Source organism: Vicugna pacos, unplaced genomic scaffold, assembly GCF_048564905.1.
Source record: "Vicugna pacos unplaced genomic scaffold, VicPac4 scaffold_144, whole genome shotgun sequence".
Lineage (NCBI taxonomy): Eukaryota > Metazoa > Chordata > Mammalia > Artiodactyla > Camelidae > Vicugna > Vicugna pacos.
In genome coordinates, this window is record NW_027328824.1 from 68,537 (window position 1) to 119,019 (window position 50,483).

The following is a 50,483-nucleotide window of genomic DNA, read 5'->3' on the forward strand; positions in this document are numbered from 1 at the left end:
GCACGAGTAGAACAAGCGTGGACTCGGAAACACAAACATACATTGAAAGTACGCATTTGGTATATTAAATGACCTGCTTCCACTCGTATTCCTGAGGTTTTCTTCTCTTGACCACTCCTACTATATTTATGAAAAACCTGTCATGTGGACACATTTCCTTCTCTAGCCACTACCCTTCCATGTAAAAACTGATGCCAAGAAGGCAATGGAAGTTGCTAGAAGGTATTACCTGGCCAAAAAAGAGCAGAAGTGGGTTCTGGCTGATGTTCAGGAGCAGGCCGGGGCACCTGACAAGATGTCATAAGTACGGATAGACAGCTGGGCACCAAAGGAGAAGCTTCTAAACTTCCATGAGGGAATTGTTGGATAGGAAGGAACAGTCCCAGACAATAGCTCTGATCCCACCACGAGCTTCCTGGGCAAGGCTGGGCAAGTCATTTAAATTCTCTAGACCCTTGCTGTCCAACACGGGAGCCACCAGCCACATGCAGGATTATGATGTTATTCTGTAGCCAGACAGAATTATAAATAAACACTTTATTGCAAAGGGTCAGCAGGTATAATATTTAAAAACATTATTGGTTATCTTGCCCTAACAAGTTATTTTTGTATGTCTAGCTTTCTGTGGGTTGTAATGCCTGCAACTAATGTTTCCCTTACAGTGAGGTATTTTGAAATTATAAGTTACTGGACACAGTACACTCATATCACAGTTGAAAAAAAACTGATCTAAATAAGCAAGGTGATCTGACTTAGTAGTTATGAGCAGGGGCTCTGGGGCCAGCCTGCATAAGTATTAATTCTCACTCTCCCTCCAGGGAGTTCTGTGTGAATCTTGGACAAATTATTGTTGCTGTTGTTGTTGTTGTTGTCATTGTCATTGTTATTATTTGTGCCTCTTTTTCCTTACCTTTTAAATAGCGAGGAAAATGTAGACTCTATCCCCTACAGTGTTGGCAGGATTAAATGAGTAAACGTCTGTGCTGCCCACTTCCCTGGGTTTCAGCATTCTCCAGGCAATCAGTGCCAAACGCAGTGGCATTCTCCACTGTCTTCGTCAGTCTGGGATTCTGTAACAAATTACCGTGTGTCGGGTGGCTTAAACAACCAGCATATTCCTTATGGTTTGGAGGCTGAGGCTTTCAAGGTCAATGTATCTGGGAGAGGATTGCCAGCTCGAAGATGGCTGTCTTCCCACTATCTTCATGGCCCAGAGAGGAGAGAGAAGCAAGCACTTTGGGGCCCTGTATAAGAACACTAATACCATTCATGAGGGCAATACTCTCATGACCTCATTTTATCCTACTAATCACCTCCCAAAGGCCCCGCATCCTTATATCATCAACCTGGGAGATGAGGTTTCGACATATGGATTTTGAGGGGATGCATTCAGTCCACACATCGGCTAACTCTCCCAAACATGCAGTCATCAAACCTGTAGCTAATTTCAAAATAATGTTTATATCTCTCTGCCCATTTCCATTCCTACATCTACTAACACTGAAGCCCTGCTACATTTTATTTCTTATTTTCCTTGTAGAGGTTTAATTGATTCCTCTAACTCCAAGGATTCGCTCACTCCAGTCTGCTTGACAGCCCTGCCAGGTAGGACTTCCTTAAAACACCTTCCCACTTCACGTGGTTGTTTTTTAGGTGTAAATGTCAGAATTCTCTCCACACCCCATCCTAGACCTTTAATCCCTTACACTACCGCTCACTATGTTATTTTCCTATTACCACTGTAACAAATTCCATTAAGCTTAATAGCTTAAACCAGCACAGACTTATCAGCTTATGGCTGTGGATGTCAGAGATCCAACACAGTTCTCATTGGGATAAATTCAAGATACCAGCAGGGTTCCTTCCTTCTAGAGGGTCTAGAAGAGAATGTTTCCTTTTTTTTTTCCAGTTTACAGAGGTCACCCACCTTCCTTAGCTTGTGCCCCTCAACTTCCTCCATTTTCATGGTCAGCAGCCTTTCTGAACATTGCTCCATCGCTACACCTCCCTCTGATTTTAAACTCAGCTGGGAAATATCCTCCAATTTAAGGACCCCTGTGATTACATTCAGCCCACCTGGACAATCCAGACTACTCACCCTATTGTCTCATCTCAGGATCCCCTTGTCCCATCCCACTCAGGCAGTATGTATGTGGCTGTGACATTCACCTTGTGTAACATTTCCTCATGAGCAATTTATGGTTCAAGGCACTTATAAGTGACTTTTTGTTTTTCTTCCTTATCCTTTCTACATTCAGTTTGTCTGTTGAGATTATATGAATCCTTTTTATTTGTGCCCCTGCACTAATCTATAATAATGTATCATGGGTTTAAAGGCTAACTAATAGACAATTTAGGAGACAGAAATCCTCTAAGATTTTTAATCCTAAAATATCTGTCATCCCTTTTGCCATGTACAGTAACATGTCACAGGTGGCTACCCTGTGGCCGGGGAGGGACATGATTCTGCCATCACACTCCCCTCATTCTTACCAATGTGCTGATCAACTAACCAAGGATCTATGCTCTCCAACTCACTCACTTCCTCCTCCTTTGCATTGACTATCCTGTTCCCACCGCTTCCTTCATTCACCACATCAGGATTTCATGACCACATTCTCCCCTAAATGAAATGGGTATCTTGCATCTAATGCCTGACAGCTGTTCTTATTGTACATGCACACACTGACCTACACATAATCCCGTCCATCTCTTTATTTTCCTAGAATCTTCCAGAAGAATCAGTTCCATGATGATAATGATGATACTGACAATGATGACAGGGGCCTCTCAAGGATTCTGATAAAGAGGGAATCGATAAAGGGAGGGAATCATTGCAAAATTGCCCCAGAAACAGGCTTAAAGGTAAATAACTCTTATAGTTTTTAATGAAATTGACTAATATTTAACTATTTTTAAGACTTTATATCACTGAATTTAAAATTTTAACGGGAATTTTCATTCACCACTAACCAAGATTCAACTCTGGGACCAAAATCTAAGGATTTCTGTCTTCTAAAAAATTGTCCACTAGCCTTTTAAACACGTGATCCTTTTAAAAAGTTTAGTGCTGGGCTGAAAATAAGCAGGATTCATATAATCTCACGAGACACAGTGAATGTGGAAAGACTAAGAAATAAAAATAAAAAGCCATTCATAACGTCTTGAACTTTACGTTGCTCACAGGGGAAAATGTTTGCCAATGTGTGTGTCACATCAACATGACGACTGAGTGGGATGGGGAAGCTGATCTTCCTCATCAGTCATTTATGCTGATTTGTTAGATGCCAAAACAGTTTCCTCATTGAAATTGCTTCTAACAAGTATGGAAGAATTTAGGTTCTACCAAAAGCAGGCTGAACATTTTCCCCTGCTTTCAGGTCTCTGGACTGAATGTCCCCACAAGAAGGACATGATTATGTTTCATAGGGAAGTCTTCCTGAGAAGCAACAGGCTTTTCTAGGGCAGAACTGCAGGGCCCCCCATGGAGGGCTGGAGGAGGTCTAGAGGGGACACTGGAAAAATAGCAGGAGTGAATTCAGATACTGCTGCTCAGGTCGCCAAAGACAGCATTGCTATCTCTAAGGATATGACATTCTCCCAAATTTTCCATGAGTGAAGGAGCCTGTGAACACTAAGCAGGTTGTTAAGACACAGCAGCACATAATTTGCGTGACAACACAATTAGAGTATGATTTGATATTTGCAAAATAACTAGCCCATTGTTCTTTGAAACTGCAGCAGTAGCAATAGAAATAAAAAAGACTGAGCCGTCTTGGAGACAACAATCAATAAACAATTCTAAATCTGCAGAATTCCTTGACAATATTCAAGCAATGAGCTAGATGTGTGCTGCAGATACCTCTTACTGCAGGGCTCACTCCTGCAAAGCATAGAACTAGTTTCTCAGCACACAGAGGGAACCAAGTCAAGATTCCTAATCTTTTGAGATTTACTAAATGGCTGGAAAGATCAGACAAGTACATACAGGCAAATATGATTAAATGGAATCAAATAATATCAAATGTGATTTGAGCACAGACGAAAGAGAAATTCCTTTCACCTGGGATCTAGAGAGACTTCTTCAGAAAATGTGGCTCTGGAGACGGCCAAAGACATGGGTGGAATTTTGGCAGAACAGGATGTAAGGAATTTAAAAACTTATTCTATAATTCATATAAAAATTCAAAGGATCCCAAAAATCCAAAACAACTTTGAACAAGAAAAACAATGTTGGAAGACTTGCACTATCTGATTTTCAAACTTTTTTTTTATAAAGCTACAGTAATCAGAAATTAGGGTGTTGGTGTAAAACAGGAAAATAGAATAATGGAACACAATAGAATGTTCAGAACTAAACCAAGACTTATACAGACAATTGATTCTCAAAAAGGATGCTGTGGAGAAACGATCTTTTCAGCATGTAGTGCTGGAACAATTAGATAGTGATACGCAAAAAAAAAAAAATGAACTTTGATTCACACCTCACAAAATATACAAAATTTACCTCAAAATGGATCATAGATCTTAATAGGAAATCTAAAACTATAAAACAGCTAGGAGAACAAGCATAGGCTTAAGCTTTATGGCCTTGGGTTTGGCAAATTTTTCTTTGCTATGACACCAAAAGTATCATCTATTTTAAAAAGAAACTGATAGAGTGAACTTTATGAACATGAAGACTCTTCAATGCTCTTCTAAACACTGCTAAGCAAATGAAAAGACAAGCCATAGACAGAAGCTATTTGCAGATCATATATCTGATAATGGTCTCTCTTTGTATCTGATCCAGAATAAAGAGGTCTCAAAATTCAATAATAATTCAAACACCTGAATGAATGAGGCCAGAAAACACACTTCAGTAAAGATATCCAGATGGATAATAAGCATATGAAAAGATGCTGATTAAAGGTGTCATTAATGATTAGAGAAATACTTTTAAAAACCACAGTGAGATACTAGTTCACATACATACTAGAATGAATACAGTTAGAAAGACTGACCTTACAAGGTGCTGGCAAGGAAGTAGAGCAACCAGAACTGATACACACCACGAGGAATTTACAATAGTACAACCATTTTGGAAAAGTCTTTAACAGATTCTTTTAAAAAGGTAAACACCTATGTACCATATAATCCAGACATTCCTCATCTGGTGCTTTAGAAAGGAAAAGCATATGTCCATACAAAGACTTATAACCAAATATTCACTGCTATTTTATTTATAATAGCACAAGTTGTAAATAACCCATGCATCCATCAAGAAGTAAATGCAGAAAGAAATGATGGTCTATACAAACACTGCTCACAATAAACTCTTCAGTAAAAACTCAGCACTAAACAATACTCTACTATAAGACAAATAAGCTATTAATACAGCAACACAGATGATTCTCAAAATAATTACACTGAATGAAAGAAGTCAGACAACATAGAGTAGATACTGCATGAATCCATTCATATAAGGATCTTGAAAATGCAAACCAATATGTTGTGATAGAAAGCAGATCAATGGTTCCCAGGGGAAGAGACAGGGAGGGAGGGAGGGACAAAAAAAGTCAGGAGAGAAGCTTTGTGGGTGATGGGTATGTTCACTGTCTTGAGTGTGGTCATGGTTCCTTGGGGATATTCTTACGTCAAAACATATTAAGCTGTACACTTTAAACGTGTGAAAATTATTTTGCCAAGTATACCTCAAAGCTGTTTTAAGAAAAAAGGCACTTTAGTCCTGATCCACCTCAGCGCCTGATTGGAGTGACATGATCAGTCCCTCACACTGTCTGCCTAACGGGAAGGTAGAAAAGCTCTCACAGAAGATAACATGGATTTTTCATTTGCAATGTCTGCCATGTAATAAAGAATTTCTAGACATGCAACATGTCCAGACTATATGACAGATAACATGAGAATAAGGAGCATTAGACAAAGGATGCAAACCCCAGGTGATGTAGGCATCAGAGTTACCAATAAAGGCTATAAAATACTTTTAATATATTCAAGAAAATAAGGAAATGATGGGAGAATAGATAACAGGGTAGAGACTTTCACCAGAGAAATATACTGGAATGTATTTTTAGGAAAAATCAAACTGATACTCTAGAACTGAAGCTTTCAGCTCTGGAAACAGGTAAACAGAGCTAATTAGGATCCCTTTTAAGTAAAACTTTCAGTAATTCTGGGTAAAATATAACAACAAAGTAACACAGAGCTAACTATGGAAAGAGAAGTTCCCTGATGACAATACAAAGAGGACACTTAAAGCCCAGAGTGGTCATCTTGTGAGCTGATGCCACCGCACCCTGGAGGGAAGGGGTTTTCATCTGCACATAAATAAGGATACAATGTCCATGTAGGAAAAAGGGTCCATACCAGATGTAGAAGACTCTTCCTCTATATCTATATAGTCAGAGACAGAGATGTAAAGTGGCAGCAGAGGTCACAGTGACACAGGGCCCTGGGCCAAGGAGTGTGAGCACCTCTGCAAGCTGGGAAAGGTAGGATGATGAATCCCTCCCAAGAGCCTAGGTGTGGAACTTAGCCTTGGCCACTCCTTGGTTTTAGCCCACTGACATTGACTTTGCACTACTGCACCCTAGAACAGTGAGAAGATGAATGTGTATTGCTTTAAGCCACTGAGTCTGTGGTCCTTTGTTACAACAGCAATAGGAAAGGAACTCAGGAACCAATATGAACTTGAACCACAGGCTGCCTTCTGTGCTGGCAGGGAGTCCTTTGTCTCTGATCCTGGGGGAGTGTCCTGTCCTCTGGCAGCATCCACAAACTACCTCATGCTAACTTGGCAGTTTGCAGAGGGTTAAATCTTATCCCTGCACAGTTCTTGATATTTAGTTAATAAAAATGATGGTGTCATCATGGGTATTTTTCCATCTTTTAAATACCCTTCAGTCTTCTAATAAAGCTACTTCTAATTAAGAGACCGTGTAAATAGTTTTCAATCTTCATAATAAATAACTGTGGTTTTATCTGGTTACTTAAATTATGAATAATAATGTTCACATTTGTAAAAGTTATTAAAATCAACATTGTTTAATGAAAATATCATTTCTTTTCGCATGAACATGTATTAACTACAAGAAATGTTCCATGCTTTCTTCTACGATTTACTGTTAGAGCCTTAAAGAATAATATTTTCCTCAAAAGATATTACGGCAAAGGGATTTCTTTTGGTGGAACTGTTCCGGCATCAAATCTGGTGCATGTCTCAGGCCACTGGCAACATAGAGATGATAGAAATTAGGAGGCATTATAAACACAGAATCATTTTTAAAGGAATTAAAAAAACTGGATGTGTGTAAACAAAGAATCAGAGAATATTCTGGTGAAATAAATGTATTTTTCAGCTTAAGCAAGACATGGGGTGAATAAATCTGAAATGAAAAAACCACCCAGAGATTAGCAGCGAGTCATGCATGCAGTGTGAATGATCAAAACCAAGTTGTTTCCAAACCAGTGTGCAGGCTTGATGCCTTCATGAATCAAATCTGTGTGGCACCAGGCCACCTCGAATACATGTTGATGAGGTATTTATAAGCCCTTCACCATCCCAAATCAAAGCCCACGCACGAGCCACAAGACCATCACCTACACATTTGGAAAACACACAACATGGTGAATAGCACTTTTCTTGTTCAGTAGCCGGTGGCAGCGAACTGTCAGCAGACAGAGATACAGGGACACAGAGGCACCTCCCCTCACTCAGCTGATAAACTTCCGTGCATCCCTGGGGACAGGATTGTCATAAAATGCACCATGGATTGATCCTCCTCCTAGGAAAGGAACCGTAGTGCTGTCATTAGGTTTGAGCAGGGGTGGGTGGAGGATCTCAGAAGAGTTGTTTCAGCACACCAATAGAATTCTTGGCCACCGTGACCACGAAAGACAAGTCCCCTGCCATCCCGGTAGGCACTTGGGCTCCTGACAAAAGCTGGGCTCAGTAAAGGGTTGAGTAGAAGGCACAGACCTGAGGGATGCCCCAGCAATAGGCAGGAGGTAGGGCCTGGTTTATACTGCTCTGGGTGTATCCCAGACTCATCCGAATACGAAATCAGAAATTTGCAAAACAGCAGAGCTGGGGTGGATCATCTACTCCAGACTCCTCACCTTACAGTTAAAAGGGTGGCAACCCTGACAGGCAAAGCAACGTGCTAAAGGCAGAGCGTGGAAGTGGCAGTGCCAGATGAAACGCAGCGTGCAACCCCCGTTCAAGGCCGCTGACTCTGACGACGGGGCCAAGGTTTCCAATGAGGAGAATAAGACAGTGTAAATACTTTGTTCCCCCTAAAACCCCAAATGTTTTTTAAAGGCACAAAAACTCACCTTAACTAGATCTCTTCTGAGGGGGCTCTCTTCTGCTTCTTCGTCTTTCTGTCTCCATTTCCCTCTCTCAGACACAAACACATTCAGTTTTGTGAAAGGGGACTTCCTTCCATACAAAGACAGACTTCACATCTTCAGAAAGATACCTGAGAAAGCACGTTTCTCAATTCAAGTCTTTGTGTGAGTTCTGGGCAACTGGCTTATTTTCTAGAACAATCGGTAGTTACAAAATCAGGAAATCATCTTCCACAAAGGCAGAGTTCTGGTCCGTGTTGATAAAGTTGGGGATGTCACATTTCATGAGTCTGTTCGGCTCCTCCTCTGGCCACCTGCTGCATCTGATGGCTTCCTGGAGCCGAATAACACTGTAAAGGGCTATGGTAGGGATACCAGCTTTGGCCTTGTCCAAGTGGTCCACTTCATTGATGTAGCAGTGAAAGAGGGACCTAGATTCATCATTGCACTGCCAGAGAACACCTTGGGCAGCAGCGGTCTTCCAAAGTCTGACACAAAGCTGTTGAGTCTAAATCTCTTCTCGGGAGACTCTGCATTGCTACAAAGAAAACCAAAATAAAATATCGTTCACAGTGTAGCTCGGTGACCTGAAGAATCATAGTTTTTGCCATCTACTGAGAGTAAATCCCTGCACAGAGCATGCTGACATGCACTGGAATTGAAAGACATCACTTCTGAACACATAAAATTAAACTCAAGGCAAAAGTCTAAAGTGAGGGCCCATGGACCATCCTAAAAAGACATCGTTCCCTGAGAATCCTCAATATTGGTGCCTCGCACACCAGTGTTTCTCCGTGGGACACTCAGATCTCTTCATCAGGATTCGTTAAAGTGCTTCTTAAAATGCAGAATCCTGGGGTGCACACCCTCAGAGTCTCCAGAGGTAGCGACTGGTAGTCTGTATTTTCATAGCCACCAGGATAACTAAACATGCTCAGGTTTAGCACCGCAGTCTACATCGGGTCACCTGAGCATCGACAATTCTGTCTCACGGGATGGGGGGTGCCATGTGTGTCAGGGTGCTGTCCTACCCATGTGTCTCCCCTGATTCTCAGAACTGACAGTGCTGCCCCATTGGGCATGAAATACCACCGTTTCACAATGCATACGCAGGGCGCCCGACTGAAAAACAATCAGTGATAGGAGAGGGGACAAAACTCAGCTTCCTGTTACCTTGTTTCACTTACTGTGGGACGAGTGATCAATTCAAGGGTAATAAATCAGTGAATGAGTGAATAACATGACTCGCGTTAGTCCCACGAGTGCCTGGAAGAGCAAGCCTGGGCACATTGAGAACCATAACAGCCCATCTACTTAAATGTCATCCTCCACAGATCTATGTAAAGGTTACTTCCACCCAGGCAGTGACTCCAGAAGGGCAAGAATCATGTATGAACACACTCTCAAATCCAGAACAGAACCTGACAACAATTAGGCTCTGGAGTCTGTGTTTAGCGAGTGTGGAATCTCAGTGATTCCAGCTCTTACACCTTGCCTTCCCATCCCACCACACACGATATGGCCCTTATGTCCAGTTCTCCCGGGGCTGGGGCCACGGAACCCATTTATAGGACTGGAAGAATCTGATCATTTAAACCATCCCCCAGATTATCATCAAGAGTCACCTGCATTTCAGGGATCAGTAATCCCAGAAGCTTTGCAGTTCAGGCAGCTGAGGGATTTTTATATCAGCTCTGTCTTCTACTGTGACTGCCTGGGTGACATCAGACAAGGAATTCTGAAAAGCCTGAACTTTTCCTTTCAGGAATAATCTAATTAACAAATCTCGTTGACCACTCAACAAATGTGATGTGAAGATCAATGATTTTACACAGGAGTACAACATTCACTAGGTCGTGGATTTAGAATCAGAGGAAAATCATTTTAGAAAGATTGACAGAATGTAGCTTTAATGCGAATTTAAGTATTCTTACCTTTCAGTAAATCATCTTCCCCTACTTATCACTTCACCCAAGTTTAAAAGATGTCTGAGAACAGGGATGAGTGTGCCAGCAATCTGAGACCCAATAACCTAAAATGTCACCTAGGAAAAAGAGGGGAGTAACACATTTTTAAAAAGCATGGCGAGGATGGCGGGGCCATCCCCAACCCCAGACTAAGAAGCTCTGAGTAATAGCTTTCCTGCCTGCCTGGGGCATCAGCTGATGTGAAAATCCACCCAGAAACCTCACTGTCCAGCAGCTCTTCCATAACACAGGCTACACTTTCTCAGAATTAAGAATTGCGTCCAGTAACCACTTCGCTGAAGAATAAAGACAAAGGAGAACAAGAGAGTTCTGCCCCTCCCAAGGGAGAGCCCAGACCTCGGGCTGCATGCACTGCGCCCACCTCCCTGGAGAAGAATAAACTGGAGAAGGGCGTTCTGCGAAACTGGGGCAGCAAAGGTTGAGATGGGAACAAATTGACCAGCTGGCCAGGGACAGCCCCCTCCGTCGCTGCCTTGGCGGCTGCCTCAGCCCTCTCAGCCCATCCTGCCCACCTCTGGTGGCTAAGCTGTCAGGGAAATTGCTTTGCGATCTGGAGCAACAGAGGCTGCCCACAGGCCAATCTGCGGAAAAGATGGGCGCAAAACCCCCAGCTCCCGAGTGACAGGCTAAATACCCCCGCCAACACCCCGACGCCCCCGCACCCTACCGCAACCCCGGGGAAATATGACCCGAAGAAGTGTGACCTGGGAACGAGGGGCAGCAGAGGCCGCCCCCACGTCAGGCCTGCAGAGAGATTGGAGCTTATCCTCCAGCTCTCCAGGGGCAGCCCCTGTCCTCTCCACCTCCTGATCTCACCGCGCCTACCTTCCAGGAGCAATCAGACCAGGTGTGGGGTGTCAGGCGAATCTTGCGCCAGAGAGGACATCCCCAGGCCAGGTCAGGGGAGAGGAGAAGAAGTGGCCCCATTAGGCGGGGCAGCCGGCCGTCGCAACTGCCTATGCCCCTTGACCGCATCGGGCCCGTCTCCCAGGAGCAAGCTGACCTGGAGACGGGCATCCGGCTTCTTGGGCAGCAGAGGACGCCCCCAGGATTGTTCGCGGGGAAAAGGAGAGCAAATTGACAGGCTCCGCGCTGCAGGTCTTCTACCCCCGCCATCGCCACCCCCGCACCTTAAAGGCACCGCCCAGGGCGCCCCTCCCCCAGCAGGCTGAGTAGGACACGTGAGTCTGGTGACCTGGGGCAGGAGAGGCCACTCCCACACCAGGCCATCGGGGAGACGGGAGCCAATCCACCAGCTCCCCAAGGCAGCCCCTACCCCCGCAGCAGCCACCACTCTTGCCCATGACCTCACAGTGGCCTTCTCTAGGGAGCAGGCTGACCTGGAGATGGACGTCCGACGAACTTGGGACAACAGGGACCGCCCCCAGGGCAAACCATGGGGGGAAGTGGGAGCAAATGGACAAGTTCCATGGGAAAACCTGCCGCTGCTGCCACCACCCCCAAAGTACCAAGTCCAACTCCCGGGGTCAGGCCGACTAGGATACACGCGTCTCGTAACACAGGGCAACAGCGACCGCCCCCAGAACAAGACGCGGGGAAGATGGGAGCAAATGGTCCGCTCCCCCGCTGCAGGCCCCCGACCACCGCCACCCCTGCACCCTGACTACCCTGCCTCCCGCCCCCAGCAGGCAAAGTGGGACAGGGGTGTCCCGGGACCTGGAGCAGCAGAGGCCGCCTTCAGGCCACGCGGTGCAGACATGGAGCTAATCAACAATCTCCTCCGGGGCAGCCTCCCTATGCCTGCAGCCACCACCTTACCAGCCCCCTGACCGCACCGCACCCATCTCCCAGGAGCAAGCTCACCTGGAGTCGGACCTCAGGCAAATCTCCGGCGGCAGACGTCGCCCCCAAGCCAGGCCGTGGGGGAGAGAAGAAATGGAGCAACTCCCTGGAACACATCCCCTGCCCCTGCCGCCTCCGCCGCCGCCTCCCAGGAGCAAGCTCATCTGGAGACCCGCGTCCCACCTGTAGGGCAGCAGAAGCCGCCCCTGGCTCCGCCTCTGGGGAGAGCGGAGCGAATTGATCGGCTCCCCCGCGGCAGCCTCCCTCCCCCCGTGGGTCCCGCACCTTAACGTCCCCGCCCCCACTCCGCACTCAGCAAGCTGAGTGGGACAGGAGTGTCCGGCGACCTGGGGAAGAAGAGGCCGCTCCCAGGCCCAGCAGCCGGGACAAGGCAGCTATTCCACCCGTTCACCAGGGGTAGACCCGCTCCGCCCCTCTGCCGCTGCCACTGCCTTCTGACCTAACCGCCCCACCTACCAGGAGCAAGCTTACCTGGAGTGCAACATCTGGCGAATCTCCGGCGGCTAAGCCCCACCCCAGGCCAGGCTGCAGGGAAGAGAAGAAATCGATCGGCTTGCCCGGGCAGCCTCCCAACCGCCACCGCCGCCGCCGCAGCCCAAAAGCATTGCAATAGCCTACCGGGGTCAGGCTGACTGCAAGGATGTGCACTTGCCTTCTTATCCTGGCCAGGTCCCTGAGCACCTCCCTGCATCCCTACACTCCCTGCACCTCTGCACCCCTGCTACTCTCTGCAATTCTGCATCCCTCCACCCCCACATCCCCTGAAATGCCTGCGCCCTCCACAGCCCCTGCACCCCTGTCACCAGTTACACTTTTGCACTGCTTACACTCCTGCACCCCTGCATGTCCCACACACCACCTCTTGGGCCTTTGGCAGAGTCTCTGCTGTTAGACCAATGCACAGTGACTCACTCTTTGCCAGTATATGATGCATCAGTGGACGTCAGGGTTTGCCTGCAGGAAGGTACATGTTCCCGGTCACTAGCCTGGGCCACTAGGGTGATCTCTGTGAGGTCACCCAGGACGGGTTCAGAGATGCTGTTCTCTGGGAAGAGAGGAGTTGAAACCGGTCTTGAGGGCAGAGCTGTGCTCACCAGGCCGTCCACGCTTCATGTTTTACACAGGGCTTCGGAGAAGTGAAATGGATCCGGCCAAGTAATACCGGCCTGCTGTGAGCCCACCTCAGTCCTGGGCTCTGAGTCAGACCGACTGGCTCCCTCAATCAGGGCCCAGTTTGGGCACCTGAATGGTCCCTTTGAGGCATCCCAACAGTTCTCAGGATGAAGTCTGGCTGCTTCCACCCCATGGCCCTCCCTCCTACTGTGCTGGCCTCAGGAAGGTTCCTTATATGGGGAAGAAGGCAGCCCACACCCTACCCCACCCCTCACCTTTCTCTAACCCAGGCTGGTGCTCTCTCTGCCCCTCAGAGTCTGGGAAGCCATCCCTCTTCAGTTATGTCCCTTCTGAGATGGACTTGCTTCCACTCAATTCTAGGCGAGGATGCACCATGGAATGCACTGGGTAAGAGAACCAAAATAATTTCTTCTGTGAGGTTGTCTGTTTATCTACTGGGGCTGGGCTGTGTGTAGTTTGCTACAGCTATTGGTGTGAGAGGCTAAAACAGCCTGTGTGTCCTTGTTTTCATCTCCCCGCTGTCTTTGGGTTTTCCCTAGACACTCCTGAGACATTTACTTCTGTTAGTATTATTCCTGTTATTACACACGGGCCCTACTGACATGGAGGTAAGGTGTTGGGGGAGCGGGACAGAGCAGGGCATCTGCAGTCCTGTGATTAGTTCTCATTGAGCCTGTGCCCTGAGCTGTGACCTCCACAAGTGTGTCTCTTTCCCCCCACCCCAATTTGGGTGACACAGAAGGGATTTCCCTTCTCCCAGGTTGGTTAGGCTCTGGTAAAATAATTTCTCATTAAAAAAACAAACAAAAAACAACTTCCCCCAATGAAACAGAATGTTCTGGGTGTATTTCAATACAGTTATTTTCTCCTCTCCAGGCAGGAAGCATGAGGAGTTATCCTCTGACCTTCATTCTGAGAACAGGACATGGTCCTGGATGTAAAATACATGAAAAAGAGCATGGGGCCCCTCTGACTGGCCCCCTGGACTTGTCACACTCTGATTTCCCCACACTGAGCCTCCTGCTGGCCTCAGGGACCTGTTAAATCTGCCTGCCCCCAGGGTTCTTACAAAAGCAGGTTCTGCCTTGGGAGCTGTGACTCTCCAAGCCTGCCCGCTGTTCCCTTTGCAACCTCTCTGAGTTGGGAGCAGCTTTCCCTCTCAGTCTTCTGGGATCTAAGAAGAGCAGTGGGTTTGCAGCTCCCTCAGATCTGGTGTTATTTTCAGGACAGGAGGAAGAACTTCTGAGCTCCACACGAGCTGGACCAGAGGCTGGAATCCTCCCTTCCTCTGCCACCGTGCAATCAGTGGCTGTGGTTCTAGCCGAGTTTCTGAAGATGTGGACTTAAACACACATATCCCAGCCCCCACAGGAGCACACAGTCCCATAAATCCCCCTAGTTTCCACTGGTAACTATGGAGCGGATGGGGACACGGGTTTCGGGACCACAGAGGCCTGACTGCACGACTTGCTCCATGGCCTATTTACGTGGTTGCTCTGGGCCTTGTCTGAAGTGGCTTGCTTACCACACCTGGTACGTGGGAAACACAAAATAAGTACTAGAACCTTCACTTTTTCTCCCTCCAGGGCCTTCAAACGTAGAAAGTAATAAGTGAACTCAGACAGCCTAGTCACCACAATGAGGTCCTTCCAGCCTGGCTCTCCTGAGTGATGGGCACTGACTTGCACCTTAACTCGGAACAGTAGGGGAACTGCCTTCCTCTAACTGGGCCTCTCCCCACACCAGGCACGCCCGCAGCTCAGACGGGGCCAGCTCCCCAACTGAGGTGTGTGCTGGTGGCTTCAGTGTGACCTGGCCCTGCCGGGACATGAACCTGCAGTGAGTGAGGTGGAGGGTCGGGTGGAGGGGGGTCCCTTCTGGGGTGGCAGGGGGCCCGGTAGCACCCCTCCCAGCCTGGTGCCTGGGGCTCCCTAACACCTCCTACAGCTCCTGGGTTGGCTCCGGTCCTGGCCACTCCACACACCCTCCCAGGATCTTTTCATTATGTCCCTTTTCTGCTTTTATCAGCGAGAAGTGGCTTCTGTTGCTTGTTCAGTGAAACAGTACATCGGGAAACCAGACTACTTCTAACATCAGTAAAATACCAACCTCGGTCAGCTCGCCGGGCAGACCGTGCAGCACAAAGGCCTGAACAGGGCTGTGCGAACGGCTTACGTGAAGGGTCCTCAGCATCTGTCTTCAGAGATACAGAAGCTGATGGTTCAGGTAAAACCTCAGGGTGGGATTGAGGAATCCAAAGCTGGTTGGTTTCAAAGGCTAACTGGTCAGAACAGACCCCTGAGCTGTGGTCAGAAGCCTGGCTCAACGTCACGCAGACTCAGCGCCCTAAGTGCCGGGTGGGGCTGGTGCTGTTCCCTTTGCAGGCTCTCGTTGGGGATTCACTGTAGCCCCTTAAATACAGCAGAAATTCCAGCCCCATTAGCCCCCACCCTGAGTGTTCCATGACACAAATCCCGGGAGTGTTTAATTTTCATCTTTGTTTAGGAGGATGAAGGTGGTTCAAGAGAAGACATAAATTCACACTTAGTGACACAAGGTCACAGCCAGTACTTCCTCCACGGAGAGCTATGTGCTCCCACAGTGGTGGCTGGGGGCTGGGCAGAGACCCTCTGCTGGTCCCAGAGGGACTCGCTCATCTGGCCACAACTCATGGGTTGGACAGAAGATCCAGAGGGTGACAGAGCATCTTTCCTGGGAATTTGGAACTGACACATAGAAATCAAGTTCACTCATCTGGAGTTTGGCGGAGGGGAGGGGCAGTGGTTGGAAATCAAATGAAACCAGAGCATGAGAGAAACTTAGAAGTGAAAGAGCGAGAGACAGAGAGACTGAGCTTGTGAGAGCAAATAGTCAGAAAGAAGGCAAACAATCAGGGGACAGAAGAATTCCAGCTCCTGACTGTGTAGTCTGTCCCAGCCCATCAATGACCCCGCGAGATGTTTAATAACATTCCAGTTTTGCAGATTAGGAAACAGGCTGAAAGAGGTGGGGGCTGGGTTTGGGTGCACAGTTAATTCAATTGCCACTGGACCCCACACTTCCCATTGCCTGAAGGCACCCTAATCCTCACTGGGACCCCTGTGGTCCCCTGACAGCCCAGCACCCTGATCAAAGGGACCCTGCGGGAGTGGGAACCCCTCTTGAGTGTGGAGAGTTCCCTGCCCCGAGATGCCATGCATCAGCAAGCTCCCGCTCACCCCAGGTTAACATCAGCCCAGCTGTACAGTCTCCCAACCCGCTTCCCTCCCTGCCAGGCACCCCCATCCTTACCACCGAGTGTACTGCAGGAATTCAGGCACAGGGATGCCCAAATCAACACGAGCCCATCGGCTATAGAAAAAGCAGACTCCCAGGCCCACCTGGGTTGCGAGGGGACAGAAGGTGTCCTCAACTTTCATGTGTCTAAGACAATCTTCTTCAGCTGGAGGTTCTAGAGAAAAATAAAAGGTCCAAAACATAGTTCGGTGAGGAATTCCTCCAAGGACCTGACTCCAGTGTCTACAACCATGTGTACCTACCCCCGGAATTGGGGTGAAGGTGGATTATTGATCAGCACAACCCCTGGTGGCCCAGCTCCTTGGCTTGGCTGCCCAGAGGGGGCTGGGGGAATGGGTAAGGCCAGGGCACTCAGGAAAAGCACAGAGGACCTGAGCTCTCCCTTCTGCACTCGTAAACCCTTCCCCAAATCTCAAGGCATTGGACAGAGATCCGCCACAATAATGAGATGCTCCCATCTCTTCACTCACTCCTGTCGGTTCACTTACATGCTGAGCATCCACTGGGTCCCAGGACAAGACACATAGGATGGCTGATGGGACAGGCTTGGTCCTTCCCCCTGGAACCTGTTCAATCTGATCAAAGAATGATCACTTATAAAGAGTTTCTCAAAATTATACAGAGACCAAAGACCAACTGCAGAGTGAACCAAATTTAAAAATATATATGAAGATCCCCCAGTCTCCCCGCCTAAGGTTAACAGCATAAAGCAAAAAGTTCTTGCCTTTAATCAGCAGGGAAGTTGTCACCCCCTCTCAGGTGGAAAGGAGAGTTATTCTTTGAGCACGTCACAGAAGTGCTCCATTGGATTGGACAAGGGCATCTACATTCATTCAGCAAATGTGTATAAGCTCCTACTACATACGGGAATCTCCTAACTAGACCGTTCCCAAGGCTCTCGGGCTTTATCAGTCAACAAAATAGACATGACTCCCCATCACTGGGGGCTCAGAATTTTAGCAGAGGAAACAGGCAGCATGTTGGGGTAGCAAGAGTTTGGATAAATTTTTAAAAAAGAGTGATATGAGCAAACTCGGGTGATGGCGGTGGGGTGGGAGGCAGGCAGGAGAGAATAAGGCAATCCTGGCAGATCTCACGGAGTAATGAACTTGAAGCAGAATAGATCCGGAGGAAGAAGGAAGAGCCGGAGCCAGAGGCCCCCAGAGTGAGGGGGAGAGTGTGGGCAGAGAGGCAGAGCACGCCGGGTCCTGAGGCCTTTGTGACGACTTTGGCTCCTAATGACATGGTGACCCGTTTAGTGAGTTTTGAGGGGAGGGGTGATGTAGTCCAACTTATGCTTTTGTGTTTGTGTTTCTTGGGGGGAAGTAATTTATTTATTTTAATGAATGTGCTGGTGATTGAACCCAGGATCTCAAGCATGCTAAGCATGCGCCCTACCACTGAGCATCACCCACCACCCCCAATGTATGTTTTTACAGGCTCCCTCTGACTCTGTGTGGATGAGAGATTGTAGGAAAGCAAAGATGGAAACAGAAGGCTATTGGTATCCAGGAAAGGCTGAAGGTGGCTCTTAGGAGGGCGGGGATCAGAGAGCAGGTATTTAATTAAGACAGAATATCCAGAATTTTCTAACAAGCTGGATTTGCTGTCTGTGAGTGTAAAAGAAAGAGAGAGAAAGGACATGGTTCCAACATCTGGGCCTGGACAATGGGAGGGATGTCCTCTCCGGATGGGAAAGGGGATGGGAAAAGGTGGGGCTGAGCAGGTGGAAAGGGGCTGGTATCAGCTCAGTTCTTCAATGTCATGGTTAAGGGGTGTGTTACATATTGCCACAGAAGTGCCTAATAGGTAGAGGAATCTGTTTTCTTTTTCTTTTTAACATTTAAAAAATATAATTAAACATATTAATTGTATTATGTGAATGATTTGGGAATTTTGTTTCATGCCAAGTTATATGTTATATATAGCCAAATGGAGCATATATCAAAAAGGGGAGAAATGAGGGCTTTCACATAAACTGACTGTCCGTAACGTAGGTAAAATTTCAATAAAACCAGTCTTCAGGGCAAAAACCTCATCTCGGTGTTACATAAAAATAAATGAAAAACGACTATGTTGATGTACCATTATTTCATGTTACATAATAGCCCCAAACTAACAGTGTTTAACTATGAGGCTTGTAGAAATACTATTCGCTTTATTCACATAAATACAGAAGTGCAGAAATGTTCTAAGGTAGAATTAGCATCTTAGTGGAAATAATACATATTTGAGCATTTTACATGATATATATGTACTGATTCAAAATTTGGAAAAGTAATTTCATAGTAGAACATATGTATGAATGTGAAAGCAAGATGAATGAAAGGAAAAGAATGTGATGTGAGTCTCAGGGATAAAGGCTCAGATGGAAAGGGGAAATCAGGGAATTTTGGAGAAATCGAGAAATTGATGGCATGCCAATTTCCAAGGCTGGGTTGCTTCCACCAAAGGAATAGCAGAGAGAGAGAGGAGAGGCCCAGGAACCCACCCTGGGGAACACCCACAGTATATGTTTGGAAAAAACAGGAGACATTGGCAAAGGACCAGCCAGCAGGCCAAAAGCAGAAACAGACAGAGAGATGGGCTGGGGGTTGAGTGAAGCAGGAACACGGGGTAGGAGGGATGGAAGAGCTGGGTCAAATGCTGCCGAGGGGCCAAGCATGATGAGGAGTCAAAATTGACCACTATATTTAGCAACATGGGGTCACTGATGGCCTTGACAGGGCAGTTTCCATAGAGCGAGGGATCAGGCGAAAAGCCAGAATGGGTGTAAAAGGGGATGGCTCAAGAGAAGATGCAGACAGTGAGTTTAAACAACTCCTTAAAGATTTGCTGCAAAGACACAGGGTGGCAATTGGTGGGGGTGAATTAGGGTCAAGGAGTGCTGTTGGTTTAAGAGGATGGACGTTTATATACTGATGGTGCCAACTAGCAGGAGAACAAAATAGATGAGGCAGTGAAAGAGAGGATGGTTTTGGGAGTGACAACCCAGAGAAGATGGGAGGGATGGGGCCTCGGGGACTTCTGGAGGAACTGGCTTTCGATGCCACTTTTAATAAGCGGTGGGGCACCGAGAGTGAGGTCACAGACATCAGAAGGCGAGCGGATGTGCTGGGAGTTGCTTGTGAAATTTCTCTTCTGTTGGCTTGTTTGCTTGTTCAAAGTAGAAAACTAACCTTACCAGCTGAGGAACAAGGAGGAAGAAAGAGTTACTGGAGCCATGAGCAGAAGATAAGAAAGAGCCTTCCAGGGAGAATGGGACAGTAAAAAGGGCAGGGGGAGGCGGGGGAGTGCGCTCCCAGAAAGTTACATTTTCTCTTTGACGTCCCCAAATGTGTGACGTGTTATTACCCTTCCTGCTGTCTACAAAATAAAAATTAATTATGGTTCAGAGGAAATGCTATTTCATTCTAAGAGGCTGCCTGTTTCTCAGGAATGGTCATCTTAAACTGCAAATATTACAAACAATGTTGAAAAGATGAACCTGTGTACCTAAAATCCCCTATTTTCTATTAATCTGTTTACTACTTAGTTCCCCTATCAATAACACATAACAAATACTGCCATGATGGAGGTACACCGATGCTTAAAAGGAAATGAGATCTGTATCCTTTTGCTAAATTCCATGGCTTCCTTAATATGCAGTTCCACTTGGAATTTAGGAATGTCTGGTATAAGAAGTGAGAAACAGTTTGAGAAAATCCCGGCTCAGAATTATACATCACAACCACATCTCACAAGTATATACAGCCGTAAAAAAGTTTAAAAGCAAAACTCCGTAACTACTCTTAAAGACCTTTGCAAACCTGGGCCTGCCAAGATGTTTCCAAACTGGAAAGGAACTCCAATCTCTTGCCTGGTACCGGACCAGAGGCTGGCCAGCCTTTTCTGTAAAAGCAAGAGAGTAAATATTTTCAGTTTTGCAGATCATTTTGTTGTAACCATGCAGGTAGGCAATAAGAAAGCTAAGAGCACTGGGAGATAGGAAACAAACGGGCATGCCCACACTCTCCCTTCCACTCAGGGCAGCTTCTCTGTGGTGGGGAGCTTTGCCACAATCACTTGCTTCTTTTTTCCATTGGTTTCTTTGTTTCCACCTTAATGCTCGAGCTCAGAACTTCAGGTGGGCCTGGTCCTTCAGCATCCATGCAGAGAAGGCTGAGCGGGGTTGGGAACCCCACCTGATGGAGAAGAGAGATTACTGGGAGGGACATTGTGGAGGCCACCATGACACGAGACAATCACACCTTCCGGGGTGAAAGGGAACGAAGACAAGGGAAGGACACAGTAGTGGGACCCCTAGGTCGCCTGCCAGGCTTGTTCTCCCTCCACGGCAACCATGGGGGCCTGGGGGGTGTTGGGCTTCAGCTACGGTGATTAGGATGAAGGGACTCAATATAAAGGACCCTCCAACTCCTCACTAGGTTCCAAACGCAGCCCCTCTAAGTCCACCCTCTGAGTTTCTGGAACTCTGCTGGAAGAATACATGAGCAGGCCAGAACCAGAGCCCAAGCCAAACATGACAGGGGTCTCGTGGGGCTGTAACCCCATGCTCAGTGGTCGGGGACTCCTTGCAAATCTGCAGAAATCCCTGTTCCACCTCATTCCTGGGAGAAACCCCAGATCTCCTCCTGCTCTGTCTGTTCTTCTCTTGAGGCTATTGTCCTGGAGGGATGCTGAGTCATTGAACCTGGTCCTCCAAACGTACATAAGCAGCCTGTTCAATAAAACAAATTATGCACTTTTTCACATTTGCCAGTTTTTTGATTCCAGAAAGGCTGTGGGACTCATTCTCACAGTCTCCTGTGCCCCCACCACATGGTGGCCCTCTGCTCATGTAAACACGATTTCCCACAACTGCACCCTGCCTCCCAGCTTGTCAGAGGGGAGTGTCCCACAAAGACACAGGTGTTTGTGAGGATCCTGTCCCCCAGCAGAAAACCTGCTCCTGGAGCCACGGTCAGGGATCTGGCCTCCTAAGCCGCTCAGCTCTAATTCAAAGCCTAAAGTGGGGGCCCCGAACATTGCTGAATGACTTTCTGAATCACCTGGACTGGAGGGGACTGATTTTCTTTCCAGGAATGGAGGTAGCGCAGCCTCCATTTTCAGGGCTGACCTTGACGATGGATCTAGTTCCCCCGACTGCAACACAGGAAGGAGTGGCCCTTCCATCCCACAGGTTGGAGACCCAACCCAAGGGAGTACTGAAGCAGTGCATTGCTGCCAGGTCCAGCATCCCTGCAGAGTGGCCTCTGCCCTTGAATGACCCCCTTCCCAGGGCCTTTCTTGCCCGGACACCACCACACCCCAGGCTGTGCCAGAGCTCTGGGGCTCTGCGTGTCCAGGGCACACAGGTGGCACCTGAGCCAGGTGTCCCCTGGGCCTCAAGGGAGAGAGGTCTGCTTCTGCATCAGGGGAAGGTGACCCCACAAGGCTGGCAGGACACTCTCAATATGGACCTCCAGGAGCCCTGGGAGCAGTTTCCCTGCAGGTGTTAAGAGCCATCATCAGGAGGGCAGGCCCCTCTTTGTGCAGACCATCCAGCAGTGCTGGGCCCACGTGCTGACCTCAGAAATCTACATGCCCCCACGATTCCCCAGGCAACCTCACAACTTCGTCACTTGGTGACCTGGGTACCACGAGCTCCTTGGCCATCCCATGAGGGTGGTCCTTGCAGGCATGGTCTCCAGGTTCTCCTGTTGAGAAGTCCCCCTGGGTTTCTGTGGTCACAGAGCAGACACCAGAAGATTCTAGTCCTGCAGTGACCCCCACAGCAGTCAGCTCCCCTGTGCATGTCCAGGGACAAATGACAGCAATTTATTGCCAGGTACCGTGATGAACAAGGGGGTGGGATTCCATACTAATTTCAGGATCCTGGTAACTCACTCTGCACCCCAAAAAGCTTCCATGAGAAATGTGTGTATTGGGATGTCTGTGCCCCTAGAAGAGCTGTTCCTGAGGGTTCCTGGGACCCTCCAGCCCCTCTCAAGGTTCTCAGATCCTGGGTCTAAATTTCTATCTGCCTCTTTTGGTGTACGGCCACCTGTGTCTCGTGGTCACGGGTCACTTTATTGCATGACTTGGCATGTTCTTAGTGCTCGTCCTCCACCCCTGCACTAGACTCCCAAGATGTTCCCACTGACCCTTGGCTCCCTGGGTGGCTCAGGGGGCCCTAAGTCTGCACCCTTCACTCTCCTCCTCTACCCCCACCTCTGGGGCCACCCCTAGGTGGACTTGGAGGTGTTTGTAAATGAGTCTTACACAAGGACATATCTGGACAAAGCAGGACCCCACCCCCGGAAAACTCACCTGCTCCCTTCTCAGAAGAGGACCCCACAGCCCCACATTGCCTCCCAGGGGTCTGCTCAGGACACAGTCCCCCAGTTCTGGGCAAGGTGTCTCCCTGGAATCCTTGCTTCCAGGAAGAGTCTCTCTGTCCTTCTTCAGAGTTTAGAGGTGTTCCCATGTCCCTGACCACCAAGATGCCCAGCACAGTCCCTTCAGTGACCTGGAGAGACAAGGAACTTATGTGGCCACAGGTCTCACAGGACACACCTGCTGGGACCCCAGGCTAAAGGGCTGTCCTTCTGCCTTCTCAGGTGTGGCTCCCGTGGTATCTTTTTGCAGGGGGCCCAAACGGGGAGTGTGGCCCAAAGCAGTTCATGGGGCTCTCTGGGCAGGGAAGACTTGGGCCAGGTGGCCTTGCCTGGTTTCCCTGCTGGGCCACTCTGAAAACCCCCGCTCCTCTGGCTGTGGCTGGAGGCCCCTCAAACCTCAGGGCGGGGCTCTTTCTCTCAGCCTCCACTGACTCCAAAGCCACGCTGGTGCTGGCGAGGGGAAAGAGCTTTCTTGCCTTCTTTTGGCCAAGTTGCCACAGGTGGATGCTGCGGGGAGCTGGAGAGAGAGGTAGCACTTGCTCAGATGTGAGTGGTTAAGCAATTTGACACCCTGTCAACTAGCCTTAAACATTGGAATGAGGTCTTTCCCGGTAAAGCTGGAAGTTACTTTCAGTAACTTGTCTAAAGATTTCTTTTTTTTTTCCACTTAAAGACTCATAAAACCTCTCCCAGGTCATTCCTGGTATGGACCATTATCCAGGGATCAATCAGGAAATGCAGGAGGAGAGGGGTGGGGGTGGGGGAGAGGGGAGGTTAGATCAGAGCCCACGGAGAGGAGATGCCCCTCCCAGGAGCCTCACACTGGGCAGTGGCTTCTGGCATCCAGCTCTCCTGTTCTCAGGCCCATTCCATCTGCGGGGTTTTCCAAAAACATAATGGTGGAAGGGCCATGGAGGACACCTAGAACTTCCAGAATAGACAGGGGGAGCAGAGTTACCATGCTGGCCCTGGGTTTGGAGACAGACCTGCAGTGGAGACCACAGGCTTCTGAGAAGCCAGTTTCGAAATAAAGGCAGTATGCACTGGAATACCCGGCTCGAGAGAGTGCTTCATCATAGACATGTAATTTACATAGTTCTCACCACTAAATTCTGTGTTCCCAACACGCTACATGAATGACGGCTTCAACACACATTCATTTCTGAGATGTGAAAAAGTGTAGAGCCGCTCTTTCATCCTGCATAATGGGCATGGCTACACTTAAGAACACTTACCAAGATTTCTCAGCAAGAGCCAATTTCGAAATAAAGGCAGTTTGTGCAGGAAAACCCTGTTGGAGTGAGGGCTTCCCCATACACATGTAAGTTATAGAGTTCCCCTCACCATGAAACGCTGTTCCCAACATGCTACATGCATGAAGGCTTCGACACACATTCAGTTCTAAGCTGCTAGCATGTGGAGAGCCGCTCTTTCATTCAGCACAAAAGGCATGGTTACACCCAGGAAGATTTACCCAGATTTCTCAGCTGCTTCCTTCAGCCAGATTCAAAATAAAGGCAGTTTGTGCTGGGAAAGCCTGTTGGAGCGTGTTCAGAGCTGTTTCGGGCTCTGTCCCAGCTGGAGGGTGCAAAGCCCAACCTCCAGAAAGAGGGACCAGGACCCCACCCGCCAGGTGGTGTTGCCTTTGTAGGGGAACAGTGATCTTTGGGTAAGATATATTGCGGCTCTCTCTAAAAACTGCTTTGACTTAAGTTTGCATCCTAGTCACCAGTTCCAGGACAACAGAAAAGGCATACCCTACATCCCTTTGCACTCAACTCTTCCCAAAAGAGCAAATATTTGTCCATGAAAATACCAGCTGCTCTTCTAAGGCCCACTAAATACCCAGCAGTGTGGGCGGTGCACTCTTGATCAGGGACAGGAGGAGAGGGAACAGCGGTCCTCCTGCAGGCTTGGCCTGGTGTGGCAGCTGCGCTGTGGGTGCGTGGTGGGGAGGGAATGCAGGGAATCCTGTTTGAGGGACCTCTGTGCACGCCTGCATTATAGTCTGAGGCTTCATACAAAGGCTCCAGGCATCCTAACTGGTTAGATACAGCCCCCACCCTTGGGCTGGAACCACCAGGATATAAGTACCTGTAACAGGGACGGTGCCTGGTGTGGGGAGAGGTCATGGGACACTCCGGGGGCAGGGGCGGTGGTGCTGGGGAAGGCAGGGGATGCAGTGAAGGGTGGAGGGAGCAGGGTCCTTTGCTTGGGGGTGCGAGTTCTTTGGGAGACCACAGGGAATGGCACACATCATCCCCACCCTATACCCCAAATTCCTAGCCCCGCCAACACAGGGGCTGCTCTGCACCCTCTCAACGTGGCTCTCCTGTAAGACCGCACCCAACCAGGCATCTGGCACCCTGCCCTACCTCCCCTCTTGGGACAGATCCCGTCTTCTTGGAAACTGCCTAGCAGCGCGTATTCAAGGCCGGCAGCCGGCCTGGCGGATCTGCACTTCAGGTGCCCTACCTGGCCAGACGTGCCTGCCTGGGCTCAGTCCTCTATCTTGCCCACAGGTAGCCTGGGTCCACTTCCGGTGCAAGCGGAGGCCGCGGAGCCCAGGCTGAGCCCCGCACACAGACAGGTGAGGGTGCCCCCGCCCCGCTGCCCCGCCGCCGCGCCCACTGTTGGCAGCATTGCCCCAGCCTCCGGCCGGTGCCACCTGCAGCTGAGGACCTCCGCGCAGCCCCGCCCGCCCCGGCCCCGCCCAGCTGCCCCATAAGCCTCCCCCCACCCCCGTCCTGGCCGCGCCCTTGCTCCCATTGGCTCCGAAAGTTCTGCCCTTGCACGTCTAGCCTCGGGAGGACGCAGACGCAAGCGCTAGGGGAGGGCCCCGCGGCGTTGCCATGGATACAGACGCCGCGCTCCTCGCGGGCTGGCGTGCGCTTCTGGGGCAGGCAGCGGGCTCCGGAAGTGTGCAGCTGCCCGGGGCCATGGCGGTGTTTGCTGCTGGGGATGGCGGCTTGCTTGGCCGGGCCACTAGTTCTGGCCGCGTCAGTCGGCGGCCGACATCCTTTCTGGGGCGGCGTCTCACAGACGGTAAACGTACGGCAGCGCCGTTGGCGGGGCCAGTGGACATGGACCGGGGTGGGATCCGGGTTGGTGTGGCGGCCGGGGAGGGCTGAGGTCATGATGGCAGCCCTTCTTAGTGAAACAATAAAATGAATAGCCATTTTCACAAGACCTCTGAGTAAATCTACTAGGGAACTTCATCCTGGACTGAGGAAGAGGACTGGGGAGGAGGGGGCATTCAGGGGCACAGAGAACCATGGGCCACCTGTCCCACGATGGACTTTAGACTCACCCTCACCCTTCAGGAACTACTAAATACACACAGACAGAGTGCTATGGACAAGATTTTTTTTTTTAAACAAATCCCTGAATCCCTAGCAGGTCTTGTTTCTACCCATACACAAATGGCTTATTTGCATAATGTTTCACAAAAGCCTTAAAATATTATCACCCCAACTTGACACATCAAGAAACTGAGGTAGAGAAGTTTATCACATTCTACAAGATTAGAGAGAGGCCACGTCAGACACCGTATTTAAATCCAAGCCCCTGCTCCAGTGCTCACACTAGAAAGTGTGACATACTGCCCCTTTCCTGCCCTCTCCCTGCAATCAATCTCTGAAGAGTCTTTTCTGTGTCACCTGGAATCACAATCACATTCATTTCCCACAAAGAGCTATGTCACTCCTTGGAGGACTTTTCAAAATCTAAAGGGTTGGTTTGAGAGGAGAGATTTGCATTTTCTGTTTCTCAAAGGAAACATGGCTTTAAAAGAAACTGAAAAGTAGTTATCTAGTCTAAGCCCTCATTGTGCAGAGAAAAAACCGGAGGCTCAGAAGAGATGAGGAAAGGGCCTTATTAACAAATATTGCCTCAGTGCAGCACCAAGCCAGACCTGGCACTTCTAGGGGAGGATCTGGAAGGCCCAGGAGAATGAGTGTTAGAAAACAGAAAGAGAAGAAGCATACAAGGCCCCGTCTCTTCACCACCATAACATGAATTTCCACCAAATTACCCAGAATGGGTGCAGCCAATATTAAGTTTGTCAAAAGAGGTTATAGAATTCTCAACCATAGTGGAAATTCCAACATTTACTGTGCTTTTTTCCCAGTTCAAGCATCAATTCAGTGGGCACTCTGTACCAGGGACTACACGAGGCCTGGGGTTCTCCCAAATACAGATCTCTATTACCACGTGTGCAAACCACATTAAGGCAACCAGAAGAAAAGCGCCCACAGATAAGATGGAATTACTGAAACTGAAAGCAGCAAAAGAGCATATATTACTAGGAAAAACGGTGCTCCTAGTAATGGACACATGGACATAGAATGCAAACTGTGTTTAGCAGGCAGGAAAGGGGGGATTAACAGATACAAATTAGTAAATATAAAATAAATGACAAGGACCTGCTATATAACACAGGGAACTATATTCAATTTCTTGTAGTGATTTATACTAAAAACAATCTAAAACATATATATATACATATGCATATGTTTATAACTGAATCTCTGCTGCACACTTGAAAATAACATTGTAAATTGACTACACTTAAATAAAAAATAATTTTAAAAAATAAGTAAAAATAAATGCAATGCCATTAAGAAAAAATAAAAGAACTCTCTAATCCCCTTAACTGTAGGTGGTCGAGAAATCTAGCTGCAAACACCAAGTCCACTGGATCACTCCAGCACTGGCTGTCATTCTTTCTGACCATCAGAGAGTCACTTGCTTCACTGAGGTTACTTTTCTCTTCTGTGAAAGGCTACAGTTGCAACTAACGATGTATAGAATCTCATCATTCACAAGCCCAAAAAGTAGTGAGAACTTCACATGGGCCAGGCTCTGGTCAGATGAAAAGATAGGGTCCCAGATATATTCATGGGTAGAAGAAGTTTATGCCATAAAGTTATAAATTCTTCCTGTTTTGATAGACAGATTCATTTCAATTCTGGTTAGAATTCCTACCAGATTTTTCTTGGAATATAACAAGTTAATTTATGGTCAGGAATAGCCAAGAAATTTCTTTAGAACCACCACTTGGGAGGGGTGGATAGGTCATTCATTTCCACTGCTCTTTCTGAAGTGATGAAAACGTTCTGGAATAATAATGGATGCACCACTGTGAATATGCAAAAAGCTGCTGAATTGTACCATTTAAATGGATGGAATTCATGGTTTGTGAACTATATCACAATAAAACTGTCCTATGAAAATTATTTCTTGACAATTATTTTTCAGTTTATACACTAGTCTGTCCCACAATTTAAGAAAAACAAAAAACCTAAACAAGCCAAACTATGCCAGGAGCACTTTAGGACTGCAATATGCCTGGGTCTCCAAGGCCTCTGGTGGTGCTGTTCCTGTTAACACACAATAGCTGGGCTGGGCTAGTTAGGGACTGTAACTATCTTTTGAAAATCGAGGATCACTCCTTTCACCCTGGGAGAGGGAAGGAAGGAGGATGTCACAGCCTCATGCCTTCAGCACGTTTTTAACAGAACCAAGCCCTGCTTTCACCACTGCAATCCCTCTCACTATAAAAACACGTGACATCAACAAGCACCGCCATCATAACACCTGAAAGTTTTCAAGGTACTTACCTGAGGCAGAAACATGGAGGGGGGAGACAGAACCTCGCTTAGCAGTGACGCTCCCTTTTCCCGACTCCACCAGGAGAAGCTGGGCGTTAGAGCCGGAGGCTTTCAGCCCAGGTAGCAGCGCCCACGCCACAGAGCTGGTCCTCAGGGAGCGGGAAAGGGAGAGCAGGGCAGCCCCGGGGTCGCGGGGCAGGGAAAGCGGGGAGGGGGACGCGGGCTGCAGCCTCGCTCGGAGGACAGCCCCAGCCACAGTCCCAGGCGCCCGCCCCCGTCCGGGTCCGCAGACCCCGCCCGCCCGGGACACAGCCCGCCCAGGGGCGGGGACGGGCCGCCGGACGAGAAGAGGGAGCCCGGGAGGAGAGGACTAGCGGGAGGGAGAGGGGAAGGGGACGCCAGCCGCGGACTGAGGGGATCCCGGCTGGGTGAGAGATGGCAGGTGCACACCAGGCCCTGGACACTGTGGCCGGGACGCCGGGGCAGGTGGCGCTGGCAGAGGGGTCTGGCCTGAGCAATTCATCTGAACACGGGCTGACTAGCGCCCTTGGGGTCTGTGACAGGCGGACCGCCCTCCCGCAGCCGCCTGACCCCTTTCCCAGGAGCCCCCCACCTTGCACTTCCACAGTCAGAGGCCCCGACCCCAGGCAGGAACCAAAGGCCTACCGGGCGACGTAGTTGAGAAGCCTTTGGGCCCGATCCCCGGCTCGGATATGGAGCTCCCAACCAGCGGACCACTTGGCACTGACTGCGCATGCGCAGGAGGGCCAGCGATCCTCTCTGGGTTCTGTGAGAGAAGGTGGGACAGCGAGGGAGGGAGAAGATGGGAGCGGGTGGAGAGGACGGGAAAATTGGAGGGATACAGATGGACAGGATGAGCAGAGAGAAGGAAGGGATCTGGAGAAGGGAGGGTCTTAGAGGAGTTGGAGAAAAAAAGCTTTACCTCTGGGGCACCCCTAGGCGGCAGACCTGCCTCTGTACCCTTCTGTTACCCTTCAAGCCCCGCAGCTCAATTTTACCACCGTGATCCAACCCTCCGTCCGATGCTTCTGCAGAAACCCTAGGGAGATCACACCCGTTGCCCCCACGCGGAGCTGGGTTTTCTGTTGCTCTGAGAACCAAGCACCCGCAGGTGTTGTCGCTCAGAACTACCTTGGGAAGAGCACATATTCCCCTTTTACACGCTGGGAAACAGGCAGGCAGGATCTCTGCCTTAGCTCCACTGTCCCAGGTGTTGGGCTGGCGGGGAGCGGGATGGTACAAGATCAGAGCCCCAGACAGAGCAGACTGCCTGAGTGTTGGTGCATAGTCCCCATCCCTCCTGGGTAAACCATACCCCACCCTAGTGGAAACATCAAGGGCTCACAGTAGTTCCCTGGGTGTGGGAGAGCTGTCCTCATGTGAAGGAAAAGTCCAGCTGGGCTAACAAGCTAAGTCACAAATCTAAGTGTGATAAGTGTCAGTTTACTGATCTAAATTATGCTGGGCTATCTCGTAAATCTGAAGTTTAGTGTCAGTTTATTGGCCTAACAACCTAACTCGTAATTCCAAGCTCAACAAGTGTCAGTAATGTGATCTGTTACAAATTGATAAGCTCCAGTGTACTTATTCCTTGCTTTTTGTTCTTTGAGCCTTATTGGCTAAGCCCCCCTTACTTGTAACTAAGCCTTTAAAACCTCATGTGCACGTCTTGGAGGTACTCAAAACTTCGGAGCCGAAGCCCCTCTGAGCCCACCGGCATAAAAATTCTGAGTACTCCAACACTCCGATTGGTGCTTTTGTCTTGGCTGGCCTGTTTCCATAACACTCAGCTCCAGTGCCCAGCTTTCTAGGTAGATAGGAGTGTTACCAAGTCGAAATTAATTCTCCTCAGTGCAGGACAGGCCAATAAGTTGGGAGACCAGATGTTGGGGCATGGAATAGCAAGTTTCTGTAGACCTAGATGGCAAACTAATGTCCTGGAAAACCATCTCCCCAAGTCACAATTCAGGCTCCTTTCCTATGTGCTTGGTTAGTGCAAACTTCTTAGTGTAGGAATTCCTTCTTGTTAGAATCCTTTCTTCTTGCAGCTATCTGCGTGGGTCAGATCCCTGTAAACCTCCAACAAAAGAAACGTTATTTTCTATTCTGCAATTTGCTATCTTTTAATGAATGAAAAAGTGTTAAATATCCTTAAAGGTCAGAGCCTTCAGAATAGGGTCTCCTGTTTATTTCAGGCTCTAGGCAACATTGTTTTACAAGCAAGATGAAGCCTAGGTGACAGAGCATAGGGTTAAATTCAAAGGAACAAATCTAATATGGAGTCAGATTTGTTCTGTTATATTACCCGGCCAGATGCCACTTGAGGATTTAAACCCCTTTAAGTTAAAAATAACTAAAATTTTAAAGGAATTTACATACATAGGTGGGAATGTGCAAAGCATATCTGGAAAAGCACCCAAAGGATAGTAAACAGAGGCATCTCCAGAGAGGGCTGAAAGAACAGAGGATGAGGGAAAACATCTTTCACTTGTGTATTTTTGTTCTCTGAGTTTTTTTTAAACCATTTCCTTGTATTTCTTTTTCAGATAAAAGAAATGTGTAATGGAGCAAAGGAGTAATTAGCTTAGCAAATACAGCAGCCATGGAATCACTAGTCATCACTTTTGATTTAAGCCAGAAAGCATTTTTTGACTCTCTCCAATGTGCTCTGTCCTGTTTTAAGACTTCTATTATTATTATTATTATTATTATTATTATTATTATTATTATTATTATTATTACTATTACTACAACTACTACTAATATTACTATTACTATTATTACTATTATTTTATGAAATAATAACACGGTTTACCTCACCCCTGCCCATGGCTGGTGGAAAACCAACCGAGTTTTTCTTGAGTTGTTTTCCAAGGAGTAGAGATGAGTTTATAAACAGAACACATCTTCAGGGTAATACAGGCAGAGTGCTTTTCCAGCAGGCCAGAGAGCTATGAAGTGTTTTCAACAGAGGCGCCCAGAAGCTGAGAGAGAAAGCCTCCAGGACACTACAAAAAGCTGCCCAAACTGCCGTCTCCATGGTACTACTGAAATAGGAAAGAACAAATCTGACTTCATATTTGATCTGTTTCTTTGAATTTAACAAAGCCAAGTTAATATCCTCCGGTCTTTTCATGGGTTATGATGTCACAGAGGAAACGGACAGGTCAACAAGGAATCACTCTGCCGTGATCCCGGAGCCGGGGAAAGGGATGGGCTGCAAGATGTATGAAGCAGCCGCAACTGTGCCCGTGCTTCTAGGCAGGTATCCAAAATCGCCTCGACAAGGTGTCAAACATTTGTGCCCATGCCCTCATCAACAGACATGTATTAAAGACAAATGGAAACATATAAAAGGCCAATACCCTTGCTGGGTACACCGTCCAAAGAACAAAGTCTCAGTTTGACAACTGGCCATCTCGGTTCCATGGGATTCATTCTTGGAGAACCTTAAAAACCACTCTTCTGTCCTCAAGAATTGCTGCATATTTGTCCTATCTTTGGCTCAGGGATGGAGCACGTTCAAGTGAATTTTAATGTCTGCACAGATTTGACTGTCTTTTTCCAGGTTCACTTGTCCATTCCAAAGAGGCTTGAGCTATGTCCATCTTCCGTAAGATCTATTCCCTCCAGTGACAGCTCATTGAGCCTGCAATTAAAAGCCAAGTGAACAAGACTGTCCTCAGCTAAAAAGTTCACCCACCCTTCACTGTTTTCTTAATCTCCTCTCCTGGCTAATTGCAACAGACTAACACCTCCCTCCACCAAGATACCCAACTATGTCATTTTTCTCCCCATAGGGAAAATAAGGTCCATAAAAGAGGAGACAACTCCATAGTCACCTCTGAATTCTTAGCATATAGTAATGTCAATAAATACAACTCAGATTATTGTTAGTTTCCTTTAAAACCTTTCTGGTTATTTGAATGAGACCTTGGAAGAGAGGTGTTTGCTGTCCAGTATCTTGATCCACAAGACTCTGGAGGCCTTTTTCGGAATAGCTGTTCACTGATTCATTCAAAACACAACTTATCAATCAAGGAGTAGCTGTGGTTTTCTGCCAGGAGTTTGTGGTCACTCTCATGCCAGAACAGCTTTAAACTATATCCTTAATTTGGATTTGTTATTTTTCCCCTCTTCCACCAAAATTGACTTTTCTTACTTTCTTGTCTTGAGGAATTTTTTTTTCCTATTTCACCCTTTAGTAAAGCAAGATTCTCAGGATGGGCTTGGCCCATTTTATGATCACCCATCCAACTCCTATTGTGAGAGGTCTGGGGCTCACCTGCTTCCCTCCTGTCAAGGCAACTGAAAATCAGTTCAGGAGCCAACCAGCACACCACGGCTTCTAACGCTCACGTATCTCTCAGAAACCCTGCTTTCTCGTTTGTCTTGGCTTCTGAGAATTTTCCCTCACTTTCTTGACAATGAGTTGTGCAGCTTGAAAGATGAGGAAGGAAGGTTTTATTTCTCAATCAGCGTTTTAAGGAACTTGTGTAATGAAGGTTTTCAGGAGTTTCTAGAACCCTCCATTGCCGAGACAGAAAACACACTAGACATTTTCTAAATTTAGTTCTCATGTGCATTTTTTCTTTGCTTTTTTTTTTTAACTGCTAACAGACATTTTTTAATTAAAAAAAAAATAAGGCCCCAAAAAGAATAGAACACTGAAGGGGCAAACAAATTAACGGGCAAAGACAGAAAAATGATAACTACTCTACAAAGTTAATATAATACATACACTATGTATCAGATCAGCAATTCTCAGTAACAGCTAATTGAAACATGACCATGAGGTAAAATTTCTCTCCTGTCAGGACATGGCCAACAGAAAATACAATTAAACCAACAAACTAATATCCTAAGTCTGGCGAGGTACAGAAGGCTACAAGCTAAATGTGTCTTATTCTAGAAAAGAGGGAGTCTCACCAGCTCTTTTCTGTGGAGCCTGAGCCCACGGGAGGACGGTGAAGTGAGCTCTGTAAGTACACAATTAGCAAAGTGAGTGATGAATAAATAGACGTGAGCTTTGATGACAGGGATAATACTACTATTCGTTTGTCCTTTAAAGTATGACTTCACGTTCAGTGATCAATACTTCGGCGTCCTTAGGAGTTGAGATTTTAGGAAAATGCACAACCTGGGCCCAGATCTCCTCTTTAAGCTCGTGACACTGCAGTTAGTTGTCTCAAAGGCAGCTCCAACTCCACATGCAAAGAGCTGACTTCACGGTGTTCCTCCCATAGCCGTCCTTACCAGGGCCCCTGGTCGGGGGGTAAGGTCTCCCTGCGTCTCCCAACTCAGGCCCATCACTCACAGATGTGAATGGACCCCTCCTTCAGGGACCAGATATCCTCAGACTCCGAGTCCCACTACCCTCAACTGACCTACCAGATACTCACTGGCACTCACTCAGCACTGACTCTCTGCTGGAGACCACACTGCACACTGCACAGTGTATCTCACTGGATCTCCACAATAGTCCTGGGAATTGGGTACATCACTGCTTCAATTGATTAGATAAATTGTTTCACTTCCTTGCGTGCGTCCTTCAAACTGACACGGCTACTAAGCCACAAGCCTGGGCCTGAAAACCACTTGAAAATTGGACACTGCTACACCTCGCAGCCACCCTACTCTGACTCATCACATCATCTCCTGCCAAGCCTTCTAAATGTTTCCAAACATTCTAGAAGACAAATATGAACTATGAGAGCACCCCACTCTCCTACTTAAAATCTGTCAATGATGGTTCACTCCCCTTAGGAGAAAGCCCAACCAGGCCTGAGCACAGCCTAAGGCCCCAGCATCCGCTTTCCCTGCACGGCCGCGCCGCCTCACCCACCACGCAGCTCTACACGTGCCGTGTCTAGGACAGGGATGCTGACTCCGCACAACCCAGGGCTTGTCTCACTCGAACAATGATCACCTTCTTCAGTGTTCATCTTCTTCATTGCTGACTCTCACAAAAATGTTTTCTCATGATGAATCAATATCTTTTTCCTTACAACTGCTCATCATTAATAATGAGCTCCTCCCAAAAGAGAGAAGACCTAATTCTCAGTCTCCTTATCTGTAAAGTGAGAATAACAAGGAAATATGTGAGGTTTCAAGAGAAATAATATTCATGTGAGGCTGAGGGACAATTCCATCATACAGTAAGCATTCAATATGTGCTTACTTAATATTAATAAGAATATATTGCATTCTAGCAACCTTCAATGTTTTATGACTTTGTCCAACAGACTACTGACAAACTGTTGGACGAACCACTTTGAGCAGATCAGCACAAGCATACTGGGAGAGGTAAGTGCTGACTCCAGTTACAGCTGCAGCCACCCAGCACTACGGGGCGGGGGCAGTTTGCTCAAACTCTTACATGTTGCTTGAGCATTTAGTTCTCATTATAGAATAAAGACAGTTGTTCTTTAGTCAAAGCTCCTGAAACATAAATCTTCAAAGATTGATGCAAATTAGGTTTCAAGTACAACACTCTCACTAGAATTTATTTGAAAATTATAGTCTTAGCTACTCCGCACATCAAAAGGGCATAATCTTAATGTATCTGACTAAATACACTGAAAGGGTTGTTTAAAAGTAATTAAGAAGAAGCCATTCAGAATAAGCTCTCAGTATCATCTGCACAAAGACCCACCCAAGGGTCTCATTTCTCACTTCCACATAGGTGTTTTCAAGTAGCTTACCTTGGGTCTTGGTTTCTTATAACACGGGGCGGGGAATAGTTGTGGATAGATTTATGTAGCAAATATATACCAAGGGTATTTGTTGTGAAGGAATTCTACAAATAAGAAGATTGATACATAGTCCCACCCATAAGAAATTCAGCCTTTCCATTTACAACAGCATTAAAAATAAAGTGAGAGATACATTTAACAAAAATTTACAAGATTTGTACATTGAACTTTTTGAAGTATCACCAGAATAAATTTTAAAAGATCTACATATATGGAAGACATCCCATTTTCATGGAATGATTGACAATATAATTAAAAATGTTAAGAATCCTCAAAGTGAACTATATATTCAGTGGAATCCCTATCAAAATTCCAGCTGACTTCTATGCAAAATTGAAAAACTGATCCCAAAATTCACATGGACCTGCAAGGGGCCCAGGACAGCAAAAACAACCTTGAAAAAGAAGAGTAAAGTTGGAGGACTCACTTTAAAGTGTACTAAAATGCTATAGTACTAAGTCAGTATGATACTGGCATAAGTTTGGATAAATAAGTCTAAGAGACACAATAAAAACCCACGGGGAAAAACTTACATTTACAGACACTTTTCCACTAGGGGGCCAAAAACACTCCATTGAAAGAATAGTCTATTCAACTAATGGTTCAGGGACAGCTGGGTATCTGCAGGCAAAAGAATCAATCTGGAATCTGAACACCCATATTTTATATAACAAATAAAATTAATTGAAAATAGATCACAGACAGAAATGTAAAAATTAAACCTATAAACTTTCTAAAAGAAGACACAGTATAAATCTTTGTGGGCCTAGGATAGGCTTTGGTTTCCTAGATACAAAACCAAGAGCACAAGTGATAGAAGGAAAAAGCAGATAAACTGGACTTCATCAAAACTAAAACCTTTTTCTTACAAAGGACATCATCAAGAAAGTGAAATGACAGGGGAAAAGGGTATCTCAAGTCAGAGAGTGCGTGCTTTGCAAAAAAATAAAATAAATCTTTACATCAAACTACCTCCCTTGTAAAGAAATTGTTTTAATGTTTAAAAAAATATAGTTAAAGGACAATGTGCAGAATAGAAGAAAAATTTTGCAAAGCATGTATCTAATAAGAGAGTAGTATCCAGGATATATAACGAATGCTTACAACTGAACAATACAAAAAAATACACCCAATTTTTAAATTTACCACGAATTTAAATAGATATACAAATGGCCAATAATCATATGAAAAGATGCTCAGCATCACTAGGGAAGTCAAAAACAAAATGAGATCTCATTTTACACCCACTAGGATGGTTATAACCAAAACATGGACAATAACAAATGTCGTTCAGGAGGCAGAGAAACCTCATATGCGGCCAGGGGAAAGGAACAATGTTGCAGCTTCTTTGGAGAAGTCTGGTATTTCCTCAAAAGCTTAGAGTTATATGTCTCAGCAATTCCACTCCTACATATAGAGTCATCTCTCAATATCCTTGGGGGGTTGGTTTCAGGAACCCCACACCCTGGATACCATAATCCAAGGATGTTCGAGTCCCTTTACAATCAACCATCTGGATTCATGTAGTGGAAACTACAGATATGGCGGGGCAAATGTACAGCCAACAGAATGAAAACATATTCTCATAAAAAATTTCACATCAATATTCATAGCAGTATCATTCAGAGTAGCCAAAAGTTACTAACAATATCCATCCATCAATGAACGGATAAACAAAATTACCAAGAATAGGCCCACAAACTTTTGGTCATTGAAACTTTGACAAAGGAGGTGAGAACATACAATGGAGTAAAGACAGCCTCTTCAGCAAATGGTGTAGGGAAAACTTAACAGCTGCATGTAAATCATTGAAGTTAGACTACTCCCTCACAGAATATACAAAAATGAATACAAAATGTGTTAAAGACTTAAACATGTAGACAAGACACTATAAACCTCTTAGAAGCAACCATAGGCAAAACATCTGACATACATCTCAGCAATGTTTTCCTAGAGCAGTCTACTCAAGCAATAGAAAAACAACCAAAAATATACAAGAGGGATCTAATTAAACTTACAAGCTTTTGCACAGCTATGGAAACAGTAAGCAAAACAAAAAGACAACCAACTTATGGAATGGGAGAAAATATTTACAATAAATGAAACTGCTAGGGGCTTAATTCCCAGAATATGTAAACAGCTTTTACACTTAATAAGAAAGAAAAACAAACAATTCAATTCAAAAATTGGCAGAAGTCCTAAAGAAACATTTCTCCAATGAAGACGTACAAATGGCCAGTAGCCACATCAAAAAATATTCAATATCATTATCAGAGAAATGCAAATCAAAACTGCAATCAAGTATCACCTCTCACCAGTCAGAATAGCCATCATTCAGAAGTTCACTGACAATAAATACTGGAGAGGCTGCGGAGAATTGGGAACACACCTACACTGTGGTGGGGATACAGTTTGGTGGAGCCATTGTGGAAAAGTGTATAGATGTTCCTCTAAAGACATAAAATTGACCTCCCAGATGACCCAGCAATCCCACTCCTGGGCATATATCCAGAAGGAACCCTAATTGAAAAAGACACCTACACCCCAATGTACACAGCAGCACTATTTACAATATCAAGACATGGAAGGAACCGAAATGTCCACTGAGAGATGACTGGATAAAGAGGTTGTAGCATATTTGTCCAATAGACTACTATTCAGCCATAAAATAATAATAAAATAATGACATTGGCAGCAACATCAATGGACCTGGAGAATGTCATTCTAAGTGAAGTAAGCCAGAAAGAGAAAGGAAAATACCACATGAGATTGCTCACATGTGGACTCTAAAAAAAAAAAAATAGAAAGAAACAAAAAAATAAACTTATCTACAGAACAGAAACAGACACAGAGACATAGAAACCAAACTATGGTTACCAGTGGGGAGAGGGTGTGGGAAGGAATAAACTGGGAGTTCAAGATTTGCAGATACTGAGTATGTAAAGAATAAACAGCAAGTTTATACTGTATAGCACAGGAGAATATATTTAATATCTTATAGTAACTTATGTTTAAAAAGAGGATGAAAATGAATACAGGTAGGTTCCTATTTAGCTGAAGTGTTGTGCTGTACACAAGAAACTAACACAAAATTATAAACTAACAAGACTTCAATGAAAATATTTTTAAATAGACCAAAAACGAAAACAAAGGAAAAGGATATTATCAAGCAAAAAGAATAAAGTACTGATTCAGGCTACAATTATGGATGAACCTTGAAACTTTATGCTAAAATAAGCCAGACACAGAAAGCCAAATAGTGCCCTTTAAAGTGAACTGTATCTAAGCGTTTATTGTACTACTCCTGTAAATTTTCCAGAGGTTTGAAATCTATCAATATCAAAATAAAATGTATTATGCATTAAAAACTTAAAACGCTTCCTCACAGGAGGGCTTTAATTATTAAATGCAGAAACGCATATAAAGCTCTTGGAAAAACAATTTGCACGTCCACACACAGTCACTGCTGTCACTGCCACTCAGAGGGTGGTGACAGCGCTGATGAGAGCTGCCTCCACTCGCTCCCCTGCAGAAAGGAATAAAGGCCTGAGCTCTGACAGGCAGGGTGAGCGTGAACCTGAGTCATACACAGCCACGTTCCAGACTCTGCGTTACCCAACTTTCTTATACAAACTGCAACATGTAATGTAAACACGCTAGAGGGATGTATCTTACAACACAGGGAATACAGACAATGTTTTACAGTAACTATAAATGGAGCATCTATTGTACACCTGAAACTAATATCATATTTTAAATCAGCTATATTTTTATGAAAAATTAAAAAATATTTTTAAAATGCTATCACTTTAATATTCAATTCGGTTTTTAAGTTACTACTAAACAGCTCAGAATGTATAAAAGCATTTAATTGTGCTGTTTGCTTACATATTTATTTACATTCAGCCTCTTGCTAAAAGAGAATTTAAACAATTCTGTTAAACACAGCTTAACAACCATAACAACAAAAATGCAAAACGGAGAGTGAAGAGAAAATGGAGATTCAATACTTAAATGAAACCAGGGGGAAGTAAACTCATAAAAATGGATTCCATGAAGTCAGGGCAAGTGTTAAGGCTGACTAGAAATTCAGCTGTAGGATTCTTGGCAGCGAAACCAAAAAGAAAAGATGATGGGGCGGGTGGTAGAGCGTGTGCTTAGCGTGCACGGGGTCCTGGGTTGAAGCCCCAGGGCTTCCACTAACAGGTAAATACATCTAATTAACTGCCCCCCTAAAAGATCACCAAAGAAAAGAAAAAGAGAAATTTCTTTCCCAAAGAACCCTGATATTAAATTTGGATTAAATATTAAAAAAAAGAAAAAAAGAAAAATTCAAAAGATAAGTGACACTGAAGGAAAACCACAGCTGGCCTAACAAGCTAAGTCACAAATCAAAGTGTGATAAGTGTCGGTTTCCTGATCTAAGTTTTGCTGGGCTACCTGGTAAATCTGAAGTTTAGTGTCAGTTTACTGGGCTAATAAGCTAACCCGAAAATCCAAGGTCAACAGTTGTCAGTAACGTGATCTGTTCCAAATTGATAAGCTTCAGTGTACTGATTCCTTGCTTTTTGTTGTTTGAGCCTTATTGGGTATTAGCCCCATACTTGTAATTAACCCTATAAAACCTCATGTGCACGTCTTGGAGGTGCTCAGAGCTTTGGAAAAGAAACCCCTCTGAGCCCGCCAGCGTAATAAATCTCAGTACTCCAACCCTCTGTGTGATTCTTATTTCTTGGCTGGCCTTTTGTTTCCATAACAACACAAGCGATAATGCCCGTGAGATAAATCTGGGGAGGCTGCTGGTAAGTCGCCATGTCTCACGTGGGAAAATCTGAAACATCCTTCTCACCACTCAGAGTCATCATAAGCCCACACCACACCTCCTGCCGTTAAATGCAGGAGCACGGTTAGGGCCCGGCCTTTGCTGTCTTTGTGTCATCACAGTGATACAGGATGGAAGGGGGAAGAGCACAGCCATTCAAGGAAGGCCGCAGCAATTGACATCAAAATGGTGAAGGATTCAACCCCCAATAGGCCTTGAGGCTCAGGATGAAGAGATTTAACTTCTAGCAGATCTTGAGATTCAATAAACATCCATTGTAATAGTAACCTGGTGAATAACATGCCCCAGGCACCATGGCAGTCCCAATGATAGCCACAAAAGGTCAAAGGGTGGGAAATGGCCAACTCCCTGGGAATCCTAGCCCCTTGCCCTAAGGCTGGTCCTTCTACTTATTAGCATATGAAACCACCAAGCCCAAGAAAACAAGCAACACAGCGCCACCTCGCGGTCACCACTCTCTGTCCCTCTTTGGAGAAGACAGACCTTCTGTCTGTGGGGTGTGTACCTACTTCTAATCTGTGCATGAAACCCCCACACCTCGTGACGTTTCTCTTGCATTTCAATGTATCTGTCTGAATATATATACCTTTACTCAACACTGGCTTGCTCTTGAATTCTTTACTGCATGAAGTCAAAGAACAAAATCTGGTGGGGCACATCCCAGGGGCTCAACGAAAGCCTGGGACACAGCCCTTCTCATGCCCAACGTTTTTTATTCTTGTATCAACAGGACTGGGCTGTGAAGTGACGTCTGAGGCCCCAGCTAAGGGACAGAACCAGCTTCCAGGGTTCCAATTTGCGGGCAGCCTCTCCCCCAGCTTGGGCCTTGGGGTCTGCCCGGTTCTCTGTGTTTCTCTGTTGTGCTGACTCCCCAGCCATACAGCGTACTCCTAGGCCTGTCCCCACAAAACCCTTCTCTCCAAAATACAAGCACGTCATGTCACAATCCTCTTGTTCAACCAGGAAATGTTCAGCCCACTTTTTTCCTCCCCAATAAATTACCCAACTGTCCTCCCTCCCATCACATCACTTCTTTCTTTGTGAGAACTCTGCACTCGCCACACCCCATCATGAACACAGGTGTCTTGCTGGCTGTGACCGAGATGTTTCTTTCTCACACAGCAAGCGTCCTTTCACTTTCCCCTTGTTACCTTAAAAAAGCCTTTCCTGAGTCACCCACCCCTCTGATTATGAACTCACAATGTGCTGAAGTTGCAGTCACTATGTGCATACATCCCAGTTTTGGCTAGGTTTCCATCACAAGATCTTCATTAAGGAGCTGCATCAAGAAGTTATACAGGGTATTCTTACATCAGAGTGGAGGAACCTGCAAAAAATTTAAACGGCTTTGAAGAGAGTGTTAACCAGGGACAGAGATGTCGCGGGTCCTAGTCAAAAGTGTCATGAGGAAAAATGTTCTCCCAAGGCTCAGAGTGGCTTCTGAACACAGAATCCTCAGGGAGGAGGTGACAGGCAGTGATTAGGGTGGGTGATACAGGTTACGCTCCCCCAGCTGGGGAAGAATAGGTTTTTTTCTTGTTTTCCAAACAATTTCTTACTATCTTTTTCTCTTATTGCCACATACCATTTCCTACGAATTAAGCATATCAATGTCAGTCACTTGGGCCACTTGGGAGAAGCTACACGATGCCATTCACAGGGATGGGGCATGACAGCCACACCAGTCTAGGTTGAAAGACCAGTGGGGGTATTTGCAAGGTAATCACGGGCATGCAACAAACTCCCCAGCTTCAATGACCTCATCTCAAAGCTGGGGTCAATAAAACTACCAAGCAAATTGCGTGAAGATTATGGCCAATGTTTACTAGGTAAGTGCCCGTGAAAGCTGCCGCTTAATGGGGAATGAGTACGATCAATGAGGCCCTGTCTACCTGCCCACATGCGCCCTGCCTTCCTGCCTTGCTGCAACAGCAGAACTTGTTTAGCTGAGATGAACACCCCCAGAGCAGCCCAGACGGGAAAGCTCCCAGCTCTGCACGGCGAGACGTGTTCCTTTCCTTCTCAGAGCTGATCACAGTTTGCTGTCGTCTGTTTTTATGTTTATCCCTTTTGTAACTCCCTCTCCTCCGGAGTTTTTGCTCAAGCAGCACAGGGCCAGGTGTGTCTTGGGTCCTGCCGGATATTCTGGGCAGGGAAACAGCCAACTCCATATCTGGCTCTGGTGCTGAACGGAGAGAGCAGAAGGCCCAGGGGCCCATGCTGAACTGAGGCCCCTGCACCCAAAATTATGGTCTGACCTTGGGCAAATTACACAGTCTTCTTTACCCTGAGATTCCTCATCTGTCCATGAAAATAACTGCCCATGTCACACAGAGTTACAAGTATTAAAGGAAATCAACAAATTCACAACCTAGCCAAGGGGCTACAAGTGCATCCTCAACAGACAAATGCTGCCTTTACGGCTCTGACGCACGCTAAGCGGGGCGGCCCCACACAGTGAACACTGCTAAGTGCCAGGGTGTTAAATGCTTCATGTGTGCTATAATACTCTTTAGATCTTACAACAATCCCAGGAAGAAATGAATATTATCATGCCCATTTCACAGATTCACCAACAGGTTGAGAGTATGCATTCTATTCCAAGGCCCTATGGTGAAGAAATGGCAATTTAAACCGGAATCTGGGCCCAGGCCTTGGCTCCATCTCTCTCCCATCCACCTGACCACTTGCCTATGAATTCCACCTGTCCAATATAAAAGTTTGCAGCCGGCCATCCCTTAAAAGCAATGTGTGCCACTGTTTGTCAATGTTGTTTAATTACCATAAACTGTTCTCAGAAACCACTACAGTAAAGAAAGTTGGACTTAAGGAATTCTGCATTGCGTTCTCCTGCAATGTGCAGGATCCCTTTCCTACACCTCCAAATCCAAGTGTATGCTTCCTCCGTGTTTATGTTTGCACACGGCTTATTAAAGCAGAAGGTATCTGCAGTAATTCCATCTCGGTTGCTTTCCAAGTTTGCAGATTATCCATATTCGGTCTGTGAACGAAAATACTACAATGTGAATGAGAATACTGCAACCATGTCAGTAAACAAAGAATACTGATACCAAGTCATTAAAGGCTTCCGCCACTCCCCGGCGAGGACAGGCCTGCAGCCCAGCCACTGCAGCAACTCACAATGGTGCCCTCTGAGCAGACTCAGAATAAGAAAGGACGGGCTACTGGCCCGAGATAGCTAGGTGCTTGTCTAAAAAATGAATTCAGTGAGTCCTAATATTTGCTTCCTCCCATTCATACAAAATCACTAAATTCTTGAACTTGAGATACCTGGCTTTCTTTAGATAACAAGTAATCTTTTATTGTTCCAACAACCTGGTCTTTGTTGTAAAGCTCCTATATATCCTAGCTCTTCCTCAACCTCTTGGGAGCAGTCCCTCAGAGAGTTCTGAGAGACGGTCATCCTGGCTCGAGTCCTCCCGCCAAATGAAACATAACTCTTAACTTTTAGGCTGCACGTTTATTTCAGTCAACAGTTTTGGACACCATGAAGCACCACAGCAGATTTCTCTCCACCTGAACTCTCCAAGTAACCAGAGCCTTGGTACCAGCAGTGGCCCTTTGTGCTCATCCGCCTCCTCGGGGGGTCCAGATGAATTTGGCTGAGTCTCTCCTGGTTCTCAGATCTCACATATTGGTTGATGATCCTAAGTTTTATCTGGCGGTGTATCCAGGTACGTGGCCCTCCAGTTGAAAGAAACTGAGGTGAATTACCCACCCAGTGGAGACATCCCGAGTGGGTCCAAGTTGAAAGACACTGGGTTCAGGACTGAGTGGTTAGGTAAGAGGCTGGTCTAATGTTTTCCTCAATTTGGTTACCTCCATTGAATTTTTCAGGATAAAAGTAAAACTCTTATGAGGAAACTTTCAACTCCAAATTTTGGACCATCCTCCTGGCTGGTAACAGCATTCTCAGGTGACAGGGAATCTTCCAGGAGTGGTAGACACAAAGACTTCATGCCACAGAGTTGTCCCTGTGGGAAATCTTACTAGCAAATTTATTCTGAGAACCCGACCTTACAATGGGGAATAGAACTTTCAAAAAAAAAATAAAGAACAGAAAAGAAAAGAAAAAGAAATGACAGATTGCCAGTCTCCAAGTAAAACCCCAGCCAGATTTATGTACATACAAAACTTACAACATTAATCGGGAATAAGAAAAAAAAAAACTCACTCTGGAAATAACCAGGCCTGATAAAAACATTTTTTGGCATTCTGAACTTATAAAAACAAAATCCCCTTTAGTGGGAACTTGGATTTCTCTTCCTGTGTCCTTGAAATGTAAACGTTTTATCTTTCTCTGGATGTTTTAAGTGTGTGCATGTAAGTATATATATGTTTAGTTTAGTTTTTAAAGGAAACCTTGGACTCTGCCATACAAAAGTTCAAGTATTGTGTACATACGGTGGCCACGCAAATAAATTGGGATTCTAAGCAATTCTTTGATTGTACCAATTTTCAGATATTTTGCCATCTTAAACTTTGTTGCATCAGCCTGGACCACGAAGGCTTTAAGCTTTTGGAGAGTAAACCTTTGAATTTTATTTAGGCAACACCCCGACTCTCATGTGGAAGGGCCTCTTCATCTTATTGGTTTAAAATCACTATATATATATATATATATATATATATATATGTATATATATATATTTATATATATATAAATTGATGGCCATATGATGGATTTTTTAATTTGGAAAAACTTTTTAATTGGTGAAAGTTTAAAGAGATCTCATTATAAACGGCTGTTTTATTGGTACCTATTAAAATAAAGTTTAAATGCAGAAAAATATATCTAATGGTTAACCTAAGAACTCAGATATAAAAATATAACTGGTTTGAAAAGCTACATTTTTGTTTTTCCTTTCTGATAAATGTTTCTAGAGATGCTAATAAAAACTTAGTATAATTAATGTTAATTAGGTTGAATAACTGGAAAAAGGATTGTAAAAATGTCAAAAAAACAGATAAGTGGCTTATCCCAAAAGGATAAATATTTTTATATGGTTATTTTGAATGAGATAAATAAAATGGACATTTTTGGATTTACATACAGGGTTTTGATACTACACTACGTAAAGTTAAAAAAAAAGGGCCAAAGAGTTCACCTACTCCCCCCCAACATTAAAGTTCAAACAAGTCCGTTTTATTTACCACAGTTTAACATATATTTATATGTAGACTGAAATACTTGATCAAGGATTGGGACAACAGACCAATTAATGAAATTAAAAATCGAGAAGGGCCTAAGCTCTTTGGCTGAAACTTGGGCATCCTAGAGACTTCTATAAAATTATATACAATGTACACCCACAAAAAAAAGGTTTCTGTCACTCCTTCTAGAAATAAGAATTATTGATTAAACTTAATAAATATAAAAATTAAAGGTATAAGATTTAATAAAATTGAGATAAAAGTTTGTGAAATTGGTATATTTAGATGGTCTTTATATAAACCTTTTGCTTATGTTGTGGGATAGATATGTTTCAGTGGAAAAACGCTTCCCCTTCTTGGTATTATAAGGCTGGGCACATGTCTATCCCTCTGAAAATATTAATTGAACAAATTAAAGGAAACCAATATAGTTACTTGAGACGTCCAATATAACGTAAATCTAAAAAGTAATTTGAGTAGCTAAAAAAAAAAAATAGGTTTACCCTGGGTTTAACTTATAACTCAAGGAAAAGAGACCTTAATAAATGTCTTATGCAAGCTTTGGAAGACAAAATAAAGAAAACCTTAGTTTTAAAACATGGAATTCTTTGTTTACAGCTCTTCTCACTGATACAAAAATGCCAATTAAGGAGATAAAATTGGGTCTGGGTGACAGAGCATTTATCTGGGGACCTGGAAGAGAGTGTCTTTGTCTTGCAGATCAGAAATATAAATACAACAAACAGTGACCTAGGACTGAGCCTAATTAGCTCAACGAAATAAAACTTGAGGCCATGAAATTTTTGGCATTTTAGAACTCAGAACTCTGACGGGTCCTTCAGACTTTGTGAGGAAATCTTAATTATCTGTTTCATAAATAGTAAGCCTTAGTGATTTGAGCAAGCAAATTCAGCTTACTCCAACTATTATTATAAATATAAGTAAGTTTTAAAGTGAAGCTATGAGATCTCTAGCTTTTGTCTGTTTATAAGCCTGCATACAGATTATAGAAGTGAGATATTTCTACTGCTAAAAAAAAAAATTTCGAAGTCAAAGAGCTCTGCTTAATTGATGTAAAAATATAAGAGCTTAAAAATTAAGTATTTTTAAAATAAAAACTTAACAAATTGACTTTCAGTGTCATGTGAATTGGAAAATATTCAATATTAAGGTAATATTTGATATTGTTTATTTTAAGTATGTTCTAATAAATGTAGACATCTTTAAAATCATCCATCTTAACTATAATACCTTTACTGTACCTAGGTTTAATGAAAGTCAAATAAGATCCTGTTATATCTGTTGCAGATTTGTCAAAAAAAAAATAACAGTAATGTGCTGTGGTAAAATTTTAAGTAAATTAAATGTAAATGAGATGAGAGCTTTGGGTAAATATTTAAAATATATTTTTAAAATGTATGCTTAAAATAATCTCTAAATGTTTGATATCTTTAAATTCTAGAGTTGTGCTAAATTAAGTTAAATGACAAGATTTTATTAAATATCTATGCCATTTTCAGATAAAATAAGATTGAAATATGAATTACTTAACATTTAACTTCCTCTTACAGTGAAACTAAAGGTGTTTAGAAATATTAATAAATGGTTGGTGTCACACAGAAATAGTCTCTATTAGTAAGGGAATGATCTCAGTATCCTAGGAAAGTAATATAAATGCGTAAAGGAAGATGTAAGAATGGAATAATACTTTGTTAATGAAAAATAGTGACTTTCTCCTGAAGCTGGTTACCTCTGAATGGAAGACAAAATAAGGGACACACTAATATAAGTATAGAAAGCTGTGGAAGGCTTGTGGAAAAGGAACCCTGAGGAAAGTTTTGTACGTGGTCAGAATTGGCTAAGTTTAGAATCAAATTGGGCAACGTAAATGAATCTTAGAAGTTAGCTGGAACAAGATTAGATTTGGTTTTCTCTCTGTTAAGAGGAAAAAATTTTCTTAAAATATTAATCCACCTTCAGTAACAGATTGTAAAACTTCTTATACCACTTAGCTGATCTGTTCTGCCTTTACATTTGACATATTTTCTTGTTAATGAATTAGTACTACATTACAGTGATCTATATGTTTATCTGATCAAGTGTTCTGAAATCTTTCAAAAAGCTCCCCAAATATAAAATTCTAATTAATTAAATAAAAATTAATTTAATTAATTAAAATTCTTTTAATCTCCAGTTAAGTTTGGGATGCTACAGAAGGCCCCTGAAACATCCCAAAGAGAGATTTTTAACTATAAAGTTTCATTTGGCATTTTAAATAACATGGAATTGTCAAATGAATCATAAAACTTCTAAGGTTATATTGAATGAGAAATATTATTAATATAGGTATTGTAGAAATTATATGGACTCCCTAACATTCTGGTTTATCTGAAATGTTACCAGTGATAATTATGGGTATAGTGAACAGGTTTCTTTATTGATTATAGTGTAACGGTGTTTAACCATGCTTTTAAATCTTTTGTCATTTATAGACAGTTAATTGTTTTCTTCTGATGGTTTTGCAAAATGCTTTCTCTTCAAGGAGATTTACTGATTTCTAATAAATTTCAAACTACAGCACTGAACTAAACTGGGTAAGACATTTTAAAGTTCTAATGAAAACTCTCATTAAAAGAATTAGTTACATGGGACTGATTAACCAGCTGAATATGGTTATAATTTTTGATATTGTTTGAAATACTACTGCCTTTTAACCTGTTTCCCAGACATAAAGAATCTCTTCTCCTTAAGCTAGTTATGGTTCACAGCAATTTGATAAATTATAACTATGTATACAGACTTGGAACAGTTATCTTTTCTCTCTATCTGATCCCTCAAAAGACTAAAAATACTTAGGTCCCCAGTGGCTCTATCAGACAAATTAGGGAGATCATCTCCTAAGAGATATAGGAGTATAAAGGTATTTTAAGGATTTTAAAGAGAAAAGAATTTACCTAAATCTGTAAGGCAAAAATCCATGAAAAGCCTTGACGTGGCTTTCTTGGCCTTAGAAAACCTTATTAACATTCTACCCTGAGACTCCGTATTAAAACTTCCAACACAGCCAATTTAAAAAAGCCTATATGATCAAATAATCAGACCTAAGTTGTAAAAAATTAATCTTGATTTGGCTATATTTGAGAAAACTGAGGGTAACTTAAGAGAGAAAATAAATTATATTTTAGTGGATATTAAATTCTAGTTTTGTTAATTGAGGTCCATATTTACTAAGACACTTCCCAGATCATTCCTTGCTGTTATGTCACATTACTGTACGGTTTAATTGAATTATGAAAAAGATACTCTAGGTTTGTTTCTGAAGCTCAGAAATCTATCCTTGGGTAAAGTTCCAATGCCCCATGACCTGCAGCCAGGGGTTATACATACTGCAACAGGCATGACTTAAAGAACTGTCTCCAACCTGAATGGAAGGACCCTTTTTCAGGTACTCTTTTCCAGACCATACACACCAAAGCTGAAGGAAACGGAGTCTCCGATTCATTTCCTATCAGAAACATCCCCTGCACTGCACTGGCCTATCGAGTGCTGCTCCCCTGAAAACAATGCCCAAATGGAGAAAAAGCTACCAGACCAGGATGAGAAGAAGATGACATCTGAGCTAGACAGCTGACCCAAGACACCGGACCAGGACTGTATACCAATTACTTTGATAATTTCTCCAACCTTTGATTATGAACTACTCCACTTGTTAAGTTTATGATAAATTACCTATGTCTAGTACTTCTGTGTTACCTTGGTGGGTTTCCCTACTCCAAGGCTCTAATTAGATAGCCCTCAGAAACGTTATTCTAAAAAGAATTTATAGTTCTGTTTAGGCCACTGTTGATCTTACAAGGTGGGAGATTTCAACTGGCCAATTAATACCTGCTCTGACCCTGACCATAAATATGAACTTTCTCATAGGATCAAACTCAGAAACACAAGCAAAATTTTAACCCAAAAATACAACTTCTCGACTATTAAATTCTTACTTGTGACTTTATTAACGTTACTAGCTGTATTACTTATATCCTGTCTATTTTATAAAATTGTTGTCTGTTACAATTCCCAATGTGTAACTAGGCCCACAAGATGGATGATGGCTAAACATCTTGAAGAAACAGATAAAATTTATAACCCTGAATAAAATAAATATAATAGTGTGATTCTAGGTATGGGAATGAGCAAAGATGGGTAAACACTTTCTGTATCATAATAGACTAGTAAGACAGGTGATCCAGAGAACTTTTAGTATCAACAGGGCCTGACAAAAAAAAACTAACACCTTGAATGGCAACTCAGAAGATTCTTCACCTGAACTAGGAATGAGCCATCCTAGCACCGTGGGACAAAATTGGTCATGAAATGTCTCTCAAAATATTGGTCGAATTTAGGACCAAGTGGGAGCACTGTGAATGAAAATACTACAATGTGCATGAAAATACTGCAACCATGACAGTAAACAAAGAATGCTGAATCCGAGTCATCAGCGGCTGCTGCCAACCCCCAGCGAGTACATGCCTACAGCCCGGCCTCTCAGCCACTCACAGTGGTGCCCTCTGAGCAGACTCAGAGTAAGAAAGGACAGGATACTGGCCCTAGATAGCCAGGGGATTGCCAAAGGAATGAATTCAATGACCCAAATGTTTGCTTTTCACCATACATAGAAAAGCAGTAAATACTTGAACTTGAGATATCTGGTTTTCTTTAGATAACAAGCAATGTTTTATTGTTCCAATTACCTGGTCTTTGTTGTAAGCTTCTATATATCCTAGCTCCTCCCCTACCTCTTGGGAGCAGTCCCTCAGAGTGATCTGAGAGGCTGTCATCCCGGCTCGAGTCCTCCAGCCAAATAAAACAAAGCCCTTAACATATAGGCTGAACGTTTATTTCAATGACGTTCCAGAATAGACACAACTCATCAATTCTGTAATGGAACACACTGAATCAGGAACCAAAGCGTGTTTTAGTCCGGAAAATCTCCGGGTTCCTATTTCTTCCTGTCCTTATACAATCCCTCTAGAACTCATTAATTTGCTGTCTGCTCCTCTGGCAACAAAACTCGTAGAAGACTCAACTCAGCAGAGCGCCCTGCTGGGGAG

At 44.8% G+C, this 50,483-nt stretch overlaps 1 protein-coding gene across 10 annotated transcripts; it reads right to left on the reverse strand.

The window, feature by feature from the left end:
- Nucleotides 1-8,611: 8,611 nt before the first annotated feature.
- On the reverse strand, nucleotides 8,612-41,707 carry LOC140695118 (uncharacterized). Of its 10 annotated transcripts, XM_072958023.1 has the most exons (16): nucleotides 41,407-41,707; nucleotides 23,305-23,492; nucleotides 22,908-23,106; nucleotides 22,228-22,318; nucleotides 21,199-21,315; nucleotides 20,605-20,779; nucleotides 20,405-20,486; nucleotides 17,084-17,170; nucleotides 16,590-16,749; nucleotides 15,408-15,495; nucleotides 13,553-13,681; nucleotides 13,077-13,209; nucleotides 12,636-12,689; nucleotides 12,165-12,361; nucleotides 10,287-10,396; nucleotides 8,612-8,890 (listed from the first exon to the last, which is right to left on the reverse strand). In XM_072958023.1, the coding sequence occupies exons 1-6, from the start codon at nucleotides 41,435-41,437 to the stop codon at nucleotides 20,710-20,712; spliced, it is 696 nt and encodes a 231-aa protein (XP_072814124.1). In that variant the 5' UTR covers nucleotides 41,438-41,707; the 3' UTR covers nucleotides 8,612-8,890; nucleotides 10,287-10,396; nucleotides 12,165-12,361; nucleotides 12,636-12,689; nucleotides 13,077-13,209; nucleotides 13,553-13,681; nucleotides 15,408-15,495; nucleotides 16,590-16,749; nucleotides 17,084-17,170; nucleotides 20,405-20,486; nucleotides 20,605-20,709. The 10 variants fall into 10 exon arrangements, 1 of the variants encoding a protein (XP_072814124.1); XR_012070808.1 differs by lacking the exons at nucleotides 8,612-8,890; nucleotides 10,287-10,396; nucleotides 12,165-12,361; ... (6 more) ...; nucleotides 23,305-23,492; nucleotides 41,407-41,707 and having other exon boundaries at nucleotides 15,463-15,491; nucleotides 16,679-16,749; nucleotides 20,395-20,606; XR_012070805.1 differs by lacking the exons at nucleotides 8,612-8,890; nucleotides 10,287-10,396; nucleotides 12,165-12,361; ... (7 more) ...; nucleotides 23,305-23,492; nucleotides 41,407-41,707 and adding an exon at nucleotides 15,512-15,709 and having other exon boundaries at nucleotides 20,395-20,606.
- Nucleotides 41,708-50,483: the final 8,776 nt, after the last annotated feature.

What these genes read in the sequence shown, in the direction of transcription:
- LOC140695118 (XM_072958023.1), bottom strand. Translation starts at nt 41,437, where the DNA reads ATGCACATAGTGACTGCAACTTCAGCACATT. An exon ending in AAGGAGCTCGTGGTACCCAG is followed by an intron (nt 21,316 to 22,227) that starts GTCACCAAGTGA and finishes TTTATTGAACAG; the next exon opens with GCTGCTTATGTACGTTTGGA. An exon ending in GGGTTTCTCCCAGGAATGAG is followed by an intron (nt 20,780 to 21,198) that starts GTGGAACAGGGA and finishes CTTCTCCATCAG; the next exon opens with GTGGGGTTCCCAACCCCGCT.